The following is a 72,089-nucleotide window of genomic DNA, read 5'->3' on the forward strand; positions in this document are numbered from 1 at the left end:
CTTCTGACGAGCCTATGCAGGTAAATAGGTCCCACCTAACCCCTGAGGAACGGGCAAGAAGAATACGAGAGAGGCTCTGCCTATACTGTGCTGCTGCGGGTCATCAAATTAACTCCTGCACGATGCGTTCGGGAAACGCCAGATCCTGACTTGTAAGGGAGGAGTCAAGTTAGGATCATTCAGTCAAGCTCCTTCTCAACAAGATCTCATTCTTCCAGTGACGCTAGAAACTTCCGTTGGGCTCCAGTCTGCGTCAGCATTAGTGGACTGCGGTGCTGCAGGAAATTTTATCACCCAAGCTGCGGTAAACAAATTTTGCCTGTCTACCTGTGAACTTTCTTGTCCTGTATACATTACTGCTGTGGATGGTAGTAGAATCTCCAAAGGGAACATTTCACATCAAACTACCCCAGTGGTTCTGGGAGTTGGATTTCTCCATTCAGAAATTATCAAGTTCCTGGTCATTCCTCAAGCCACCCAGGAGATTGTCTTGGGCATGCCTTGGCTCCAGCTACATAACCCACAGTTCGACTGGACAACGTTGCAGCTTACCTCATGGGGTTCACACTGTCATCATTCCTGCTTAGCCCAAGTGTGTCCCATTAAGTCTACCGAAGTGAAGTCACAGCTAAGTCTCCCAGCAGTTTATCAAGACTTCGCAGACGTCTTCTGCGAAAAGGCTGCTGATATCCTGCCGCCCCATAGGGAATGGGATTGTCCCATTGATCTCCTTCCTGGCAAGAAGCCACCCAGGGGGCGCACCTATCCTTTGTCTGTTCCTGAAACAGAGGCGATGAGTAACTACATTAGAGAGAATCTTCAGAAAGGATTTATCCGTCCGTCATCATCACCCGCTGGTGCAGGTTTCTTCTTTGTCAAAAAGAAGGATGGAGGACTACGTCCATGCATTGACTATCGGGGTCTCAATGACATTACCATCAAGAATAGTTATCCTCTACCACTTATTACCGAACTTTTTGATAGAGTTAAGGGGGCTCGCATCTTCACCAAGTTAGATCTCCGCGGTGCCTATAATCTCATCAGAATCCGGAGTGGTGACGAGTGGAAGACAGCCTTCAACACTCGAGATGGCCATTATGAATACCTGGTAATGCCATTTGGGTTAAGTAATGCTCCAGCGGTATTCCAACACTTCGTGAACGAGATCTTTCGTGATGTCCTGTATAAGTACCTTGTTGTTTACTTAGATGATATTCTTATCTTTTCTCAAGACCTTCCATCTCATCGCCTACAAGTCTGTGAAGTTCTCCGACGTCTTCGTGAGAACCGTCTCTACGGGAAATTATCTAAATGTACCTTCGAAGTTCCCTCTATACCCTTCCTGGGGTATATAATTTCCGGATCGGATCTTCAGATGGACCCGGCAAAATTGGAAGCCATTGCCAATTGGTCCATTCCAAACTCCCTCAAATCTATCCAGCGGTTCCTGGGTTTTGCCAACTATTATAGAAAATTTATTCGAGGATTCTCCACTCTCATCGCTCCTATTACCAACCTGACTCGGAAAGGGGCAGATCATTCCAACTGGTCAGAAGAAGCCTTGGCAGCCTTCCGGAAGATCAAGCTAGCCTTTATGTCTGCTCCAGTGCTGTCACAGCCAGATGTCAACAGGCCGTTCGAGTTGGAGGTAGATGCCTCTACAGTTGGGGTTGGAGCTGTTCTCTCCCAGAAGGGATCTGATGGGAAAGTTCACCCTTGTGGATTCTTTTCTCGCAAGTTTCTTCCCGCAGAAGCTAACTACTCCGTGGGAGATCAAGAGTTACTGGCAATCAAACTGGCTCTCGAGGAATGGAGATATCTCCTAGAAGGGGCTAAACATCCGTTTAACATCTTCACGGATCATAAAAACCTGCTATACCTAAAGGCAGCTCAGTGCCTTAACCCTCGCCAGTCCAGGTGGGCTATGTTTTTCTCACGTTTTAATTTTAGGCTTCATTTCCGCCCAGGTTCACAGAATGTGAAAGCCGACGCATTATCCCGGTCCATGGAATCAGAAGAGGGAACATCTGACTCTGTGCCACATTCCATCCTGAGTCCCGTGGTTTTCGCTGCCTCTCAAGTCTCTCCAGCTCCACCTCCGGGTAAGACTTTTGTTTCCCCAGAACTCCGTCCCAAGTTGCTAGCTTGGGCCCACCAATCCAAGTTCACTGGTCATCCTGGTGTCCTGAAGACATTCAAGTTCCTTTCTGCGTCATATTGGTGGCCGAAGATGAAAGTGGACATCCAGGATTTCGTGGCATCCTGTCCGAAATGTGTGCAGCACAAGACTCCTCGTCAGTCTCCAGCAGACCTCTAGTCCTAAACCGCTTTCAGAATACTCTTCCAGCAGGTCCCAAGGTTCGAACTCAGCGGGGCGTGGAATTTGAGATCAACAAGATTCTGGACTCTCGTTGCCGGTATGGACGTCTCCAGTACCTGGTCGATTGGTTCGGTTATGGCCCAGAGGAGAGAAGCTGGGTGAATTCATCTGATGTCCATGCTCCTAGGTTGGTCCGTGTCTTCCACAGCACTCATCCCTCCAAACCACGTGGGTGTTCGGTGTCCACCCCTAAAGGAGGGGGTACTGTCAGGAATCGACTTACCAGGCTGGCATCCGTCCGCCGCTGCGGACTCCGTCCTGGCTCCCTGCGGTCACCTGTCGCCTATGCCCCTGCCATGGGACATCATCTGGATCCTGGGGGCACTCCTGAGCCAGCGGGCGTGTGCGCGCCGCGTCCCTGCTAGGCCGCGGCGTGGGCGCCGCCATGACAGTCTCCAAACAGCTAGTATGCTGCGGCCAATCCGGTGCGTGGCCGCACCCACTTTCCTTTCCTCCATCCAATCCCTGCACACCATGGGGTATATAGGAGGCTGCAGTTTCACCTCACAGGCATCCTGGACTTTGTGTCATTCTGACAACTCGCATGAAAGGATCGGCTCCTGTTTCTCCTGAGTTCCTGGTTCTCTGCTAAGAACTTATACTCCTGGTGATTCTACATTTCTCCCGTGGAACTTCAAGGCTCAGCAATACCAGCAACCTGCATTGGGCTTCACACTCATCACTACCTTGTGTGCTTCAGCCTGCAGTTGAAGACTAAACTCCAGGTGTGTTAATTTCCTCCACCTGTGACACAGCTTGCTGCTGCCAGTGCCTCATCACCTGCACTGTGAGTTGGTCTCCTGCTTATGCTCAGGTTTGCAATATCCATCTACTGCCTTAGTTCTCTGTTTTAAAACCCTGCACTGGTTTCTAAACCAGAATCATTTCATTGACATTCATTCCGTTGTTTTATATTTCCGGATATGATTTCTCAACTCACCTATCACCCATTGCCATAGACTGTTGTTATCATTCCCAAGTGTTTGACTTTTCCATCTGCTATTATTATTATTATTTCTGCTGCATTTCTGTTAATACTTATCTGCTGAATAAATACCATTGCGCTCATGCGCAAGAACGTGATTCAACCTCCTCGTCTCTTTCCTCCTACCTCCACTGACCCACTAGCGCCCCCTCCGGGGACACAGACCAAACACAATCTGACAGCAATGCTCTGCAACAGCTTCTCCCTGGAAGATGCCTTTATCAGCAGATCGTCCAGATATGGAATTATGTTCACTCCGTTTGCGGAGGAGCAATATCTCCGCCATGTCCTTGGTGAACACCGTCAATGCTGTGGAGAGGCCAAATGGTAGGGCCTGGAACTGGTAGTGACAGTCCTGTAGTGCAAACCTTAGATAGTCCTGGTGAGGCGGCTAGATCGGAATGTGAAAGTACGCATCCTTGATATCCAGGGATACCAGGAATTCCCCCTCCTCCAGACCTGAGACCACCGCTCTCTGAGACTCCATCTTGAACTTGAACACTTGTAAGTATGGGTTCAAGGACTTTAGGTTCAATATTGGCCTTACCGAACCGTCCGGCTTGGGTACCACAAACAGGTTTGAGTAATAACCCCTGTTTTTTAGGTGAGGTGGAACTGGAACAATAACATTTGTTTGTACCAATTTTTGAATGGCTTCCTGCAGAACTGTACTGTCAGCGAAGCTGGTAAGCCTGATTTGAAGAATCTGTGAGGTGGGAGTACTTGAAATTCCAGTCTGTACCCCTGGGTAACAATATCTTTTACCCAGGGGTCTAGGCACGACGCCGCCCAGATGTGACTAGAATCTTTTAGTCTCGCACCCACCTGCCCGATCCCCAGGCTGTGAGGTCCACCATCATGCTGAAGACTTGGAGGAAGCAGAACCTAGTTTCTGCTCCTGGGAACCTGTTGGTGAAGGTTTTCTGGATTTTCCCAAACTTCCTCTAAAGAAGGTGGGGGGACCCTTGGATTTTTTAAATTTCACGGTCCGAAAGGACTGCAGCGTAGGCGTAGGATAAGATTTCCTAGCCAGTGCAGCTGCGGAGGGAAGAAAGGTTGACTTACCCACAGTTGCCGTTGATATCCACGCATCCAGTGCTTCCCCAAACAGGGCCTGACCTGTGAAGGGTAGATTTTCCACGCTCTTCTTGGATTCTGCATCCGCAGTCCATTAGCGTAGCCAGAGTCCTCTGCATGCCGAGACTGCCATGGAAGTAGCCCTTGCATTAAGCAGGCCAATGTCCTTCATAGCTTCCACCATGAAACCTGCCGAATCCTGTATGAGATGTAAAAACAAGTCAATGTCACTCCTGTCCATAGTATCTAATTCCTCTAGTAATGTGCCTGACCACTTTACTATGGCTTTAGAAATCCACGCACAACCAATAGTGGGCCTTAAGGCCACACCTGTAGCCATGTATAGTGACTTGAGCGTAGTCTCTATCTTGCGGTCAGCCGTCTTCTTTAAGGCGGTTGATCCGGGGACAGATAAAATCACCCTTTTTTGACAACCTGGATACAGAAGCGTCTACTACAGGTGGATTTTCCCACTTTTTCCTGTCCTCTTCAGGGAAAGGAAAAGCATTGAGAATTCCTTTAGGGATCTGGAATTTTTTCTCTGGGCTTTCCCAGGATTTTTCAAACAAGGTGTTTAACTCCTTAGAAGCAGGGAAGGTAACCGAGGATGTCTTATTTACAGAAAAGTAAGTCTCCTCTTCCTGCTCAGGTACCTTCGCAGTAATGTGTAAAACATCCCTAATGGCTTCAATCATTAGTTGCACCCCTTTTGCAAGGGAGGCATCCCATCCCTGCATATCCCCATCACCGTCCCCTGTATCAGAGTCGGTATCCGTGTCAGCTTGCATTATCTGTGCAAGTGTACGTTTACGTGGGTATGTAGGTGGGTTGTTAGACGAAGTAGTGGGGGCCGAAGCCTGCAAGCCATCCACAGATTTTCTCAAAAATTGCGTCTCCCTCTCAGAATGTGACATCCTAGTAGAAATCTGGGATATCATCCCCCTTAAAGAATCCACCCATGGGGGTTTGGATTCAGAAGGCGCAGACAGTATATTGCGTTCCTGAGTACATGGAACAGACTCCTCAGGAGAAGATAAACACTCTGTAGCACAGGACACAGAGTCCTTGGACATGGTAATGTGGGATATACACACTTACACACACACAGGAAAATGTCAGCCACAGTTTCCCCCAGAGTACCTTCAGAGAGACACAGAGTATAAGGAGCCAACCACACAGCTCCCCTGTAGGCAATTATTATGATAAAAGCCTGGTGCTGACTAACTACCCTTAATAGGGTAATTAGTTGTATTAGCACACTCCCCCCCTGTCTATAACCCTGTTACCACAGAGGTATAGCTGGAAGCATGTGGAGGGCAGCACTCCCTGTCAGTGTCTCCTACGATCTGCAGGGAGGAAATGGTGCTGGTGAGTGCTGGATCCGCTCTGAGAGGAAGTCCCGCCCCTTGTAATGGTGCGTGGCTTCCCGCACTAATGTTTAAACTGGCCTGAGGTTTTGTTAGTGCTAACAGCAGGATTAGCACCTGTTAGCTGCTGGACCAGTGTAGGGTGTATTCGTGCTGGCTCAGGATGCCCCTCACAGCGCCTACACAGTGTGTTGCTGAGCCTTCCCGGAGCACAGCCTGTCAGAGCTGCGCTCCCACCCTTGTTCTGCCATACCCACCGGCGACCCACTAACCAAGACGCTGGCGCTGTACTCACCACATCTTCAATCTTTTAGCTCTGTTAGGTGGTGGCGGACGTGCTGCGGGAGTGAGTGGTCGCCTCGTAGGCTAACGATCAGCACCCTCAGGAGCTCAGTGTCCTGTCATCGGAGATAGAGAACCATTAACTCTTCAGGAAGTTGGTTCCTACTCCCCCCATAAGTCCCACGAAGCAGGGAGGCTGTTGCCAGCAGCCTCCCTGTACCTAACTAACTCAAGAAAATAAAAAAAACTAGAAAACCTCCTAGGAGCTCCTCTAGCTGTGATCGGCTCCTCCGAGCACATTTTCTAAACTGAGTCTGGTAGGAGGGGCAAAGAGGGAGGAGCCAGCACACACTATTAAACTCTTAAAGTGCCAGTGGCTCCCAAAGGACCTGTCTATACCCCATGGTACTAAATTGGACCCCAGCATCCTCTAGGACATAAGAGAAAAGAATAATAATTTTATTTTTATAGCGCTCTTTCTCCAATAGGACTCAAGGCGCTTAACAGATACATAGCATAATATAGTACAGAAAATAATGAAGTACAGAACAGCTTTTCATAAAATACAGAAGCATGAAGATACTAAGAGACATTATGGAAATGCTTGAGTAAACAGGAAAGTCTTAAGTCTACCTTGGAAGGATTCTATAGTTGGGGCCTCTCTCACTGTGCAGGGAAGTGAGTTCCATAGAGTCGGAGCCGCATGACTAAAAGCTCGACCCCCAGATGAATTACGGGAGATTCTAGGTACTGCTAAGAGTCCTTCATCTACAGATCGCAGTTATCGGGTGGGGCAGTATGGGATCAGAAGCTGTTTCAGGTACCTTGGGCCCTGGTCATGTAATGCTTTGAAGCTCAGTAAGCCAATCTTGAAGATGATTCGCCATCTTACTAGAGATGAGCGGGTTCAGTTCCTCGAGATCCGAACCCCCCCGATCTTCACCTATTTTACACGGGTCCGAGGCAGCCTCGGATCTTCCCGCCTTGCTCGGTTAACCTGAATGCGACCGAATGTCATCAACCCGCTGTCGTATTCTCGCGAGATTCGTATTCTATATAAAGAGCCGCGCGTCGCCACCATTTTCACTCGTGCATTGGAGATTGAACGGAGATGACGTGGCTGCGTTCTCTCCCTGAAAAGCTCCGTAATCTGTGCTCAGTGTGCTGCAAATATCTGTGCTCAGTGTGCTGAAAATATCTACGTTCTCTGCCTGAAAAGCTCCATATCTGTGCTCAGTGTGCTGCAAATATCTGTGCTCAGTGTGCTGAAAATATCTACGTTCTCTGCCTGAAAAGCTCCATATCTGTGCTCAGTGTGCTGAAAATATCTGTGCTCAGTGTGCTGAAAATATCTGTGCTCAGTGTGCTTCATTTTGGTGACCAACAGTATATAGTTGTACAGTACATGATTAGGCCATTGCTGTCGTATCTTGCAGCTCTGTGTCACTGCAAGTATCCATTCCATATCTGTGCTGCATTTTTGTGGGCAGTATATATATAGTATTACAGTGCAGCATATTGGTGACCAACAGTATATAGTTGTACAGTAGGCCATTGCTGTATCTTGCAGCTCTGTGTCATTGCAAGTATCCATTCCATATCTGTGCTGCATTTTGTGAGCAGTATATATAGTATTACAGTGCAGCATTTTGGTGACCAACAGTATATAGTTGTACAGTACATTAGGCCATTGCTGTAGTATCTTGCAGCTCTGTGTCACTGCAAGTATCCATTCCATATCTGTGCTGCATTTTTGTGAGCAGTATATATAGTATTACAGTGCAGCATTTTGGTGACCAACAGTATATAGTTGTACAGTACATGATTAGGCCATTGCTGTAGTATCTTGCAGCTCTGTGTCACTGCAAGTATCCATTCCATATCTGTGCTGCATTTTTGTGAGCAGTATATATAGTATTACAGTGCAGCATTTTGGTGACCAACAGTATATAGTTGTACAGTACAGTAGGCCATTGCTGTATCTTGCAGCTCTGTGTCACTGCAAGTATCCATTCCATATCTGTGCTGCATTATTTGAGCAGTATATAGTAGGACAGTGCAGCATTTTGGTGACCAGCAGTATACATATATAGTACAGTACAGTAGGCCATTGCTGTATCTTGCAGCTCTGTGTCACTTCTAGTATCCTGATCACTGCTCAATATCTGCTGCATTGTTGTGACCAGTATGTATACTGTACTGTGCGACGTGTGTTATACACCTGGTGATTATACATCCTGTAATCTGTACTGACCGATGTGTGTGAGATACACCTGAGGATTATACACCCTATATACTGTACTGTGTGATGTGTGAGATACACCTGGGGATTATACACCCTATATTATTATTATTATTATTATTATCCTTTATATATATGGCGCCACAAGGGATCTGCAGCGCCCAATTACAGAGTACATAAATAATCAAACAGGAAAACAGCAACTTACAGTTGATGACAGTATAGGACAAGTACAGGGTAAATACACATAGTTAGTTACATCAGCAGATGACACTGGAATAAGTATCAGGTGGCAGAAGACTGCTGGATGTGGTACAGTTGAAGATTATTAAAGTAAGACAAAGGATAAGCACATGAGGGAAGAGGGCCCTGCTTGTGAGAGCTTACAATCTAAAGGGGAGGGGTAGACAGACATGGGTGACACAGATGGGGTACATAGAGAACGTGGAACAGAGGGTTAGGATGAGATTTGGCTGGGTTTGGTGAAGAAGTGGACCGAACAAGATATATATGGGCACCAATGCGCTAATCACAAATGTTCATATCAAAGTCCAAATATCTTACATCAAAAGATGTATCAGAAGTATTCAGTCTCTGTTCCAAACTTCCTCCCAGAATAGTCGGTGCACCGTGTGGAAAAGGACCATAAATAGGAATATATCCTCTTGTCCTCACATATGTAGCTACACCACAGAGATAGATGTTACCTTTAAATTTTCCAAAGATAAACGGAAAATAGTGCAAGTACAGCCGAATGCAAAGTTAAAAATGATATTTTAATAAAAATGCACTCACAATAAACAGAATAACAAAAAGCATGTAACCACTATTGTGGGTTAGGACATTTGCCAGGCATTCGTGCAGTTACCCTCCCAGATCTCAGATAGGATGATGCGGATCAGCGGTCCGGATACACTGAACCCCACTCGCAAGAAACTGTCACCGCCAGGAATTGTCCACAATACACCAGTCACCACGCCTGAAGCTTTTCGGACCTCTGTCCTTCATCAGCGGCATGGTGGCTGGTTAGACCTATCCCTCCTAAATACCCTCACTTGATCTGCTCATAGATGCCAGGTGTGGCGTACATTCCCGCCACGCCGATTCCCGCTCTCATTTCCGGCGGAAATGGCGTTCGCAGCACTTCCGGCCGGAACCGGAAGTGACTCTCATGCGTTCCACAATGCGTTCCACTCGTTGTTCCACCGGAAGTCGGGCTCTTGCGCTCCACAGAGCGCTCCAAATGGCCAGAAATGACACATATACAGAGATCCATCCTCTATAACTACATACAGTGTTCTTCTTAATGTCCATTCACAAGGATAACGTGTCTAAAGGGTCCAAGTCCTTATACAGAGTCCATAAAGTGCATGACGAAATGTACCCAAAAAACAAAAAATTAAAAACAAATTAAAACAATACCATAAAATTTATAAAAACCATTTAAGCTCAAAATCAGAATTAAGACCATTAGGGATTAAAGAGTTTAACTTAAAAATCCATTTCATCTCGGATTTTCCTAATTACTCTCCACATCACGATTTCTCCAATTTGGAGTAATAGCCTGAATACCAATAAACATTTTAAGATGTTTGGGGTTGCACTGATGCATTTTCTTAAAGTGCATGGATACTGTATGCGTTTCCAACCCCTTTCTAATATTGTACGTATGTTCGGCAAGACGAGTCTTGAGGTTTCTACTCATCTTGCCGACATAGAAAAGATCACATGTACAAGATAAAATATAAACAACGTTTTTAGTATTACACGTTATAAAATTTGAGATGGTAAATTTTTCCCCATTGGCTTCAAAGTCCTTTTGTTTACTCGGACCTTTAACCAAAACGACACATAGTACACATCCCACATCTATGGAATCCATGGCTCCTGGTGCTTGTGCGTTTGGTCACATTGAGCGCACTATGTACCAGTTTATCTTTTTAAACTCTTAGCCCTACGATAAGTAAAAAAGGGTCTGTCAGGTATTTCTTTTCCCAGAACAGGGTCCTCTTTTAATATTTTCCAGTGTTTTCTGAAAATAGATTCAATTTCCTTATATTGGACACCATAGTTACTAATAAAGTTCCACATCTGTAATTGGCTCCCAGCTCCCTGATCCTTTCTATTATTCCTTTTTAGCAACTGTTTTCTATCAATGGATTCAACACGTACTTTAGAGGCCATAATGTCCTCCTTCTTATATCCTTTCTCAAGAAACCTCTCACTCATCTCAGTAATTTGCTGGTCACATACTGTTGTTTCCGTGCAATTACGTTTCACCCTTAAAAATTGTCCATACGGTATACCGTCTAACCAGTTTTTATGGTGTAGGCTACTCCTCTCTATAAAACTATTTGAGTCTGTATCTTTTCTATATAGTTTAGTGAGGAGAGTGTTGTCCTTCACATAAATACATAAGTCTAAAAATGTGATGGTCGTTTTTACTGATTGAGAACGTAAGATTAACATTAAAATCATTTGTATTAAGATTATGACAGAATTCTTCAAGTCCCTCAGCCGTTCTGTTCCATATAAATAAAATATCATATATAAAACGGCGCCAGGACACCAGACCCGCCCCCAGCTGACCGTGATGCCATACCATAATGGTTTACCAATACGCCATAAATAAATTGGCATAACTGGGGGCGAATCTGGTGCCCATGGCGGTACCGACCACTTGTATATAATAAAAACCATCAAAATAAAAGTAGTTATTAGTTAAAATAAATCTTATACTTTTTAAAACAAATGTCTTTATCGCCACTGAGAGTTCAGACTTATCAAGAAAGTAAGAGACTGCCTCCAAACCCTTATTCATCTCTATTATCGTATATAATGTAGAAACATCTGCACTTATCAAGATAAAATTCTCTCCATATTGTATATCCTCAATCACCTGCAGAATATCATTTGTATCTTTAAGGAAAGAATTTGTCAGTCTCACCAAGGGTTGTAATAATGAGTCGACAACCGCCGACAGGTTAGAAGTAATGCTGTTTGTACCTGCCACTATTGGCCGTTCCGGTGGATTTAGGGGATCCTTGTGGATCTACGGCAAGGTATAAAAGGTTGGTACCGTTGGGGACAAGATATTAATAAACTCTACCTCAGATTTGGTCAAAACCCCACTTTGCAGTGCCTCTTCTGTTAGAATATTTAATTCTTTTACTATCCTTGCTGTTGGATCTAATTTTAGCTTTCGATATGTCTTACCATCCTCCAATTGTTTCATAATCCCCTCAACATAATAATCCTTATCCATTAGGACCACCCCTCCCCCTTTGTCGGCTGGTTTAATTATCAAACTCTCATCCTCTCTCAGCGATTTTAGAGCTAAAAACTCATTTTTTGTCAAATTACATTTAAACTTCTTTTTCTTTTTCATAAGTTCCTGTACTTCATTATTTACTAATTTTCCAAAACACTCTATATAACAACCTTTCTGATGTGACGGATAAAAAGTCGACTTGGGTTTAAATTTAGTGGTTTTTGTTCCTTCCTCAAATTCACATTCTTTTCCATCTTTATTTAAAAAGAACCTTTTCACTGTAAGCTTTCTGATATACTTATTTATATCAAAAAGAAATCAAAGGGATCGACCCGGCTTGTCGGAGAGAATTTCAAGCCCTTTTTCAATACATTTTCCTCGTCTTTACTCAAATGTCTTTTACTAGGGTTAAAGATCTTTGTAGTAGAATTATTTAAAGGCAAAGTAACTTTCTTAACCCTCTTTTTCCTCTTCCCTACACTTCTCTTACCCCTCCTTGTTTTCTTACACTTTTTCACCTCTTTTACCATCTCCTTCCCCTCCTCTAGTCCTGATCTAAAAAAGGGGTAGCCTGCTCTCTATTGCTGTTCATATACTCAAACTGATTCCTCACAACAGGTATCCCAAATTCCTGTTGTGATGAATACTCATTACTTTGATATCTGTTGTTCGACCAACCATCGCCTGAGCTTCTCTTCTCATAGTGATAGGGTCTCCCGAAATCACTTTGTTGCCTAGGTTGTCTTCCCCCAGAAGGCACAAGTCAATACAGGTTGAGTATCCTATATCCAAATATTCCGAAATACGGACTTTTTTGAATGAGAGTGAGATAGTGAAACCTTTGTTTTTTGATGGCTCGATGTACACAAACTTTGTTTAATACACAAAGTTATTAAAATATTGTATTAAATGACCTTCAGGGTGTGTGTATAAGGTGTATATGAAACATAAATGAATTGTGTGAATGTACACACACTTTGTTTAATGCACAAAGTTATAAAAAAATATTGGCTAAAATTGCCTTCAGGCTGTGTGTATAAGATGTTTATGTAACATAAATACATTCTGTGCTTAGATTTAAGTCCCATCACTATGATATCTCATTATGGTATGCAATTATTCTAAAATACGGAAAAATACGATATCCAAAATACGTCTGGTCCCAAGCATTTTGGATAAGGGATACTCAACCTGTACTTAACATTGCAATATTTTACAGGACTATGCAGGAGAAAATTAAAAATAGGGGAAAAAAAAAAAAGATTCGATAACTTCTACCGCTTTCAAAAAGGTCAATGGAAGCTGAAATAATGGACAACTACCTCATGGAAGCCAGATACAGTATACCAAACAGTACTTAGCAGAGTTAGAAATGAGTGCTTATGAAATACAGTAACATTTTGTCATAATATTTCAGAAACTGCATGGCTGGTCTCTTGCACTCTTTTGCTCTAATACACCACCTGCTTTAGGATTTATATTCAAAAGCATTATGTCTCCATAATCCCAAAAACGTCAGTCTTCTTGGAAAGTGGTTTGTTCCTTTGTAAGGGACAGAGAACAAACATTCTCAAACAACGGTTTCTCAATTTCTTTTTCCTCTGGAAAGGGATTGTGGATTCGCAGGAATATCTGAGCATTTCTGTAATCAGAAAGCAGCGACTTTCTACAAATGTTTACGAATAATTCCAGTGATTTTGTCATTTTCTTCCAGTGATTTGGACCAATAATACCATTGATTAGAACGAATAATTACAGTGATTTTGTCATTTTCTTCTGGTGATTTGGACCAATAATGCCATTGATTAGAATGAATAATTCCAGTGATTTTGTCATTTTCTTCCAGTGATTTGGACCAATAATACAATTGATTAGAACGAATAATTCCAGTGATTTTGTCATTTTCTTCCAGTGATTTGGACCAATAATACCATTGATTAGAACGAATAATTCCAGTGATTTCGTCATTTTCTTCCAGTGATTTGGACCAATAATACCATTGATTAGAATGAATTATTCCTGTGATATTGAGGTGTTTGTGTCGCTTAGCTTAGCCGTCCAGCGACCACAGTGCACCTCTTTTTCTCTTTTCTTTGCATCATGTGCTGTTTGGGGCCAATTTTTTTTTAAGTGCCATACTGTCTGACACTGCAGTGCCACTCCTAGATGGGCCAGGTGTTTGTGCCGCCCTTTTGGGTCGCTTTGCTTAGTCATCCAGCGACCTCGGTGCAAATTTTAGGACTAAAAATAGTATTGTGAGGTGTGAGGTGTTCAGAATAGACTGGAAATGAGTGGAAATTGTGGTTATTGAGGTTAATAATACTATATGATCAAAATTACCCCCAAATTCTATGATTTAAGCTGTTTTTGAGGTTTTTTTTTTTTTAAAACACCCAAATCCAAAACACACCCGAATCCGACAAAAAAATTTTCAGGGAGGTTTTGCCAAAACGCGTCCGAATCCAAAACACGACCGCGGAACCAAATCCAAAGCCAAAACACAAGACCTGAAAAATTTCCGGTGCACATCTCTACATCTTACAGGCAGCCAGTGAAGGGAGTAGAGGATGGGTGTTATGTGGCTAGAATGGGGCTGGTTGGTTAATAGCCTGGCAGCTGTGTTTTGAACCAGCTGTAAGTGGTGCAATTCTTTTACTGGGAGACCAAGGTAGAGGGCATTACAGTAGTCTAATCGAGATGATACAAATGCATGTATGACTTTTGGCAGATCATCTGAGGGAATTAAGTGCTTGATTCTGGCTATGTTCCTCAGGTGAAAGAATGAGGATTTGATTGTGGCTAATATCTGATGTTTAAGTGTCAAGCCACCATCCAGGACAACACCAAGATTCCGCACACGATCAGTGGTCTGTAATTCTGAATCCCCGAGTGTAAGTCCAGTTGGTTGGCTATCCTGCAGTCTTGGCCTTTGATGTTGCGGTCCTATCATAAGGACCTCTGTTTTATCTGTGTTCAATCGCAGCCAACTGGCGCTCATCCACTCCTGGAGCTCAGCTAGACATTAGGGTTGTTATTGGGTTATCAGTGCCCGGAGCAAAGGACAAGTACAGTTGTGTATCATCTGCATAGCAGTGGTAGAACAGGCCATGGCGCCTGATTATTTCACCCAACGGGAGCATGTATACTGCAAAAAGCATGGGGGATAGTATAGAACCTTGTGGAACACCACATGGCAATGGCACTGATGGTGATGAGTATACTCCAGACGATACTCTCTGTGACCTGCCTGTGAGAAATGATTTGAACCAGCTTAGGACTGTGCCATCCAGACCACAGAAATGTATCAGTTGCTCAATCAGAAGCCCATGGTCCATGGTATCAAATGCTGCAGAGAGATCCAGAAGGATTAATATTGAACAGTCACCTCTGTCTCTTGCCATCAGAAGATCATTTAGCACACACCAGGGCTGTTTCAGTTTGCTTAATGCACGCACCACTGCTATGGCAGTGTCAGCACGCAGGGGCTTGTGGCTACGCCAGTGGACTGCTGATGCGGACTCCAGGAAAGGCGTGGAGGGCCTACCTTTCACAGGAGAGGCATTGTTTGGAGATGAAGTAGATAAATGGACAAAGCTACTGTGGGTAAGTCTACGTATCTTCCTTCCGCAGCTCCCCCAGCCAGGAAAGCTTAGTCAGTTTCAAATTTGCAGTCCTTTCGGATGGCAAAGTTTAAGGGCAAATCCAGAGGTGCTTCTATGGCCTCCAGAGGAGCAAAAGGTAAACCACGCAAACCAGCAACTGCAGGTGCTCAGGAACAGAGCTCAGGCTCTTATGTAAAATTAGGTGGTAACAGTATTGGGCGCCAAACCCAAATGACAATGAACAAATGTGTGGGATCACAATCACTCAACACCCATATATCAAATAGTGGGGTACATTCCTTAATGGTACTTGAGTTCAAGCATGTAGAGAGACCTCTGCTTTCCTCTTGGATCAGCAGACACTTGTTATCAGGATTTTCAGTCGTCCAATATCATAAAAGACAAGAGGAGGAGAGTATCTCGTGTAACACCGTTTTATTCTTTTTTTAAAACAATTTTTTCATAAAAAACATCTAAAACATGTCTCCTCATCCAATAAAACCAGAGCACATGCAGCCGGTGCACAGCTATACTGAGTGTAAGAATGGATAATTACCAGATGGTCAGAGGAAACAAAGTCCTCAATACAGCAAAGGTCTTAAATACCAGTCGGCCTCCCGGGAAATGGCGTTCTGGGTTTTTCGGCAATCACCTCTCCCACAGACAGCAAGATGTCACCTCTAACTGCGCCAACGCGTTTCAGGCCTTTCTAGGCCCTTTTTCAAGGCAGATGTGCTCAATCCTAACAGTTTCCCCCTTTTATTTCCTGACTGACCAATCACATCCTTAATCAACAATAAACTTCTTGCATGTGTGTTAAAACATGGCTCCCTCCATTTGTTATCCACTGTTGTCATGACAACCTATCACCGTCAAAACACTGTATATAGATAAAAATGACTCCTATCTGATGCGGATCTTCACATATTGTAAATAAACTTTTTCCCCCAAAATCCTATATATCCATACTGTCATTATTATGTCCGTATCATTACTCTGTTCACACTTGCGATACGTCACTTCCGGTGTGTTATATCCATATCGCTGCTCAGGTCTCGTCCACAATCCGTCACTTCCGGTGACCTCCGTTACTAGGCGACGGTTGTGAGTTTTCTGTGCGTAGCGTCACTTCCACTTCTCACGGATACCTAAAGGCTCAGCGGGACGTCACTTCCGCTGTTGACCTCTGTTGCTAGGTGGCGGATGTAAACAGTTTTCCACGTCTCTATGTCACTTCCGCCCTTCATTGTGATGGATTACTCTTGGATAGCATATCGTTTCCATCCCGGACTTATCCATTGTGTCAATGCATAATGTTATAACGGAGTAGTAAATTTGCATATTCATATACTTTCAATTTTCCTATTAAGGGTATTCATTCTTTCCATAGATGCTGGATCAAAATTCATATGTGCCCTGATCGAAAAAGGGACATAGGTAAATTTCTAATTGCAAATTAAAAATAGGTCAAATGACCTTAATAAAAGACAAGACAAACAATTATAATAAACACCACCCTTATTCCTAAGGATCAAATGTTTGTCTAAAAATATGATTGAAAATTTCAAAAAATTACAGAGTTATAGACAAAGTAGTAAAATTCACAGTTTACTATAAAAACCACTTGACCTCAAAATCAGAATTAAGACCCCTAGGTAAAAGTGTATTGTACTTATATATAAGCTGCATTTCAGTTTAGGCCAGTAGTTTGGAGGTATTATTCTGGCGATGGTTTGCTGTTATCTTTTTTATTCCCACAAACCTCAAGATATGACCTGGGTCACAATCATGTATTTTTTTTAAATTATCAGAAAGTGCGTGTGCTTCAAGGCCCTTTTTCACATTTCTTAAGTGCTCACTCACACGTATTTTTAGGGGCTTGGACGTTCTCCCTATATAAAACATGTGACATGAGCACTCTATGGCATACACCACGTTTTTTACATTGCACGTTATGAAATCAGCTATCAAGTGAACCTGTCCGTTGATTTCTAGTTTTTCCAATTTTTTCCCACTATCTGTTTTAATGGTTTTACATCGCTGTGGGGTATGCATGGGTTGTACGGAAGTGACATTGGACGACTGAAAATCCTGATAACAAGTGTCCGCTGATCCAAGAGGAAAGCAGAGGTCTCTCTACATGCTTGAACTCAAGTACCATTAAGGAATGTACCCCACTATTTGATATATGGGTGTTGAGTGATTGTGATCCCACACATTTGTTCATTGTCATTTGGGTTTGGCGCCCAATACTGTTAACACCTAATTTTACATAGAAGTCTGTTATTTTGGAGAGTGGGAGACATCCCTTTTTGGTGGATACAGTTTAGGCAGCCATCTTTGCGCATTTGCTAGGTGCTCCATTTCTTTACCTCTGCATTTAAGAGCTCAGGCTCTGCTTCCTCAAAGCCTTCAGCATTACGGTGGACCACGATGCCTGGAGGGCTGTCAGGTGGGAGATCGACTAAAATTCTTCAGTCACATCTGGTCAAGTTCGTGCTGGGATCCCTGGGTCATAGATCTTATTTCCCAGGGCTACAGACTGGAGTTCCAAGAGCTCCCACCTCACAGATTCTTTAAATCAGGCTTACCAGCTTCACAAAAGGCAAGTATAACCTTACAACATGCCATCCAAAAACTGGTACAGACTCAAGTCATTGTTCCAGTTCTACCTCATATGCACAACAAGGGGTACTATTCCAACTTGTTTGTAGAAATGAAACCGGACGGTTTGGTATGGCCGATTCTGAACCTCAAGTCCTTGAACCCGTTCTTAAGAGTGTTCAAGTTCAAGATGGAGTCCCTGAGAGCAGTGATCTCAGGTCTTGAGGAAGGGGAATTGCTCTCTGTATATCAAGGATGCATACCTTCACATTCCGATCTGGCCGCCTCATCAGGCTTATCTACGGTTTGCGCTGCAGGATTGTCACTACCAGTTCCGGGCCCTGCCATTTGGTCTCTGCATGGCACCAAGGGTATTCACCAAAGTGATGGCAGAGAAGATGTTTATACTCCACAAACAGGAAGTGAATATAATTCCGTACCTGGACGATCTTCTGACAAAGGCGCCGTCCAGGGAGAGGTTGCTGGACAGCATTGGTCTCTCAACCAAACTTCTCCAGGATCACGGGTGGATTCTGAACCTTCTGAAATCTCACCTAAAGCCAACACGGAGGCTCCCATTCCTGGGAATGATACTGGACACGGAGTCTCAGAAAGTGTTCCTCCCATTGGAAAAGGCATCGGTAATCCAGTCGATGGTTCGGGATGTCCTGAAGCCAACCCGGATATCGGTGCATCTATGCATTCGCCTTCTGGGGAAAATGGTGGCCTCTTACGAGGTGCTTCAATTCGGAAGGTTTCACGCAAGACCCTTCCAGCTCAATCTGTTGGACAAATGGTCCGGATTGTATCTTCACATGCACTAGAGCATAGGTTCTCAAACTCGGTCCTCAGGACCCCACACAGTGCATGTTTTGCAGGTCTCCTCACAGAATCACAAGTGAAATAATTCGCTGCACCTGTGGGCCTTTTAAAATGTGTCAGTGAGTAATTAATACACCTGTGCACCTGCTGGGTTACCTGCAAAACATGCACTGTGTGGGGTCCTGAGCTGAGGACCAAGTTTGAGAACCTCTGCACTAGAGGATGCGTCTGTCGACAAAAGCCAGGATCTCCCTTCTGTGGTGGCTACAGATTTCTCACCTCGTCCAGGGTCGGAGGTTCGGAATTCAGGACTGGATCCTGTTAACCATGGACGCAAGCCTCAGAGGTTGGTGAGCAGTCACCCAGAGGGTGCAGTTTCAAGGAAGATGTTCAAGTCAGGAAGTCATCCTTCCAATCAACATTCTGGAACTCAGGGCCATATACAACGCCCTTCTGCAGGCCTCATATCTTCTTCAAGATCGAGCCATTCAGGTCCAGTCGGACAATGTGACGGCAATAACGTACATAAACAGACAGGGCAGAACGAAAAGCAGAGCAGCAATGTCAGAGGTGTCAAGAATTCTCCTCTCGCCAGAAAAAAATGCTGTGGCATTGTCAGCGGTCTTCATTCTGGGAGTAGACAACTGGGAAGGGCCTGGTATGCGGACCTTCTGGTGATGTTCCTCGAAGATCCGTGGCCTCTACCTCTTCGCGAGGATCTTCTGCAACAGGGCCCGTTCATCTATCAGGACTTACCGTGGCTATGTTTGACGGCATGGAAGTTGAACGGCTAATTCTAGCCAGAAGTGGGATCCCTAACAAAGTTTTCCCGACTATGATAGAAGCCAGGAAGGGGGTAACGTCTAAACATTACCACCGTATTTGGAAGAAATACATCTCTTGGTGTGAGAGCAGAAATTTTTCTGCAGTGGAATTCCATTTGGGACGTTTCCTGCTTTTGCTGCAGGCAGGTGTGGATGTGGGCCTACGTCTGGGCTCCATAAAAGTCCAGATTTCGTCCGTGTCCATTTTCTTTCAAAAACAATTGGCTTCTCTCCCTGAGGTCCAGGCATTCTCGAAAGGTGTTCTGCACACCCAACCTCCCTTTGTGCCTCCCACGGCACCTTGGGATCTCAATTTGGTGCTGCAGTTCCTCCAATCGGACTGGTTTGAACCGTTATAGGAGGTGGACGTAAAATATCTTATGTGCAAGACCGTCACACTGTTGGCCTTGGCTTCAGCAAGATGTGTGTCGGAGCTGGGGGCTTTGTCTCACAAGAGCCCTTATTTAATTTTCCACGAGGACAGAGCTGAACTCAGAACTCGTCAGCAATTTCTTCCTAAAGTGGTGTCTGCGTTTCACATCAACCAACCTATTGTGGTTTCAGTTATCACGACACCTCTGCTACTTCAAAGTCTTTGGATGTTGCGAGGGCTTTGAAGGTATACGTAAAGAGGACAGCTCGTCACAGGAAATCCAACGCGCTGTTCGTTCTCTATGATCCCAATAAAATTGGGTGTCCTGCTTCAAAGCAGACAATTGCACGCTGGATCAAGCTCACTATCCAGTATGCTTATTCCATGGCAGGTTTGCCGGTTCCAAAATCTGTAACAGGCCCACTCTACTAGGTCGGTGGGTTCTTCCTGGGTGGCTGCCCGGGGTGTCTCGGCTTTACAGCTCTGCTGAGCGGCTACTTGGTCTGGTTTGAACACATTTGCTAAGTTCTACAAGTTTGACCAAACTGAAGGTAATCAGAGGCCAAAGTATCAATCAGTTCCTCAGCACTCTCCCACCCGGTTTGGGAGCTTTGGTACATCCCCATGGTACTTAATGGAACCCCAGTATCCCCTAGGATGCAATAGAAAATAGGATTTTAATTACCTACTGGTAAATCCTTTTCTCGTAGTCCGTAGAGGATACTGGGCGCCCGCCCGCTGCTTCATTCCTTCCTGCACTGTTACTTGGTTAAGTATTGTTGGTTCAGCTGTTTCTGTTCCTGTTTAAAGTTGGGTTAGCATAGCTTTCCTCTGGTTTGTGTGTGCTGGTTTGGAATCTCACCACTATCCTTTATATCCTTCTCTCAAAGTATGTCCATCTCCTCAGGCACAGTTTCCTAGACTGAGTCTGGCAGGAGGGGCATAGAGGGAGGAGCCAGCCCACACTATCAAATTCTTAAAGTGCCCATGGCTCCTAGTGGACCCGTCTATACCCCATGGGACTAAATGGAACCCCAGTATGCTCTACGGACTACGAGAAAAGGATTTACTGGTAGGTAATTAAAATCCTATTTTCACCTTTAAAAAAAGTTTTTTAATTAATGTGAAAAACAGTCTATTTCTAACAGTGGCCAGTACGTAGCAAAATCAAGAGCAATATAATGCAATGATGTACAGTATGGTACATAGGTGAAACACATACAAAATCTTAGCGCATTGAATAAAAATGAGACTAAGAAACCTCACAAGGATGGGTGTTAACTGACTCTAGAGTGGGGCTAACCCCAAAAAAGAAATTACTGTGACAAGAGGCAAAACTATAACAGTAAAAACGAACTAAAACCAGGCGCTAATATATCACCACCATAACCTGGTGATCGTATACCAATATTCTATAAACCTCCTACTGGCTGAGGGGTTTCACTCCCTCATGACAATGAACAATTCTAAACAAGTTAACAATAGAATAACAACATGGAGACATGTATTTTGGCAGAAAGTTGTTATTCTAAATAACTAGAGAAAACCTGCAATAAAATGAAATTAATCTGAATATTAATAAAAAGAGTATGGTGGCTAGAAAAAAGAACGGCTGAAATCCAAACACAAAAAACCCCAAGCTAATTAAATCTAAACCACTCCAAATCACAAAACAAAGGTATCCACTCAACCTTCATCTTGACTACCCACCCTGAAGGGTGATGACGCTGCCCCCTGAAGGGTGGTCCAGCAGATATAACAGTCAACGAAGGAGAGTGCACCTAAACAGCACCAAACCGACTAAAAACTGTGACTAACAACTCAAAAACGAGAACCTGCCTCTCTTTTCCGCCAACAAATAGCTAACGAGAACATCAACCGCCAACAACCTTAAGCCAAAATACCCCAACCATAGTAAAACTAAAAAAGGAGCGGGAGGGTGGGAAGGCAAATTGAAAGAGACAAGGTACCACACAGAACCAGCCCAATACAACCACTGACACCACCTCTCACTTTCCCTGATTGGCTGTAGACAGTCATACCATCCTGATCCACCCCCCAGCCCAGGAGGTTTAAATCTCTCCATTCCAAGATTGTCATTCTGTTCTCCTAAACCTCCTACTGGCTGAGGGGTTTCACTCCCTCATGACAATGAACAATTCTAAACAACTTAACAATAGAATAACGACACAGAGACATGTATTTTGGTAGAAAGTTGTTAGCTATTTATTGTTAATCTAAATAACTAGAGAAAACCTGCAATAAAATGAAATTAATATGAATATTAATAAAAAGAATATGGTGGCCAGAAAAAAGAACGGCTGAAATCCAAACACAAAAAACCCCAAGCTAATTAAATCTAAACCACTCCAAATCACAAAACAAAGGTATCCACTCAACCTTCATCTTGACTACCCACCCTGAAGGGTGATGACGCTGCCCCCTGAAGGGTGGTCCAGCAGATATAACAGTCAACGAAGGAGAGTGCACTTAAACAGCACCAAACCGACTAAATACACTCCCCCCCCCCCCACAACCTCCCCACTCGACCCTATCCCCTCCCACCTCCTTCGCTACCTCTCCCCTTCTGCCTGTTCCCATCTTGCCCACCTTCTCAATCTCTCCCTCTCATCAGGCACTGTCCCCTCTGCCTTCAAGCATGCTCTTGTCTCCCCTATTCTTAAAAAACCTACCCTTGATCCTAACACTCTCTCCAACTATCGACCGATCTCTCTCCTCCCCTTTGCCTCCAAACTTCTTGAGCGTATTGTCTATAATCGCCTTACTGCCTTTCTTTCCTCTCACTCACTGCTTGACCCATACCAGTCTGGTTTCCGCTCTCTCCACTCCACTGAAACTGCCCTCACAAAAGTCTGCAATGACCTCCATGCCGCCAAATCTAAGGGCCACTACTCTCTGCTTATTCTTCTTGACCTCTCTGCTGCTTTTGACACTGTGGACCACCCTCTTCTTCTGCAAATCCTTCACTCTCTTGGTCTACGTGATACTGCCCTCTCCTGGCTGTCCTCCTACCTCTCCGATCGTTCCTTCTCTGTCTCCTCTCATGATGCTACCTCGCCCCCACTTCCACTAACTGTTGGTGTCCCCCAAGGTTCTGTTCTTGGGCCTCTCCTTTTCTCTCTCTATACGTCCTCTTTAGGTGAACTCATTAGTTCTTTTAATTTCCAGTATCACCTCTATGCTGATGACACTCAAATCTACCTCTCCTCCCCTGATCTCTCCACGGCTCTCCTCACTTGTGCCTCTAACTGTCTTTCTGCTATCTCTTCCTGGATGTCCCAGCGCTTTCTTAAACTCAACATGTCTAAGACTGAGCTGATCATCTTCCCACCCTCCCGCACAACCTCACCTCCCACAATCTCATTATCCATTGATGGCACGACTATCTCCTCTAGCCCCCAAGTACGCTGTCTTGGTGTAATCCTTGACTCCTCCCTCTCCTTCAAACCACACATTCAGCACCTCTCACAAACCTGTCATTTTCATCTCAAAAACATTTCCAGGATCAGACCTTTTCTCACCCAGGATGCCACTAAGATCATTATTCACTCACTGATTATTTCCAGACTGGACTACTGTAATCTCCTCCTAACTGGCCTCCCTGACAATTACCTCTCTCCACTCCAGTCTATCCTCAATGCTGCTGCTCGGCTCATCTTCCTCACAAAACGCACTACATCCACCTCCCCTCTCCTACTAGCCCTTCACTGGCTTCCCTTCCCCTTCAGAATCCAATTCAAACTTCTCACTCTCACTTACAAAGCTCTCACCCAATCCTCTCCCATTTACATCTCTGACCTTATCTCACTTTACTCTCCCACCCGTCCTCTTCGCTCTGCTAATGCACGCCGCCTCTCCTGTCTCCTGATTACTTCCTCCCACTCCTATCTCCAAGATTTTTCACGTGCTGCTCCCTTCCTTTGGAATTCTTTACCTCTCCCCCTCAGACTCTCCACCTCTCTACAAAACTTCAAACGGGCTCTCAAGACCCATTTCTTTACCAAACCCAGCCAAATCTCATCCTAACCCCCTGTTCCATGCTCTCTTTGTACCCCATCTGTGTCACCCCTGTCTGTCTACCCCTACCCCTAGAATGTAAGCTCTCACGAGCAGGGCCCTCTTCCCTCATGTGCTCACCCTTTTCTTCTTTAATAATTCTCAACTGCCCAAATCACAGTTTTTGGGCCACCTGGAACTTATCTCTGTCATTTACTGGTGTAGTTATGCTTAGTTACCCTGTACTTGTCCAAAATTGATTTCAACTGTAAGTCACTGTTTTGATTATGTGCATATGTACTCTGTAATTGGGCGCTGCGGAACCCTTGTGGCGCCATATAAATAAATGATAATAATAATAATAATAATAAAAACTGTGACTAACAACTCAAAAACGAGAACCTGCCGCTCTTTTCCACCAACAGCGAAAGGCTCTTCCTAAAGAGGCTTCGCACCGCCACCATACCCAAAACCCAAATGATCCAAAACAGAAAACAGATCCTCCAGAAAAAACACCAATCCTTCCTGCGACAAGTGCACACCATCGGCCCGAAAAAGCTAATCATAACGATACCTGATCCTATCATGGCGAACCACTGCCCCACCGTGAGCCAAAACCCACTTCGCCACTGCCGAATTCACCTTTTTTCTGGCCTCATCAATAGGGCGATCATCCGGCACTCCACGCCAACACAATCTGGGCACTATGAAAGAAAAAACCAATGTACAATGAAGCCAGGCCACGGCAATACTAGCCAAATCCTTTATCATAGAGCATCTCAAATCTAGTGATGTCCTCTTACCCAAATCATTACCACCAAGGTGCACCAACAAAACTCCAGGGACACCATGCACCCGAGCCTGATCCAATAAGGGAGGGGGGGGGAGGGACAGACACAGAGAAAACTCAGCTGGAGGTGAAACTTAAAAAACCTGCCGAGGGACTTTCAATTGGAGTCCAATTAGCCGAATTAGAATAGAATGAACCGAATTCAGTCCGTCAGGTCAGGCAAAAAAGTGAAAAATAACTCCAGACCCCCACTGCCAGCAGCAGCGAGTAGCTAATCCCTGAGTAGGATGAACAGAGGATAACACACGAACATACTGGACATTAACGTACTTAACAATTGAACAATCAAATTGCAAACAGTTGCAATACCCAATAACCTATAACACCGGGCGAATATACCGTTTGTAGCTGGAAGACTTCCACCGGCCCAACGATTGGATCTCCCTGACAGAAAAACCGTCCGACGCGGCCGACGTAGCCGCTCCGATCCGAAACGAATGCGTGCCGAAAGCTGCGGGTGAAAGGCCCATGCCGGACAGACAGCGACTCAATATCCACGGAAACTGGTATCTCGTCAAAGGCAACCCGTCATAATGCAGCAACCAGGACCCCTTCAAGGAGGGCCGAACTGACGCGTAGTGGGCCGCCAGCAACACCGGGCAAATGCGATCATCCAAAGACGAGACCAAGGTAACCCATCGACCTCTACCTAATTGATCCGTCTTAGAGCGCCGCAGTCTACACAGCAAGGACCTCTCACCCACAACTACATCCTCCCGCAGCATGGTCGAATCTTTCCACTTCGACGGCGCCACCAACTCTGAAATGCGAAAAGCCCCATGATACGCCATGGAAAAAGCTAATTCGAATAACAAAGCCTCAAAACTTGAAGAAGCAACTTCGGCAACCGCTCCAATTACCGGCGGCAGAAGGGCCGCATCAATCGGGTGTCTCCTATCAGGCGGCGTTGGCGCCAACCGTGCCCAACCTTTCAGAGCCTTCGCAAGGAGGAAGCTCTTGGTAACGTCAGGGAGACCCTTGAGCTTAGCGAAAAAATGAAATCCCCGCCAGGTACCGTGACACGACCGCTCTAGACAGGGCCGGTTCTTAGCTTTGGGGCGCCCTGGGCAAAATATAGGGGCGTGGCTTCAAATGGGGGCGTGGTCACGACGCTGAAATAAAAAAATAAATAAAAAAAAAGTATACTTACCATCCCCGTTCCTGATCCAGACCGCTGCAGACCCCCTCTGCCGGTGGCGCCGCTCTTCTCCTCTCCTCTCTTCTCTTCGATCCATGGGAGAGACGTTATTACGTCTCTCCCATAGAACAGCATAGACACTAGAGGTCAATTATGACCCCTAGTGTCTGTGCCACTATGCTGTGCGGTGCGCGATGACGTCATCGCGCATCGCACAGCAAAGGTCCTCTACATGAAGGGAAACTAGACCGTAGCGTCTAGTTTCCCTTCATGGAGAGGACCTTTGCTGTGCGGTGCGCGATGACGTCATCGCGCACCGCACAACTAAGGTCTTCTTAATGAAAGGGAAACTAGACGCTACGCGTCTGGTTCCCTTCAAAGCGGGGGGGCACAGCAGGGCACTGCGGGGGGCACAGTGGCGGATCTTGCCCTGGTGCGGCGCCCTCCGGATGGCGCCGGCACCCTCCGGAAGGCGGCGCCCCGGGCAAAAGTACCGCTTGCCCGTGGCAAGAACCGCCACTGGCTCTAGACCTACCCGTGACGAAAAGTTGCCAAATAAAAGAAAGCATCAGCCGATGCCCACTCTTACCTTCATGCCCACGTCCGCGAGCAAACTCTTCCCTTTCACTCCAAGCTTGGCTGTAAGCCTTAAGCGTACTCGGTGCTAATGACCGCATCGCTAATCACTCCAGGCCGGACCGCTCACCTGCCAAACATAATCGGGACAGCGTATCCCAAGAGCATCAGCCTCAGGTGCCAAAACTCGAAATCTCTCCCACTGCTCCCGTGACAAGGCGTCGGCAATTCCATTATCTTCCCCGGGAACATGCAGCGCGCGAAACCAAACATTCCAATGCAAACAAGCCAACACAAGCTGCGCCTGCACTCTCAATACCACAACCGACTTCGCCCTCTGATTGTTAATCGCATGCACCACGCCCAGATTATCGCATCTGAACAAAATGCTGCGATCAGCCAGACGCTCTCCCCACACCTCCAAAGCCACCATAATTGGGAAAAGCTTGAGCAGCAACAGATCCTTAGGGAGACCCTTACTAAACCATTCCTCAGGCCAAGAAGCCACGCACCAAGACCCGTCGAGATAGCACACAAACCCAGATGAACCTGCCGCCTCGGTAAAAAGCTGTACATCAGCATTGCGAACGACCGGGGTCAGCCATATCCGCACCCCGTTGAAATCCTCCAAGAAAGCAGCCCAAACAGCCAAATCTCTTTTAATCTTGGAAGACAATCGAACGAAATGATGCGGCCTGGAACACCCCGCCGTTGCCCTTTCCAACTTTCGCCAAAAAAAACCTGCCCATCGGGATGACCCGACAAGCAAAGTTCAAAAGGCCCAACAAAGATTGAGCCTGCCGAAGCGTGACCTTTCGCAATGACAAGAACTACCCGATAACTTCACGCAGCTTGGAAGGCGACACGAACCTGCCCCCGTATCAATTTCGATACCCAAAAATGATAAGCAAGAAACAGGACCTTCAGTCTTATCTTCAGCCACTGGCACCCCGAAATGATAAAAAAAGCACTGTGATGCTAAATAACAGCTCACTGCAACGATCAGACTCCGCAGGCCCTACACACAAGAAGTCATCAAGGTAGTGCGCCACCCCGTGTCCTCCCGTGGAAGACTCCACGCACCAATGCAAAAAGGTGCTGAACTTTTCGAAATATGAGCAAGAGACGGAACATCCCATTGGCAAACACTTGTCAATGAAATACTCCGACCCGATACGAAAACCCATAAAACGGAATGAATCCGGATGTAAGGGAAGCAACCTAAAGGCCGACTCCACATCAATCCTAGCCATCAGGGCACCCGAACCGTAAGCCCGCACAATACCAAGAGCCTCATCGAACGACTGGTAAACCACCGAACATTGCTCAGGAGGTATCCCATCGTTGACGGATGACCCCGATGGGTAAGACAGATGCTGAATGAGCCTAAAGGAATCTTCTTAGTCTTCTTAGGCACCACTCCCACTGGCAAAATAACCAGATCCTCCAGGGGGGGCAGCGCAAACGGACCCGCCATTCTGCCCAAATGAACCTCTTTTTCAACTTTCTCCCGTAAATCTAACGGAAAAGCATGAGCTGACTGAAGATTCCTTGAGGCCCGTACTCGCACTTCGCCCGCCACCGGCAACCGGAAACCAAACTGAAAACCTTTGAACAAAAACTCTGCGACCTACTGATCTGGATACCACCTAAGCCACTTGGCCATAGTATCCAACCGGACTGGCGTCGGAGCCCTACTGAGCACCCCCGCCGCCGGCGGGTTTTCCTGCTCCCGCCTTTCCTGACCTTGGTGCCTGTCGATTCCCTCGAAAACAGTTCGAGGCCGGGTGAAATCCACTGCAACGCAAGCATAAGTGTCGAAAACGACACTTGCGGCCCAATAAGCATTTTGAGTTATTGTACGCAAAGCATTTCCCTCTCGCTTGTGACTGGCCAAACCCTCGACCTGCAGCCCCCGCCTTCCTACCAGCCACAGCCTCTGAACCGGCCCCCTGTGCCGAAGGGCCAGCCTACTGAACATCATCCCTGGTACCCCGGAGCTCCTTCGAATCTAGCGTAGCCCGAGTGACGTCCAGCCACACTTCGACGTCCTTACACCCGAAATCGATTATCCGCAAACAGTCCTGTTTGCGCCGAAACTTTTCATCATATATACGCCATTCCGCTCTCTTGGACATTCGCTGCATGTCGTGAATAAGATGTATGTACCGAATGATATTCATATGCTCATCCGGTCTATCCTCTAAATAACAGGCGGCAAACACACAAAAACCAGCCAGCCAGTTATCATATGACCGAAATGCGTCGGCCCCAACGCCTCCCTTAGCTCTAGCCGCCTTAAACTCCCTCTTTGCATCCTCCTTCAGGACAAAAATATCTACATACTCACCCTTACTGATCTTCCTATGGCAGCTATCACGCAGACCCCTTAACACTGCCGTATAATCGCAGTGGACTATTCCTGGCAGGTTGCGCCGCTTCTTAGCCCTGCGCTCGCTCTCACTCAGCCGCTTGCGCCTCTTCTGACGTTCGTGCTGTACGGACGCTCTTTTTGCGTACTTAACCGCGCGCTTTTTTGCCCTCGTCGCGCTACTAGCCTCTGACGCGCCTGAGGAATTAGAGATGCCAGCGGAAGGGATTAAGTACGCTGAGGAGGAAAATAATCCCCTAGTCCAGGTATCGGTGGAGGAGGACTCGGACTATGGTGAGATGTCCGCCGACGAATCCCTCCAAGAACAGATGGAGGATGACTAGGGCATCGGGAGTGCCGACGAGTGTGACTGGCAGGATCGAGTGGAGTTGTGCTCCCAGTTGATTACCCTCCCTGAAGAGGAGGAGCAAGAATACCTGTCGGAAGTGCCGAGTTGGACGTACGTACAGGGAGAGGATCGTAATGCCGTGGGAGGACCCGTTCCAGAGGAAGACATGGGACCTTTGGAGATGCCCCATGAGGAAATGTGACAGATGGTGGTTGTTGCCCGGGAGGAAATGGATGCCCCGGAGGATTCTGCTGTTGGGTGGTGGTCAGTACCACACCCTGAAGACAGGGACGATGCCCCAGACGATATGGGAGGCCAAGAGTGGGTGACTGTTGCCCCCGTGGAGGAAGATTCCCCTTGGTGGCCTACATCGAACGAACGTGAGGAGATGCCACTCCCCCAGAGGATCCACCAATGGAGGTCAGGAGGCACGAAGAGGAGGAACCCGGAACCGGTGGAGGAAGGATGTGGGGTCACAGTCTGTCCATGCTGGGCCCTCGAATACAACCTCGCCGGAGGGGCCTCGTAATGCCCTGACCCGCGGACGATAGACGTCGTGGAGACCTTTGTAGGGGCTACAAAGGAAAAAAAGGGGGGGGGGAATGTGGAGATGTGCCCTGTACCCCAGGACACATCCCAACGGCAGGGTGCTGGGGATCTGCATCCCCAGCAGAGGACAGCTGTGGACAGCGCTGGGGCAGTTGGCTGTCCCCAGCGCCTGTCAGCGCCCGCGGCCTTTCAAATCTGGCACCGTCCACGAGCCAATTGCGGCTCGCGGGGCGCCGGCCAAACGGAGAGGGGCGCGGCGAGCCAATCGCCACGTCATAGGCCCCGCCCCCGGCATATGAAGTCAGACGCCGGGTGGGGGCCGAAGGTCAGGACCATGCGCAGAAGACGCTGGGCGGGAGCCGAAGAGAAGAAGCGCGCGGAAGAGCGCTGAAGAGGATGCCGCCAGGAGAAGACGGGAGGCCGCGCTGAAGAGCGGTGAAGAGCTCCGGTGGCTGCGGATGAGGCCAGAAGACTCCAGGCTCCAGAAAGAAGATGTCCAGCGGCGGCTGGACGCGGAGAGAAGACGGCGGCGCCGCTGGCCAGGACGGGCCAGTGGCAGAAGATCCCATCCAGGCCAAGAAGCGCTGCAGTGGTGGGAAGCAATTGAGCAGTGCAGTTCCCCACTGCAGCCTTCTCCACCGCAGGTAGGCCCTTCTAAGGTGCCCCCCCCCTCTCCTCCCTAGACCACCAGGTGATCGGGCACTAGGCCCATGGGCGCAGTCGGGCCCTCCCGGCCCATGGGCAATTAGGCGGGCATTAGGCCCGAGGGGCAGTTCAGGCAATAGGCCTGTGTGGCATTAGAGGGCATTAGGCCCTAGTTCATTTTGGCAAATTAGGTGTATATAAGGTGACCCTGGGCACTAGGCCCAGGTCACCCAATGAGTGACAAGTTAGGCGGGCGCTAGGCCCGTGGGATAAAGTCAGGCCTCCGGCCTGTGTGCAGTCAGTGGGCGTTAGGCCCAGTAAATAAGTGGTTCCCCCAAGGTGAATAAAGGTGGCACTGGGCACTAGGCCTAGGCCACCCTGAGGTGTACAGGTAGGCAGGCCCGCTCGGCCTGAGCCCCTGGAAAGACAGTGTACGGGAGGTGGGTGAGGTGTACGGCGCCCACTCCCTGGTGTTCTGAGTCAGGTCATTAACGGGACAGCACCGTGGTTGTTACTCACACCGTGTATTGTGATGTATGTGGTTACCGTGCAGGGCAAAGTGTTAGTTTGTACAGTTTGTGTCTAGTTCTGTTGCACCACACCCACAGAGTTAGTTTGAGGGCTCTGTTGTTATAGTTGGTATAGGGGTGTTACACTAGGTTACAGTTAGGCCCTGCACGGCTGTTCTTTGTTTGCCTCCTTACAGGGACCTGTAAGTGGAGAGGAAGATCACAGTGCAAGACTGACAACGGTGAGTAGCATCTGTGTACGTTTGTCCCTTTGTCTGTCCCCGAGCGCCGGAATAGGGTTTGCTCACGGACGTGAGAACCCCTTCATCACACTACGCGCGAGAGTGCGAGTGTGTGAAATTTGGGTGGCTGAGGCTTTGTGCCAGTGATGACCTTTCACCCAACCGGTGAAGGTCGCCGTCACCCCTGGGGTATCCCCTTTTCCAGTGGAAGAAGGGTTGATACCCCCCCTTAAGTTAGTCTATTTTCTCCTCAGTTCGTTCGTCCGTCAGCTCCAAGAGGGGATCGCCGTGTCCGTATCCGACTGAAGATTTCCAGGTCCGTTGAAGGCTCCGGTACCTGAAGGTGAGAGAGTGCGGCGCCTGATAAGTTGTGAACCTACACCTGCACAGCAGCAGGCACTACACCGCACCGCCACCCTCTTACACTAGGCTGTTTTAGCAGGGCGCCGCGCCCTTCCCGTTTTTTTTAAGGGCAAAATCCGCCCTGCCCTTTCTGTGGCGCCCTGCTAAAACAGCCGGCCGCTTCCTGCCTCCCCAGTGTGTAAAGATATGTGCACGGCATCCATTCACACGATGGGAGAGAGCTTGGGGGAAGTCCAGCACCTCCGTAGGTGCTGGGCACGCCCCCAACAGTGACGCCGCCGGCCGCCCATGCCCTCTTTAGTTGCATCTGTGGGGCCGCACCGCACGCTTCAATGATGGTGCATAGCCACGCCCCCTGTTTTTCATAACCATGCCCCCTTTTCGGGCGCACACATATATCCCCGCAATCCGGCGCCCTGCCCACTGAAATTTCTACAGTGAACACTATGTGAGCCAAAAGGTTAATGTGGGCATGATACACAGGCACAGCAGTATATACTGCTGGAAATTTCGTGAGTTTTGATCAGATACTGTATGAGCGGAAAGATAGGCAGGTGAGGAAAATCAGACTTTATAGAAATTACCGCAGATTTTTTCTCGGACCTCCATGGTCTGAATTTTCCTAAAATTGTTAGGAAATTGTTAGGACTTACACTGGGACCCTGACGGCACCAAGGGGGACTAATTAAGCAATTGGAAATTTCCAATTATCTTAAACAGATTGTAATTACTCACCTTCCGACGTAGTGTCTTTTCCTTCAGCGTTAGTAGCCGGCTCTTCTGCAGCCGTGGTGAGTATGTAGTGTCTGTGAGTGTGCGTAAATGTGTATAAGTGTGTGAGTAAGTGTGAGAATTACATAAAATAAAAATAATACTACTAATAATTAATAATAACAACTAGCTGATGTGCCCAGTTTCAACCTGGCAAAGGTTTGTTGGGCGGAACATTTTACCCATTTTCACCCCCTTAGGAATCGATGCCTGATAGTATCCCTGCTTAGTGGGTGGCTGCACATAACTGCGACAGTTTCCAGGCCACCCGGCAGGTCACATGTTCCTGGTCACCTGGCATGTGCATAGGCAGAGTTGACCAACTGTCACATTTTTAAAGAGCTCAATGGTGATGCATTGTAATTGGCTGGTGGACGTTTTGCCACATGAAGGTGGGTACGCACTGGCCAATATATCGGCCGTTCTCTTGAACGGTGGTTATATCGTGGGTCCGTTGGCCAGTGTGTACAGACAATATGTCTGTGAACTCCGTCGTTCACTGACATATCGTGTCGGCCCCGCAGCACAGCCGACGGCCAATATATCTACTGATATATTGGCGCATCGCTGTGTGTGTATGGGCGGTCGGTCGACCGCCCGTACACATGCTGCGGCAGCCAGCGGTGATTGACAGCTGAACTGGGCGGGCGTGTGTGTACACGCCCGTCCAGTCCATGACGTCAGTCCCCGACGGATCGGGCAGCGTGTATGCTCAACACACTGCCCGATCCGTCCATAGATATATCTGCCGATCAATTGATCGGCAGATATATCTACCAGTGTGTACCCACCTTCACTCTGAAACTAAGCAACCGATCACAATGCCAATAGGACAGATCTCTACACACTCTGTGTTTCATGTGAGTACCATCGAGGAATTTTATTGAGGTGGTGGGCGCATTCACTGGGGGAGAAAGGGTGCCATTTTATATAATTTGCCCTGGTTACCATCAACCTTGGTCACCATAGATAGCTATCTACAATACAGTAAACATTGACATGGAAGCAGAGATGACTTATTTTCAAAGCAGCTATTTCGACATGTATGAGTACAGTATTTCATCAGTTACTATGTTGCCATTCAGCATCACGCTCCCTGACAAATCCTATTGGGTTTATTGTAAATTGGTATTAAAAACTGTGAATAACACCTACTTTATTTAGCCTATGGCTAAGTGTTTTTTTCATTCTGTATTTGGTGCATACGCAATATGGCTATTAAAAGTACTTGCTAACAGATACTTGACAAATATCCCTTGCCTTGTTCTTTAAGGATCATGGTATAACCATTGCATAGTAACATCATCTGTACTGTTGTTCAAGCATATTTGTAGTTAAAATGTGGTTTGTTATGTGGGTGTATGTCTTCATTATGTAATGTTCAAAGTGTTTATACCATGCAAGTAAAAGACTACAGGAACAGTATATCTTGGCCTAATTTCCATTGCAAATACCAAATACTGGCCATGACAATATCCCTGATGTTGACCATCTAATACAGAGGTTCTCAAACTCGGTCCTCGGGAGCCCACACAGTGCATGTTTTGCAGGTAACCCAGCAGGTGCACAGGTGTATTAATTACTCACTGACACATTTTAAAAGGTACACAGGTGGAGCTAATTATTTCACTTGCGATTCTGTGAGGAGACCTGCAAAACATGCACTGTGTGGGCCCCCGAGGACCGAGTTTGAGAACCTCTGACCTAATACATTAACATATATGTTCTGTATTCCAATAGAATATATGTCTCTGGCTGTGTGATGGTGAGAGTTTATCCATGGGCGGCTCCTCTCAGCACCTCTCTCACACCCAGCGGTAGCAGTGCTGCTGCTCCATGCACAGGATCCTCGGTCAGCTGCACACCTTGTATTAGCCACGCCCACTCCAACGGCTGCCTGACTGCTTTTACCAGTGCCAGCTCCTTCCACTCCACCTCCACGTTCAGTATTCTATTGTTATATACTACAGTCATATAGTATAGGGCAGGTAATCAGTGGGGGTATGCTACAGTGAAAAAGGAGAGGTAATTAGTGGGGTATACTATAGTCATATACTGTAGGAGGGGTAATCAGTGGGGTATACTACAGTCATCTATTATAGGAGTGGTAATCAGTGGTATATACTATAGTCATATAGTATAGTGGAGGTAATCAGTGGGGTACACTCATACTTGCCTACCCTCCAGGAATGTCCGAGAGGCTCCTGAAAAGCCAGGCAAGTGTTCTGGATTGGGCCCGCATCCCTCTTCAGCTTTCAGTGGCCAATGACGTGATTCATGCTGAATTGTGTCATAGTAGCCCTGCCCCCCGCTCTACAGTGCCTCTTTCCATGGCACTGTAGAGCAGGAGCGGCATCACGGTGATGTATTCCGAAGGCCACGCCCACGGCACGCTCACTGTCCATCTGGCCACAAACCCGGCAGTCCCAGGACTCGCTGGTCACGCCACCTATGCACAATAATTAGATATTTGTTCTTTTCTAAACATGGCTATGCATAGGCTGATTTTGTGCTCAGTCTGCTAGAGATGGGATGTCCTTTAGTTCGGTCACAGCTATTGCTCCTGACTCTTGTGGAACTGTAATTTACTAGTACCATAAAAGTCTCTTCTAATGAGCCACTGGGCTAAAATTGTACACAACAACAATGGAAACTAAGGGGGTGATTCCGAGTTGTTCGCTCGCTAGCTGCTTTTAGCAGCATTGCACACGCTAAGCCGCCGCCCTCTGGGAGTGTAGCAGAATTGCGAATGAAAGATTAGCAGAATTGCAAATAGAAATTTCTTAGCAGTTTCTGAGTAGCTCCAGACTTACTCAGCCATTGCGACCAGCTCAGTCCTTTTCGTTCCTGGTTTGACGTCACAAACACACCCAGCGTTCGCCCAGCCACTCCCCCGTTTCTCCAGCCACTCCTGCGTTTTGCAACTCGAACGCCTGCGTTATTCCGCACACTCCCATAAAACGTCCAGTTTCCGCCCAGAAACACCCACTTCCTGTCAATCACACTACGATCAGCACAGCGATGAAAAAGCTTTGTTATGCCGTGAGTAAAATACCTAACTTTTGTGTAAAATAACTAAGCGCATGCGCTCTGCGAACATTGCGCATGCGCAGTTAGCGGATAATCGCAGTATAGCGAAAATCCGCAACGAGCGAACAACTCGGAATCACCCCCTAAATTAGGACTTTAAATGTGTTTTTCTAGTACTCTCCTACAATATTTTAATTATGTCCAACTGTATCTGCTAGTGTGCCACTTTCTGCAAATATATATAGGGTTATTATGTGCAGTAGAGCTGTGTAAAGGTGGATACACACATATACTCGGTCAACAGCTAATGGCGGTTAACACTCCCGATCAGCTGTGCAGTGTGACCCCGGCATGACCTGCTTGTGACTCCGTACTCACATTCTGACATGAATTGTATGTGTGTGTACGGGCTTCTATGGGATCGGATGGCTGAACCTTTAAAAATCAAAAATGCACATCAAAAAACTTTAAAAAAATGTGTGCCAAGATGGCAACATGTACTGATCGGAGGCATGGATCTTCATTTTACAGGACTGTATTATTTCAGTTTCCTGATGTTGGTGAAAGTGCATTTAGATTTTTTTGTTTTGTTTGAGTTTGCACTCTTACCAAATAACTTGAATTCTTTGGTCGGATTCTTTGCACCTTTCGTAAACAAAATAACATTGTTAGAAATCTAAAAAAAAAATGCGTGGGGTTCCCCCCCCCCCCCCTTCCCCCTCCTAAGCAAAACCAGCCTCGGGCTCTTTGAGCCGGTCCTGGTTGACAAAATATGGGGGAGAAAATGACAGGGGTTCCCCCATATTTCATAAACCAGCACCGGGCTCTGCGCCTGGTTCCAAAAATATGGGGGACAAAAAGCGTAGGGGTCCCCCATATTTTTTAAACCAGCACCGGGCTCCACTAGCCAGGTACATAATGCCACAGCCGGGGGACACTTTTATACTGGTCCCGGCGGCCCTGGCATTACATACCTAACTAGTCACCCCTGGTCGGGGTACCCTGGAGGAGTGGGAACCCCTTAAATCAGGGGTCCCCCCCTCCAGCCACCCAAGGGCCAGGGGTGAAGCCGAGGCTGTCCCCCCCATCCAAGGGCGGCGGATGGGGGGCTGATAGCCTTTTGAAAAAAATGTGAATATTGTTTTTGGTAGCAGTACTACAAGTCCCAGCAAGCCTCCCCCGCAGGCTGGTACTTGGAGAACCACAAGTACCAGCATGCGGTGGAAAACCAAGCCCGCTGGTACCTGTAGTACTACTACTAAAAAATTACCCCCAAAAAAACAGGACACACACACCGTGACAGTATAAGTTTATTACATACATGCACACCTCCAAACATACATACTTACCTATGTTCACACGAGGCTCGGTCCTCTTCTCCATGTAGAATCCTAGGGGTACCTGTGAAAAAAAATTATACTCACATAATCCAGTGTACCTTCTGTTCTTTGTATAATCCACGTACTTGGCAGAAAAAAAACGGAGACCCGACCACGCACTGAAAGGGGTCCCATGTTTTCACATGGGACTCCTTTCCCCGACTGCCAGGACCCCCCCTGACTACTGTCAAAGAGGGTCCCTTCTGCCAATCAGGGAGCACCACGTCGTGGCACTCTCCTGATTGGCTGTGTGCTCCTGTAGTGTCTGTCAGGCTGCACACGGCAGAGATACAATGTTGCGCCTATGCGCTCCATTGTACCCAATGGTAAGAACTTTGCGGTCAGCGGTGAGGTTACTTTCGGTCAACCGCTGACCGCAAAGTTCCCACCATTGGATACAATGGAGCGCATAGGCGCTACATTGTATCTCTGCCGTGTGCTGCCTGACAGACACTACAGGAGCACACAGCCAATCAGGAGAGTGCCACGATGTGGCACTCCCTGATTGGCTGAAGGGACCCTCTTTGACAGTAGTCAGGGGGGGTCCTGGCAGTCGGGGAAAGGGGTCCCATGTGTAAACATGGGACCTCTTTCAGTGCGTGGTCGGGTTTCCATTTTTTTGTTTTGCCAAGTACGTGGATTATACAAAGAACAGAAGGTACACTGGATTATGTGAGTATAATTTTTTTCACAGGTACCCCTAGGATTCTACATGGAGAAGAGGACCGAGCCTCGTGTGAACATAGGTAAGTATGTATGTTTGGTGGTGTGCATGTATGTAATAAACTTATACTGTCACGGTGTGTGTGTCCTGTTTTTTGGGGGGTATTTTTTTAGTAGTAGTACTACAGGTACCAGCGGGCCCGGTTTTCCACCGCATGCTGGTACTTGTGGTTCTCCAAGTACCAGCTTGCGGGGGAGGCTTGCTGGGACTTGTAGTACTGCTACTAAAAACAATATTCACATTTTTTTCAAAAGGCTATCAGCACCCCATCCGCCGCCCTTGGATGGGGGGGGGGGCAGCCTCGGGCTTCACCCTTGGCCCTTGGGTGGCTGGAGGGTGAGACCCCTTGATTTAAGGGGTTCCCACTCCTCCAGGGTACCCCGGCCAGGGGTGACTAGTTGGGTATGTAATGCCAGGGCCGCAGGGACTTAGATAAAAGTGTCCCCCGGCTGTGGCATTATGTACCTGGCTAGTGGAGCCCGGTGCTGGTTTAAAAAAATATGGGGGACCCCTACGCTTTTTGTCCCCCGTATTTTTGGAACCAGGACCAGGCGCAGAGCCCGGTGCTGGTTGATTAAATATGGGGGAACCCCTGACATTTTTTCCCCCCATATTTTTTCAACCAGGTCCGGCTCAAAGAGCCCGAGGCTGGTTTTGCTTAGGAGGGGGGACCCCACGCATTTTTTTCCAGAAAATGTAACACTTTCCCACCCCTTCCCACTGATAAACATGCACGGATCTCATGGATCCGTGCATGCCTATCAGAACACGGTAAAAAAAAGCAGGTCTGTTTTAAATTTGCTTTTTTTTACGATTTGTATTTTTTCACGGCAGTGTTTGGCTATTGCCGGCAGTGTTCGTGAAATACACTTTTTAGTAAATTACCGAGTTGTATCAAAAAACAGTCGTATTTGACCGATGGTGTATTCATTCGTATTTTTTAACTTTGACTTCCAAAAAATACGAATGCCCTCATCACTGCCGAGATTTGAGTTTAGTAAATTTCCGAGATGACACTTTGAAGAAAAAACACAATCTCGGTCAAAATCGGGACCTTAGTAAATATACCCCAGTCTATCTATCAACCAGATACCGCAGCAGCAATTTATTATTTATTAATTATCAGTTATTTATATAGCGCACACATATTCCACAGCGCTTTACAGAGAATATTTTGCTCATTCACATCAGTCCCTGCTCCAGTGGAGCTTACAATCTATATTCCATATCACATGTACACACATTCACGCTAGGGTTAATTTTGTTGGGAGCCAATTAACCTATCAGTATATTTTTGGATTGTGGGAGGAAACCAGAGTACCCAGAGGAAAACCCACGCAAGAGCGGGGAGAATATACAAACTCTGCACAGTCAGGGCCATGACACAGATTTACTGCACATAAATAACCCTATACTGTATATATTTGCAGATAGTGGCAGACTAGGAAAACTTGGGGGTTGTGTGGGTGAGAACCACTGGTGCAAACTGACTTGTCACAACAAAGTGCAACCTGCAACCACTTTGTAAACAACCCCTTCATTCAAATAACATTTTTCTCCCCAGATATATTACTGCTGGATATACAGTAGCCCCATCTCTTGTGTTATAGCGTGAAGTGGCATTGGGACTGTATTACGCATCACTTTTGGGTTGGTATACAACTATACATCAAAGTGCAACAGGAAGGTGCAGAATGCAAACTCAAACAAAACAAAAAAATCTAAATAAAGTAAACTGGAAGGAATAGGACCTTGATCACTCATGTGGGAATCAGGTTGTTTCTGTGAGAAAAACTCCTTTAATTTGAGCTTGCGTTGGAGTTGATGCTTCTCAATGTTCCATCTTAGAGGGTCAAAAAGTGTCCTCTCAAAGGGTTTTTCTTTTGTGCCGTCCAGAGGTTTTGACCCTCTAAGATGGAACAAATAACATGAGTGATCAAGGTCCTATTCCTTCCAGTTTACTTCAATTCAAGAAACCGTCTTCTTTTGACCCTCTGTCCAACAATCCTAGCATCAAAACTTTCATGCGCATCATTGATCAGCAGGTGGTGAACACTATGAAAGATCCAGCTCCCATGAGATCTAATTTGAATTCACAAGAATTCAAAGCTCTGAAGTCTCCATCCAGCAATGAGAATCTCGTTATTCGCCCCGCAGACAAGGGGGGCGCGGTGGTGCTCCAGGATCTTCAAGATTATAGATCTGAATTACAACGTCAGTTAGCGGAACCTGGCGTTTATGTAAAACTCCGGGGGGATCCAACCTCTGGTTTTTCTAAATGTCTTAGAGAGACCCTGTTAATTGCATTGGATTCTTCCTTTATCTCTGAGGAGTGCTTTGAGGTCCTTATTCCAGAGTTCCCTATTGTACCGTTACTTTATAGCCTGCCCAAGATCCATAAAGGCCTTGATCCTCCACCGGGAAGGCCTATCATTGCGGCATGAGGCTCTTTATTTCAACCCACATCTACCTTTCTTGATACCATTCTGCTACCTTTGGTGCAGACACAATCTAATTATTTGTTGGACACCACAGCACTCCTCAATAAACTGATCGATCTGGGTACTGTTCCTAGTGATGTATGGCTTATTACTGCAGATGTGTGTAGCTTGTACACTGTTATTCCCCACGCTGAGGGCTTGGAAGCGGTGCAGAAATTCTTGATGGAGTTTAGCTCTCTTAATGCAACACATATTGAAATTGCGGGGCAACTGTTGGAACTCATCCTCACCAAGAATTATTTTATTTTTTTGATGGTGATTTTTATCTACAGACCAAAGGGTGTGCGATGGGTTCCGCAGTTGCTCCGACATATGCCAACATTTTTATGTTTGCAGTGGAGAATGATTTATTTTTCAAAGATCCAGAGATAGCAGCAGATATTGTATTCTATACAAGATTTATAGATGATCTTTTGTTGATTTGGAGGGGTACGGAAGAAAAATTCAAATTGATTATGGAAACTCACAACAATTCTGCTAGACCAGTTAAATTGACCTTTAAGATGGATAGACAGGTGATAGATTTCCTTGATGTTAGAATCTCCCTTCTTGAAGATAGGATTTCCACTACGGTCTTCACTAAACCCACTGACCGGAATACATTTCTACATTGGAATAGTTGTCACCCTAGAAGCCTGAAATATGGCTTACCATACTCACAGATGATCAGAATTAGAAGGATAAACGATGATGCATCTATAGCATCTACTCAAATTGATGATCTAATATCTAAATTTGTAGCTAGGGGATATCAACTTCGTAAATTACTTCTTGATAAAGAAAAAGTACTGGCCATGGATAGAAAGGATTTATTAGTCAAAAAGGTCAGGACAACACAGGACTCTAAACTCCCTTGGGTGAATCAATATCACTCACGTTCTGAGACGGTTTGTAAAATTGACAAAAAACATTGGCACCTTATTAAATCAGACGATCACCTGAAATTGGGCGAAGTTGATCTGATGCCGTGTTTTTCCAGGTCCAGTAATTTGCGGGACATTTTAGTCAAAACTGACATTACAGGCAAAGGGAAACCATCTACAAAGAATTTTTTATCTTTAGGTAAAGTGGGATGCTATAAGTGTCCTTGCACTACTTGCAAGTACCTAATTAGTGGGGACACCTTTTGTCACCCCCACTTAGGTACTAAGATCAAAATTCATCACCGCTTAACATGCGAGAGTACCTACGTTGTGTATCAGATTATATGTCCATGCGGGCTCTCCTATATAGGTAAAACCATAAGAAAGTTTAAGGAGAGGATGACGGCACACAGATCAGCCATCAGACAGGCGTTGACCACTGGCATGAGTGATCAGCCAGTGGCCAGACATTTCGTTGAATTAAAACATAGTGTTGCCAGCATCAAGTACCGCATGATAGACCATATCCCGTTATCCTTACGAGGAGGTGACAGAGGGGCTGCCCTTCTGAGATGTGAGGCCAGGTGGATATCCAAATTGGATGTCTTAGCCCCACGGGGTCTCAATGAAACTCTACCCCTGTCATGCTTCTAGTAGTTTACCTGTCCTTTTATATGTACTGACTACTGTTATTCTTTTGTCGCTGTAATTTCTGGTTATTTTTATGTACACTATTGGATCGATTATATTTGCTCAGATCCAGTATATTATATTATTATAATGATCCATTTTTAGGCACTAGTGCTATTATGATTGATGGTGTCCTTATATGTGATATCTTTTTTATGCATGATATCTTTTGTATGTCTCTAAGATAGGGGAACCTTTTTAAGGTATATTAATATACTGACATGTCTGTTTAGCCCTTACTAATGTTATACGGAGGCTGTTAGCGTTATGTATCATGACTGATTGCAGCGCTTTGTGATGTTTAGGTGGTCACTATGGTGATGGGTTTGGTGCGGACGTGACGGCTTTCAGCCGCGACGTCATCAGACAGCGTCCCGCCTCGGTGTCCTGCGCTGGCGCCCCGGCGGGCGGGAGAAATGTTCACATCGGTGGGGATATAAGGTGAGATTGTTTGTATTTTATATGTATCCTGACGACAATTGACAATGAAATTGAAACGTTGATCTATCATTACGGAGTTTGGCCGTTTATTTATCAGTTTCCACAAAGCTGTGAGTGCCGCCTATTATCATCTTATATATATATATATATATATATATATATATAGGAATTACTGCGCGTACATTCCTTGACAATGAACCAGATTAATAACAGCAATGCACTGTACAGAATACACCATAGTCCTGTGCAGTATAAGGTTACGTTTGTATGATGTATAATTCAAGTGCACAATCTGGAACCTGACCCTAGAGGGAGGGCAGGCAGCGGACCCTGAGCCTATCACGTGTGGTTATTTATGGCAAGGATAAGAATGGATGACTCCTGTGTAATTCAGAAACTGACCAGTAATCCTGTCACAGGCCGTGTATGAGAAGTGACATGTACAGGCCTATGTGCGCCTACTGCTGCCTGAGGTGCCTCTCTTACACACACTGCTATAACCATCCATAGAGGGAGTATGTAACTATAGGGGACTAATAATGTAATTTCCAGCCAACACGGTAAATATCTTCATTTACACTTATACATTAAAGGAATTGGTGCAAAGCAAAAAATACCATAATTACTGTACCTTGATGCCAATCAAAGCTCCTCGATTGAGCAGTGTGCGCCAATGGCGCCTCTGCCGAGCCTTTAAACATAAACAGAAATACAAACATTATACATATGTGTGTGTTTGTGTGTCTTTATTAAGAAGGTCACATGTGTACAGGGCCGGCGCTACCATTAGGCAGCTTTAGGCAGCTGCCTATGAGCGCCGACCACTGGAGGGCGGCACTATGAGATGATTAGAAAATGCTTTCTATATTCTCTCCTCTTCCGTAAGAGATGAGGCGCAGGGATGTTATAGCCGCTCAATTGCTCCTTCCCCCCCCCCCCCCCTGATAACACATTGTCCTGGCCCCCCGCTCCATTACAATATTCTGAAATTGATCTGTGCACCCCCTGCCCCTCCGATCTCGATCATGATGCCCGCACCCATCCCTTCCCCTCCCACCAATTGCCGGCTCTGGCATGTGTCTCGTCTCCTCCCCCCCCCAGTGGCGAATTGCAGACTCGGGGGGTGCAGGCTCCTGCCCCCCACATACTACTACTAGCCCCCCCCTCCCCTCCACAGGCTCAGAGGTTATGCTCCCGCGTGTTCCCCCCACTGATTGCGGACTCTTGCAGTTTTGCTGTCCCCCTCCCCTCGTTGCCGCGAGTGCAGGTTCTGCTCCGGCGCCCACGTGCGACTTCCAGCCAGCCCCCCAGTGACATACTCCCGCAGGTTACCTGCTGCCCCCCCTGCTACGATTGCAGGCTCCAATGCGTTACTCATCAGAGTAACCATATCACCCCCCCCCCCCATCCTGCCGCGAGTCGCGGCTCTCTCATTGCCCCCCCCCCCATGCCCCAGCACCCAGCACACGCAGGGGGGGGGGGGGAGTTTCTGGGTACCCAGAAACCCCCCCTGATGGACTTAATTCCTTATTTTAGAAAGCCGCGATCGCGATCGCAATCGCGATCGCAGCTACCGCTGCGGGGATGAGGGATCTATTGCTGGCAAAGTCTGCATAGTGACCTGCAGATACTGGGAGCTGCTGTGCAATGCTGTGGTGTGTCCTCATCATTTCAGTGGCTGTTCCGGTGGCTGGCAGTGACTCTCCTCTGCAACCCAGGTACATATATGTGCAGTACAATGTATATATTTGTTTAAATGTACAGTATGTGTGTGGTGTGTTTGTGTTATGTATGTTTGTGTGTGGAGTGTATGTATAGTCTGTGTATTTTGCCTACAAACACACACACTGTAACTGTCGTCTCTCTCCCTGTCGTCACTGTCTCTCCCTGTCGTCACTGTCATCACTCTCCCTGTCATCACTCTCCATGTCGTCACTCTCCGTGTCGTCACTCTCCCTGTCGTCACTCTCCCTGTCGTCACTCTCCCTGTCGTCACTCTCCGTGTCGTCACTCTCCGTGTCGTCACTCTCCCTGTCGTCACTCTCCGTGTCGTCACTCTCCCTGTCGTCACTGTCGTCACTCTCCCTATCGTCACTCTCCCTGTCGTCACTGTCGTCACTCTCCCTGTCGTCACTGTCGTCACTCTCTCTCCCTGACGTCACTCTCCCTGTCGTCACTGTCTGTCTCTCCCTGTCATCACTCTCTCTCTCCCTGTCGTCGCTGTCTCTCTTTCCCTGTCATCACTCTCTCTCTCTCTGTCGTCACTCTGGCTGTCCCTGCTTTCACAATTTCAGCTCATTCTGTGTCCTACAATGTGAATGTCGGCTCAGTCAGTGTGCTACAAGGTGAATTTTGGCTCAGTCAGTGTGCTACAAGGTGAATTTCGGCTCAGTCAGTGTGCTACAAGGTGGATTTCAGATCATTCAGTGTGCTACAATGTGAATTTCGGCTCTTTCCGTGTGCTCTAATGTGAATTTCGGCTCATTCAGTGTGCTACAATGTGACTTTCGGCTCATTCAGTGTGCTACAATGTCAATGTCGGCTCAGTTAGTGTGCTACAATGTGAATTTCGGCTCATTCAGTGTGCTACAATGTGAATTTCGGCTTGCACCGTGTGCTGTAATGTGAAAGGGGCACCAGTACTAGATAGTATAAGGGGTTCTACTACACGGGACATGCCCCCTTTTGGGTGGCCATGCCCCCTTTCCTGGAGCGTGCGCGCCGAAGGCGCATGCATAATTACATCCTTGACTTATGCATACCCCCACTTCAAAATTTCCACTTCAACCATGTGTGCATATATATATATATATATATATATATATATATATATGAGACTACATACACACACATATATGTGGTGGGGGGGGGATGGGGGGCAGCTGAGAATTTGCCTAGGGTGCTGAGAAACCTTGCACCGGCCCTGCATGTGTATTACTTAGACATTACATAACTACAGAGTATTATGTGACACAGTGAATTAATATTGTGAGGAGACTCACAAGAGAGCATTTCTCCAACATGTCCTCACAGCATGAAACTGGCCCAGCACAAAGCTACATTATACATTATCCCAGCGAGACATTATCTATCTATCTATCTATCTATCTATCTATCTATCTATCTATCTATCTATCTATCTATTTATCTATCTATCTGCAGCAATTTCTTACCATCTAGTGTCTGTGATGTTATATTGATGTCATAATGCCACCTGTGATCTACTGCATGGAGCCAGCTAGCTGGGATTAGGCCCAATAGGTTTATACAGTGTGTTTTATATGGCCCAACACAAAGCTACATTATGTTGTTTAACACAGAGAGAGATTTTCTATTATTCTATCTATCTCACTATCTATTTCACTGTCTATCTGTCTGTCTGTCTGTCTGTCTATCTACACATTGTATTTATATTAGTAGCTCTGTAGTAATAATAAAACATCCTATCAATACTAGACACAGAAAAAAGAAAACCCTGATACAGGAATGAAGGAAGCATTGTTGATGCGTTTGCCCTGGGAGCGACATTATACGATAGTGTTACAAGAACAGGAATTACATCGGTACTTATATCGCAGCGACACGTAATGTGTGTGTGTGTGTATGTGTGTGTGTGTGGGGGGGGGGGGGGTAAATGCTGTGATAAATACATACAGAATAAGAGGGGTGTTGGAAGCTGGCGCTCCCTAAGATACCCCACACGGTGTAAAGAAGGAAATAAGAGACAGCGAAGTGTATACATAATAATAACATAACACTTGTCTGTCTGATAAAGTGATGGGTGTTCAATCTTCTTTTTCAAATTGCCATTATGTAAAACATAGTAAAATGTACAATACTGTAATATGTTTAAATAGAAATTACATATATTTATGTACTTAAAATAATAATAAATAGGGCGGGCGCATCAGCCATAAGGCTCTGCTATGATAATAGGCCTGTAATCCTATATCATTTTGTTTTTTACTCCCTACTAATAGAAAGTCCTAGAAATAATTCTCCTTTACCTTTAGATGGATATATAGGCCGGCCTTGGATCCCCATGGTGAGCAAGCTCACCATGAGAAAAATAGCAAAAAGAATAATCTTCATCATTCTTCTCAGCTTCGTCCTTAGACGACAACGACTCCTTCACCTATCAAAGCCGCACCTTCCAGCAGCAGCAATTTATTACCACCTAGTGTCTGTGATGTCATAATGATGTCATAATGCCGCCTGTGACCTACTGCATGGAGCCAGCTAGCTGGGATTAGGCCCAATAGGTTTATATTGTGTGTTTTAAAATTGCTGATAAAACTGAAATACGTTTCACATCCATCTACTGTACTAACTGTTGGACCTTGCTTAGGTGTGGAAAGAGAAGGGACTCATTATTAACATTATGTAGCCCAATCTTACAGCTGGCTGTATTAACGCTAGTGTGACAGTGCCTCCACTCAAACTTTTGTTTCACTATACTAGAATACCAAAGTGGGGGGAAGGTTTGAGAAACCCCTGTGACTTACTAAATCAAGGCTATGGCAATGGAAGTTCTAGGTATACTATGTTACCATGTATAGAGGTGTGGGTCTTGCTTCCCGTAATCTTCTGTCTTTCATCGGCTCAAGCTTTCCAGAAGACCAATAACTTGACACTCAGCAGCGGATCTTGCCACGGGCAAGCAGGACTTTTGCCCGGGGCGCCGCCTTCCGGAGGGGAGGGCGCCGCACCAGGGCAAGATCCGCTGCTGCTGTGTGCCCCCCGCTGCCCGCTGCCCCCCTGCTGCCGCTGGCCGCTGCCCCCCCGCTGCCACTGTGAAGGGAAACTAGACGCGTACGCGTCTAGTTTCCCTTCGTGGAGAGGTCTTTTACTGTGCGGTGCGCGATGACGTCATCGCGCACCGCACAGCAAAGGTCCTCTCCACGAAGGGAACTAGACGCTATGCGTCTAGTTTCCCTTCGTGGAGAGGACCTTTGCTGTGCGGTGCGCGATGACGTCATCGCGCACCGCACATCATTTCAGTCTGTACAGGGGGCGTAAATGACCATGCCCCCTGTACGAAGCCACGCCCCCTATTGCCGCCCGGGGCGCACAGAGCGCCAGAACCGGCCCTGTTGGCACTATTACACCTAAATTGTAACTTCACTCTACTTTTTTCTTTAAGTTAAGCGTTAAAAGACTCTAACAAGTTCACAAACACATGTAACACAGAATGCAGTTTACAGTACACTCTTAATATCGCCACAACCCCCTTTTCCCTCTTAACCTCTCCCCCCAGTAGTAGTTATATATTTGCAAGTCAGTGCACTGAGATAGTTTCCTTGGGGTGTAATCCCTAAAGCCCTGCAGAAGTCCCCTTGAAGTTCCATGGTAATCCCCCGGTAACAATTGAGTTATCGACATTCTCTCCTCCACTGGCTGCTACACTGTATCAAACACCGTAAGGGAAGGTTGGGCAATAAGTATCTACACTGCATTAGTTTGTATCCAACTGGGTAAAGTGTTGCAGAGGTCGGGCTAGATTGGAGCAATGGCCCTCATTCCGAGTCGTTCGCTCGGTATTTTTCATCGCATCGCAGTGAAATTCCGCATAGTGCGCATGCGCAATATTCGCACTGCGACTGCGCCAAGTATCTTTGCTATGAAGATAGTATTTTTACTCACGGCTTTTTCCTCGCTCCGGCGATCGTAATGTGATTGACAGGAAATGGGTGTTACTGGGCGGAAACACGGCGTTTTATGGGCGTGTGGCTGAAAACGCTACCGTTTCCGGAAAAAACGCAGGAGTGGCCGGAGAAACGGGGGAGTGGTTGGGCGAACGCTGGGTGTGTTTGTGACGTCAAACCAGGAACGACAAGCACTGAACTGATCGCACAGGCAGAGTAAGTGTGGAGCTACTCTAAAACTGCTAAGTAGTTTGTGATCGCAATATTGCGAATACATCGGTCGCAATTTTAAGATGCTAAGATACACTCCCAGTAGGCGGCGGCTTAGCGTGTGTAACTCTGCTAAATTCGCCTTGCGACCGATCAACTCGGAATGAGGGCCAATATGTCTGTTGCACATTCAGTACCATTTATCCTCAACTGTCCCTATTGCTCAAAGCTTACACGCCACTTCTATTTTTCCTGCAGGCCCCCTGTATTATGGATGTAGTATGATTTGACTGGTCCCTTTCCTATAGACGGTGAAACCCTTAGGAATAAGTCTAAGGTGATAAAGGCAGGCTGACAGCGATCATAGGTCTCTCTGTGGTTTATCTCAGATATCTCACTCTCCGGTGACCAGTCTACATTACCCACCAGATATATACCTTGCTGGTGAGTATCACTAACTACAGTAGTTGTTAGTGTCCTGTGCCTTCTGTCATACACTCTGAGTACATATAAGGGGGGTTTGTAGTCTGTACTCCCTCAAAGGTCAGTCCCATTGGCCCATGAATCGGTGCTAACAAACACCGTAGCTAAGGATGAATGTGAGGGCTTCTATCCCCACTGTAGTTACCCCTGGTGCTCTGTCACTCACATTTGCTGCTGTCTCAATGTACCAGACTTTGCTGCGCTGCAGAGGGGTGGCTCCCTATGCTGGGAACTCCTCCTATTGGGCGGCTCTCACTGCTGCTGCTCCAACCGCTACCTGGGGCAGGGAATGACTGGGATGCTTTTCAACAAAGGTCTCCTCCCTTTAGGCGGCTACTCTCAGCTCAGCTCCTATTGAAGCTGTCATCGGATAGCACTGGGCGGCGCTTCAACCCCGGAGTCTCCTCATGCTGGGCGGCCCTGCTTACTGCTGCTGCTTCCGGGACCTGGACACTCCCAGCCTCTGCTGCCACTGCCTCTTCGACTAACACTCCTCACCTGGCTCTGCTGCTCCCAGCCGCTGCTGCCGTTGCCTCATCAATTAGCGCCGCTCCCCCCGGCTCTGCGATCTCCAATGTCACCTGCTATGCAGTCGGAGGTAGCGCCTCTCTGCCTAGTAAGGAAGATGACTGTCCTCTCTCTTTTCCTCCCCTCTCCACAGCACTCCAATCAGCCGCTCTTTTATTCTCTCCCTCCGGTGTGCAGTGGTGTCAAAAAAGGGGGGAGAGGGTACAAATGACCCGTGCCCAGGTCTCATGGAGGGACCCAGTGAGGGTCCAGTAGGGGCCCAGGCCCCCTCCCCCTTACCTGGCAGCAGCAGCTGCAGCTCTTCTCCTCAGCCCAGCACACTCTGCTGTGTACTGGACTGCAGTGTGGCCATGGAGGTGCTTAAAATACAATTTTTTTCAGTATTTTTTTCTAAAAGTACATGACCACACCTACTGTGATTAGGCCACGCCCCTTGAAAAGTACCTGGGCCCAGCCCGGCTCTCGACTGCCCTGCCGGTGTGTCACACTTTTTTTTTCTCCAAACGCCCCCCAGCACCCCCCAGCCTCAACCACCTCATCTGGGTTCTGTCCTTCCCTGTTTGTGGGCCACTACTGCCCAGGAGCCTTGCAAGTTGTCCCAAGTCCCCTCGGCCCACACCTTCAGACAGGTACAGAACAACCACATGTATGTACACATATTACATTTCATCAATTCAATAGGGTAATGCTTTCTACAATATGCACATATTCATTAAATACAAAGGATACATACGTGACCCTCTACAATTAGATGGATGGTTTTTGACTGTGACTGTAATTTATTCCCAGGATCCTAATCTTCAATATAAATAATAATAGTATATGGGTTTAGGAATTAGGGATAGGGTATATGGGTATGCTTCTTAGGAAAATCATTTTAAAATATATAAGCTATATACCAAATCTAATGACAAAAATGTTAAATAATAAATTGTATGAAAAACTTACATTAATAACTGATACGTAAAGGACAATTGATGCCCCTTAAATGGATAACAGTGGTGAAAAATGTAAAAACCAGACAAAGCACTTAATTAATTAATGGCACTGAGAGGTTATAATTCTACTACAGATCTAGTAATCATTAACATGGCACCCTGGCATATAATAATGTTACTGCATCTCACTATTCCTTATAATTTCATATTGCAATAATGTAACGTATTTGTCTAAATTAGTGTTTCATATACAGTACTAGTACTGTCCCCATACCTGTGTCTGCCAGAACAGTCTGAAACTTGGAGGACTACAAATGACAGTGTTCCTTGGCAGCCATGGTTATGCTGGAACCTGTACTTTCAAAGCATTTTTTAGAGATGTGCACCGGACATTTTTCGGGTTTTGTGTTTTGGTTTTGGATTCAGTTCCGCTGCCGTGTTTTGGATTCGGACGCATTTTGGCAAAACCTCCCTGAAAATTTTTTGTCGGATTCAGGTGTGTTTTGGATTCGGGTGTTTTTTTTTTTTCAAAACCCCCTCAAAAACAGCTTAAATCATAGAATTTGGGGGTAATTTTGATCCTATAGTATTATTAACCTCAATAACCACAATTTCCACTCATTTCCAGTCTATTCTGAACACCTCACACCTCACAATACTATTTTTAGTCCTAAAATTTGCACCGAGGTCGCTGGATGACTAAGCTAAGCGACCCAAGAGGGCGGCACAAACAGCTGGCCCATCTAGGAGTGGCACTGCAGTTTCAGACAGGATGGCACTTAAAAAAATTCGCTCCAAACAGCACATGATGCAAAGAAAAGAGAAAAAGAGGTGCACTGTGGTCGCTGGACGGCTAAACTAAGCGACACAAACAACTCAATATTACAGGAATTATTCGTTCTAATCAGTGGTATTATTGATCCAAATCACTGCAAGAAAATGACAAAATCACTGGAATTATTCGTTCTAATCAATGGTATTATTGGTCCAAATCACTGGAAGAAAATGACAAAATCACTGGAATTATTCGTTCTAATCAAGGGTATTATTGGTCCAAATCACTGGAATTATTCGTTCTAATCAATGGTATTATTGGTCCAAATCACTGGAAGAAAATGGAATGGATGGATACTTGCAGTGACACAGAGCTGCAAGATACAGCAATGGCCTACTGTACACAAATATATAGTGTTGGGTCACCAAAAAACTGCACTGTAATACTATATATATACTGCTCACAAAAATGCCGCACAGATATGGAATGGATACTTGCAGTGACACAGAGCTGCAAGATACAGCAATGGCCTACTGTACAACTATATACTGTTAGTCACCAAAATGCTGCACTGTAATACAATATATATACTGCTCACAAAAATGCCGCACAGATATGGAATGGATACTTGCAGTGACACAGAGCTGCAAGATACAGCAATGGCCTACTGTACTGTACTACTAAAATTATTATATAGATGACAGATATAAAGTTACATTGTGGGGGAATCCAGTATACGTTCTGTCACCAGGTACCAGTGAATGACCACATCATGTATATAGATGACAGATATAAAGTTACATTGTGGGGGAATCCAGTATACGTTCTGTCACCAGGTACCAGTGAATGACCACATCATGTATATAGGTGACAGATATAAAGTTACATTGTGGGGGAATCCAGTATACGTTCTGTCACCAGGTACCAGTGAATGACCACATCATGTATATAGATGACAGATATAAAGTTACATTGTGGGGGAATCCAGTATACGTTCTGTCACCAGGTACCAGTGAATGACCACATCATGTATATACTTATACTGGTGGTCCCCAGTCCCCACAATAAAGCACACTGAGCACAGAGATTTGCAGCACACTGAGCACAGATATGGAGCGTTTTCAGGCAGAGAACGTAGATATTTGCAGCACACTGAGCACAGATATTTGCAGCACACTGAGCACAGATATTTGCAGCACACTGAGCACAGATTACGGAGCTTTTCAGGGGGAGAACGCTGCCATGTCCTCTCCGTTCAATCTCCAATGCACGAGTGAAAATGGCGGCGACGCGCGGCTCCTTATATAGAATACGAATCTTGCGAGAATCTGACAGCGGGATGATGACGTTCGGGCGCGTTCTGGTTAACCGAGCACGGCGGGAAGATTCGAGTCTGCCTTGGAACTGTGTAAAATGGGTGAAGTTCGGGGGGGGTTCGGATCCCGAGGAACCGAAACCGCTCATCTCTAATTTTTATTTAAAAGAAAATTCTCCTACATCTAACTGAAAATTGTATTATACATAGAACCAGAGGCGGCTCCAGAAGTGTGGCTGCAGCCAGGGCTCACTGGAGGTTGGTGTGGGCTGTGGCTCCCCTATCTGAATTTTGGACTGTGCTGCAGCCACACCTCTGGAGCCACCACTGTATAGAACTAAAGGGAAACTTCTTCCTTATGCAATCCATAGGTCCATCATGTAATAGAAAAAGACTATGAAATGTGAAACCACAATGGAGGCACTGCTTCTTGCAATACCCCGCTGCTGTCCTAGAACTTACCGGCTCTGCCTATGGCATCTCTTTATCCAGCAGCGATTACACAGGAAAAGGGGTTAGCGCTGCTTCTCAGTATGTAACAAGAGGGAATCTATAATTCTGCAGCCCTCAATGTTTGCCTTATATTGCAGCTCCTTAGCCTGATATGGGGACAGCGGAATGGTATCACTTATACATCTAGCCTCAAAACACCATGTGACATTAAATGCTTGGCATGAAAGTTCCGCAAGGTCTTGTGCATCGCTGCTAGCACTGCTGTCTTTATACCTGAAAATGCATCTTAGTCACAATGTGAGGCAACTAGAATGCACCAGAGACTGTGCTGAATAATTTGATATGTGACACTTGTATGTCTGTGTGTGTATATGAAGCACAACAGAACTTGGCGTGAAAAGATGCGACTAAGATGCGTTTTGGGTAAAAAGATGTGAAAAAGATGGCCAGCGCAAGCAGAGTCACATAGGACCTGGTGCGCGGAGAGGGGATGTTTGGCGCGGCTGCAGCAATAATGTACAGTATGAGGACACATCTATCTATACAAACATAACACCATCTCAGGATGGAAGTATTCATACTTACCGGTGTCCATGTCCCTAGGTAGAAGTACTGTGTATGTGTTTTCTCAGCACACGGATGATGGTAAAGTGTGTCATGTGCATGTGCAGCCCTATTGTCTCACACATTCCCAGTATGGAAATAAGGGCACATTATTACTGAGCATATACTGGCTCTCTTGCCCGTGAATCATGTGCTCTACAGTATTGCCAGAGGGGTGTGGTATGTTAGGTAGATTAGACTTAGGTCGACAGTGTCTAGGTCGACCACTATTGGTTGACAGTAAGTAGGTCTACCTGGTTTCTAGGTCGATAGGGACTCTAGGTCAACATGTAGTAGGTCGACATGAGAAAAGGTTGACATGAGTTTTTTTACATTTTTGTTGTCATTTCTCCATACAGTGACCGGGAACCCCAATTAGTGCACCGTGTCCACTCACATGGCTCACTTCGCTTGCCATGCTTTGGGGAAGGTGCCTCACTGTGCTCGGCACAGGTTACCGTTCCCAATTGTAGTCCACATGGATCATAAAGTAAGAAAAAGTTTTAAAAATGAAGATTTTTTGTGTGTGGAAAAACTCATGCTACTGGTGAATGCTGCTTTATGGATCACAGAGGGGGCAGTATTCATAGACCATCGCATTGAGGATCTACATTTATAAATTGCATATTGTATAATATTGATTTTCTTTCAGAAGAACTGTGTTGTGATAAAGGAGCTCCTGGTAAGAAGCTTTAGGCAAGTGAGTTTTAAATTCGCCTGCAGCTAGGGTTGGTGCAAGGTTTCCCTGAACCTTAGGCAAAGATACACCCTACCTCCTCACCTCCGTGTAATATTCACTTCACTAGTGCTTCAAACATGATTTTTGTAAAATTAAAATAAATAAACCACATGCAGTAATGTCCATTGCAGGGCACTGTCCAGGCTCCACTACTGCTCAGTGCTGGGTTTCTAGAGGGACAGTGTCCAAAGGTTACAGTAGATTTCAAAACAAGAATATAAAAAAAGCTTATCACAATTCAGTAACATTTTATGTGATTATTTGTTTTGAGTTTATATCTATGTAATATACAGTACTAATGCAGCATTAATATACCCAATCCTTCTCCGCACACAATACACTAATAACACTAGTATAATCCTTTGTATAGGACGGTCCTTTCCTCCCCAGTTTGTCTCTCTAGAACAGGCCTGGCCAACCTATGGCTCTCCAGCTGTTGTGAAACTACAAATCCCAGCATGCCCTGCCACAGTTTTATTATTAGAGAATGCTAAAAATGTGGCAGGGAATGCTGGGACTTGTAGGTTAACAACAGCTGGAGAGCCACAGGTTGGCCAGGCCTGCTCTAAAACATACTTGAAAAAGCACTTCAGGGAAATTGTGTTACAATGGACGTGTAATGCTTAAGCATTGTTAGTCAGTAGGACCTACCTGTTGATGGAAACATACTAATACCTTTCAGGGCTTGTTCACTTATTGCGTTGTGCCCACAAGTGTATCCATATAAGTGGTCATGAGAAACCTTACTTGAAATTGAATGTAGCCATACGGATCTCTGCATAGGCATACGCAGCACATTTATTTGGGTGTGCACCGCCAGAGGGGTGTATCTAGCACCGCCTATTGAGTGTGTCTAGTAACCACCGCAAAGCTAAATTACGGCTTTGGTGGGCCCGGGGCACTTAAGACATTGGGGGAGGGGGGGGGGGGGGGAGACTTAAGTCTAAAATTTTAATCATAGCATGGTAAATATTAAAGATTCTTATTCAAATATTAATGGATAATGCAGAAGAAGAGAACGACACTCCAAACATATAATTTTCTTACACACATTGGATTATTACCAATATTTAGCAACTTTTTATACCCTTGGCTGGAGAGAGTTTAGAGTGCCGATTTCTTCTGCATGGGGTGACTCCCACTGTAATCCAGCTCAGACCTCAGTCATGGGGTGACTCCCACTATAATCCAGCTCAGAACCCAAGCATACATACAAGTAAAGAGGGGCACTCACTGGTATTTATATTCAAAAGTGGCAAAAAAAGTTTAATCCTCACATATCCAGTATATAGTTTCTTGGCATTACGGTCTCAAGAGACCTTTTTCAAGAGGAACAGAGGCACAACAGAATGTACATGCACCCAAACTATCCTAAAAGCAGCCTAAATGACACTTCTCCTTTGGCTCCTTAAATATCCAGTCCAAACACCATGGATTACAGCCGCTACATCCGCGTTTCATCCTGAAATGCTCGGATCTCACTTCTGATCATATTATTACAGTATCACCTCCAACACATTGGGAGTGAACACTATCGGCGGGATGTATTGGGTTGTGAGTTAGTACAAATGTGCAAGTTTTGTTCTAAACTCGCACATTTTGCAAGTACATGTAAACTCACTTGTTTTTACCTGCTCCTTGCCCCAACTGCTTACACCCCAGCTCTGCCTTCTCCTAACCTCCTCCTTGTCCCATCTGCTATCTACTCTTGCCCATTCCCTGACCGTAGTTCTGCCTATCCTTAACCCTTTCCTTGCCCCACTGCAGCCCCTGATGCTATCTACCCTTACCCCCTATTTGCCCCAGAACTTCCCATGGTACTGCCTGTCCTTAATTCCCTCCTTGCCCCAGCTGCTATCTACCCTTATAACCTCCTTGTCCCCAGTACTGCTTGCCCCCAACCCCCTATTTGCCACAGTACAGCCCCTGCAGCTATGTACCATTACCTCCCACCTACTCCGCTCAATGCCCCCTAGTACTGCCTGCCCCAAACCCCCTCTTTGCCCCAGCTGCTATCTACCCTTACCTCCTCCCTGCCACCAGCACTGCACCTGTTGGCTATGTGAGATCAAGGCAATGTATTGTGATGGGACCTAAAAACAGTATAAAATAAAATGTAACACATTTACACATAGGGACCCCAATTTTTTAAATTGAATGTGGCTGCTGGATCCCATGAATTTATGCGCACAGTGGGGCATATTTATTTTATCTGAAAAGACCCCTCCCACTGTGGCCTCTTACCTACTGCAGCCCTCCCTAGGTCCCGAGCAGTCCTCCTGTGAGTCAGGGGCATGGAAGCGGTCACTGCAGCGGCAACGGGAGACCGATACCCGTCTCTGCACGGGGCTGCTTATCTGAGCTGTGGGAGTGGGCGCATAGGCTCCAGAAGCAGCTTTGCAAGGGGCTTCGCCAGTAGCTTTCGGTCTGTGGCGGAGAGGCAGCGGGGGAGCAATCACTGCGGGCGTGAGGGAGCGCTGGACAGTGGGGGAAGCCTGCGGGGACACTCACAATAGATTGAGGGAGAGGAGGGGAACAATCACTGGGCAGGCACAACAGGGAGTGGGAGAGTAGGCAGGTAGTGGAGCTGCAGCCAACTAGCCAGAGTATCAATTTTCCAAAAAACTGTCTTCAGAAAAAAAAAAAGACCAGCTTTTCGGAAGTGATAATTTTATAATAGGGCAATGATGAATTATGAAAAAATTGTGAATAAATACAATGAGAATTGAAAACTAAAAATTCTCATTGTACAGTTTTTTCATAATGAATATGCCCCATAGACAGATATTTAGATAAATTGTTTGATAGATTTATAGCAGGGGTATCAGTATCATACCAATCCCATAGCAGTGTGTTGCGGGGGAGGTAGGTGCTCAGCTGCAGGCAACACAGCCTCACGTCTTACTGACTCCCATGTTTGTTCACCTCATTTCCCCTATGTCTCCCTGTCAGTCAAACCCCCCTCGCCCCTTTTTACTGTGTCTGTTGAAATCACAAGCAAAATTGCACTCACTGATCTAGCTGTGTGCACCTGCTCCCTAGACAATAATTACGTGTAGCCTCTACCGATCACAGCCTGCAGTGTCTCCCTCTTTCGTTCCCTGTTCGCTAGTGCAGTGCTCTATTTGAATCTGCCAGGTCTTTAGCGGCAGGGGCGGATTGGGAACAAAAAGCGGCCCTGGAAAAATTTGTACTAGTGGCCCCACATGGGCTGCACCAGAGGTGTAAGGTCTAGCCATGGGCCATGGCAGCAGCACCCTCCCCCCAAGACTTTCCAGATAGTGGGCATGTCCAGCATCAAGGGAGAATTTAAAAAGAAATAAAATTAAATATTATGAGCACATTATATGATACACCTTCAGAATTTAGGAAACTATATCATTCTTTAGAAAGATATATTTTCTTGCTTATTACACCAACCGTATCCCAATCACTATTCACTCAATCTTATATGTCAGCCAAGCAGGCAGACAGAGCATACACTAGATCATCTGCAATCACAGGCTAAGTGGCAAAGTCATTTTCATATATGCAAATTATTTTGCATCTTATTCATTATGTCTATAAAAAGGACCACATGTCCTCAAACAAAACAGGCCCCGCGGGTGCGTCGGCTCACTGGGAATCTTCCCTGTAAACCCTATGGCCAATCCACCTCTGTTTAGCGGGGTCTCTGCATCCCTTCCCAGTCAGCCACCCTGTGACTGTCCCAGCTGCAGCAGCAGAGCAAGAGGCGGACAGTGGTATCCCAGACTCCACTCTGTGGAATATTCTTCCTCGCACAATGAGACTTTCCTCTACCCTCCAAAGGGTTTATTTACTAAGCATTGTTAACTAAGACCTGGGCTTCTGACAGAGGTGGATTTAGACCTCATAGGGCCCTAAGCAAGGTGCGGATTTAGGGCCCCCTCCCTAAAACAATCCATATCACTATATTTTCATTCCTGGTTTATGCCCCTTACATTATTTGTTATTTTTCCTCCTTATAGTCTATTACAGAATATTACTTTCCCCCTTCACTGATTGCACCATGTCCCCTAACCTTTGCTCCCCATATTCAATCTGTCTCAAAATCATGTTACATGCATCTAAGAAACATATCCAAAATACGACCATATCTTACACAAGACACTGCTAAAACCCTAATCCATGCTCTCATTATCTCCCGCAATGATTATTGCAATAGTCTTCTTACTGGTCTTACTAAGAAGAGACTCTCACCATTACAATCCATTCTGAATGCAGCTGCAAGGCTAATATTCCTGGTTAGACGTTCATCGTCTGCAGACCCACTTTGTCAGTCCCTCCACTGGCTACCTGTGTTCTATGGTATTCAATATAAAATACTGTTGCTTACACACAAGGCTATTAACCATACTACACCAACATACATCTCTTCACTTATCTCAAAATATCTCCCAACCCGGCCCCTTCGCTCTTCACAAGATCTATGTCTCTCATCCACACTCATTACTTGCTCCCATGCATGATTACCGGACTTTTTTCGGGCTGCACCCACTCTGTGGAATTCCCTACCACGTACAATAAGACTCTCCTCTAATCTTCAAACCTTCAAGCGTTCCCTGAAAACTCACCTATTCAGACAAGCTTATCAAATTCCAGAACCGCTTACATTACCTTCATAGCTCTCCTATCCATTTATATCCTCACAGCACAGTCCACACATCCCCCACATATTTTCTTTCTTCACTCTCCTTTCCCCTAAACCTGGTTCATCACTGCTATGATGTGATATCATGCAGCCCACAAGGAACCTTTACAATCTGGTGAACAACTATGTAATAGATAGCACCATACGGTCTAATCGGCGGGCACCCGTGACCCACAGGACCATAAGCAGCCCTTTAAATCCTCCTCTGGCTTCGAAAAGAGCAATGCTTTTAGTAGCCATGTTTTTCTAGTAAAATTGTTGTCCTTTTAAATTTGAGATTGCACCAGGTTTTAAAAGCGAATGCTTAGTACATAAACCCCCAAAACTTCAAATATTCCCTTAACTATTATTGTCTATATACCTGTACCCCGGTCACAAAAAACTTACTATAGACTATAGCTGACCATACACCTAAAGATTTATCTGGCTAGTTGGAAATAAGGGGGGCGCGGCGCGGCCAACGCAGGTGTGGCCAGACCGTTGGGGTGGCAGGCCGCGGTGGTTGCGTGACAGGAAGCGACGAGTAGCTCCCGGCCAGCACGCTAAAGCTGTGCTGGTCGGGAGCTACTCTTGAACTGCAAAGACATCGGCGCTGTGCGATGCCTTTGCACTTCTGCAGAGGGGGAGGGGTGACACTGACATGCGGGGCGGACTAGCCCTGTGCTGGGTGTCAGTGTGAATGATCGTAGCTGTGCTAAATTTAGCACAGCTACGATCAACTCGGAATGACCCTTAAGATCTGTTTGCACAGCTCTGCTACACATGCGATCGCACACTTGCAAATCGAAAATACACTCCCCTGTGGGCGGCGACTATCTGTTCTTTGTTCGCAGCGCTGCAAAAAACGCTAGCGAGCAATCAGGTCTGAATTAGGCCCATGTCAGGTCTGTTCACCATTCAGTGCATAACGTATTACTGTATATTTGATAGCATGTGACCCTGGAAAACCTTTAGTAGTCCTCTAGCAGAACCTCTTATGGGCAGTAGGACATTTAGGGCACTTACTTTTCCATTCAATATTGCTTTTATTTTTTGTAGAAAATTAATCCTTACAAATACATAATTTGGCACTCACTTCTGAGTCTATACCAAATTGATTTTACATTAAAAAGGTCAACCACCATTTGCCCAAGGTTTAATGGTACATTATAATGTGGATGTACAATGAATTCAATTGGAATTGGAATAGAGTCTGCAGTTTGATAGACATTTCATTTCCTGGAGGTTTCTAAAGATTTAAATACTCATACGACAAAAAAAAAAAATGAATGAAGGAGAAGGCACAGCATGCAGTGATTTTTATGTTGTAAAAGCCTTGAATCATAAATTATTTATCTAGTACAGCAAAGGGCAGTTTCTTCATTTTAAATTAAGTCATCAAGTGATAAAAATCTAAGAGCAAGTGAGCTATTAGTGTTGTAATAAAATCATTGTAGATGTGAAGGACATCTGTTTATAGGTATATCCGGACTGTCGGGGGGCACTCAGCTAACATTGCATTTCTGTAATCCTGGCCTGCTGGGATACATTGAAAATAGTAATCTGTGATGGAAAGGCAGCAATGATTGCAGTCATTCCAATATTAATATAATCTTCATCATTGGCGTATCTATAATGGGTGCACTGTGCATGGTGCACACAGGCCCCTGGGTCCATGGGAGTCCACACCGCACACACTGTGAACAAATGTTTCATTACCTTTCCAGGAAAATGGTCACTGCACATGCGTAGTAGTGATTAAGCGCCGGAACACGGCAGGCACCATGTTTCCGGAGACCTGCACATGCACAGTAGACTTTGGCACAATGCTGTAGAGAGGAGGGGGCCCACACGGAGTCTGCACACGGGCCTTCTCCTCTGTTAATTTGCCCCTGGTAATAATAATCAGGGCTGCCCCCAGAAATTGTGGGGCCCGGGAATGACAAAATAAGCAGCCCCCCCAGTGCCCGATACAGAAATGCCCCCACAGTGCCTGCCAGATATGCCCCCAGTGCCAGATACATATATGCCCCCAGTGCCAGATACAGAAATGCCCCCACAGTGCCTGCCAAATATGCCCCCAGTGCCAGATACATATATGCCCCCAATGCCAGATGCAGAAATGCCCCCACAGTGCCTGCCAGATATGCCCCCAGTGCCAGATGCATATATGCCCCCAGTGCCAGATATTCCCCAGTGCCAGATACAGAAATGCCCCCACAGTGCCTGACAGATATGCCCCCAGTGCCAGATATGCCCCCAGTGCCAGATACAGATATGCCCCCACAGTGCCTGCCAGATATGCCCCCAGTGCCAGATACAGAAATGCCCCCACAGTGCCTGCCAGATATGCCCCCAGTGCCAGATATGCCCCCAGTTCCAGATACATATATACCACCAGTGCCAGATACAGAAATGCCCCCAAAGTGCCTGACAGATATGCCCCCAGTTCCAGATACAGAAATGCCCCCACAGTGCCTGCCAGATATGCCCCCAGTGCCAGATACATATATACCCCCAGTGCCAGATATGCCCCCAGTGCCAGATACAGAAATGCCCCCACAGTGCCTGACAGATATGCCCCCTGTTCCAGATACATATATGCCCCCAGTGCCAGATACAGAAATACCCCTACAGTGCCTGCCAGATATGCCCCCAGTGCCAGATATGCCCCAGTTCCAGATACAGAAATGCCCCCACAGTGCCTGCCAGATATGCCCCCAGTGCCAGATACAGATATGCCCCCAGTGCCAGATACAGAAATGCCCCCACAGTGCCTGCCAGATATGCCCCCAGTGCCAGATACATATATGCCCCCAGTGCCAGATGCAGAAATGCCCCCACAGTGCCTGACAGATATGCCCCCACAGTGCCAGATATGCCCCCAGTTCCAGATACAGAAATGCCCCCACAGTGCCTGCCAGATATGCCCCCAGTGCCAGATATGCCCCCATTGCCAGATATTCCCCCAGTGCCAGATATATGTGCCAGATACATATATGCCCCCAGTGCCAGATATTCCCCAGTGCCAGATACAGAAATGCCCCCACAGTGCCTGCCAGATATGCCCCCAGTGCCAGATATGCCCCCAGTGCCAGATACAGAAATGCCCCCACAGTGCCTGCCAGATATGCCCCCAGTGCCAAATATGCCCCCAGTTCCAGAAACATATATGCCGCCAGTGCCAGATACAGAAATGCCCCCAAAGTGCCTGACAGATATGCCCCTAGTTCCAGATACAGAAATGCCCCACAGTGCCTGCCAGATATGCCCCCAGTGTCAGATACATATATACCCCCAGTGCCAGATATGCCCCCAGTGCCAGATACAGAAATGACCCCACAGTGCCTGACAGATATGCCCCCTAGTGCCAGATATGCCCCCAGTGCCAGATAAAGAAATGCCCCCACAGTGCCTGCCAGATATGCCCCCAGTGCCAGATATGCCCCCAGTGCCAGATACAGAAATGCCCCCACAGTGCCTGCCAGATATGCCCCCAGTGCCAGATACAGAAATGCCCCCACAGTGCCTGCCAGATATGCCCCCAGTGCCAAATATGCCCCCAGTTCCAGAAACATATATGCCGCCAGTGCCAGATACAGAAATGCCCCCAAAGTGCCTGACAGATATGCCCCTAGTTCCAGATACAGAAATGCCCCACAGTGCCTGCCAGATATGCCCCCAGTGTCAGATACATATATACCCCCAGTGCCAGATATGCCCCCAGTGCCAGATACAGAAATGACCCCACAGTGCCTGACAGATATGCCCCCTAGTGCCAGATATGCCCCCAGTGCCAGATAAAGAAATGCCCCCACAGTGCCTGCCAGATATGCCCCCAGTGCCAGATATGCCCCCAGTGCCAGATACAGAAATGCCCCCACAGTGCCTGCCAGATATGCCCCCAGTGCCAGATACAGAAATGCCCCCACAGTGCCTGCCAGATATGCCCCCAGTGCCAAATATGCCCCCAGTTCCAGAAACATATATGCCGCCAGTGCCAGATACAGAAATGCCCCCAAAGTGCCTGACAGATATGCCCCTAGTTCCAGATACAGAAATGCCCCACAGTGCCTGCCAGATATGCCCCCAGTGTCAGATACATATATACCCCCAGTGCCAGATATGCCCCCAGTGCCAGATACAGAAATGACCCCACAGTGCCTGACAGATATGCCCCCTAGTGCCAGATATGCCCCCAGTGCCAGATAAAGAAATGCCCCCACAGTGCCTGCCAGATATGCCCCCAGTGCCAGATATGCCCCCAGTGCCAGATACAGAAATGCCCCCACAGTGCCTGCCAGATATGCCCCCAGTGCCAGATACAGAAATGCCCCCACAGTGCCTGCCAGATATGCCCCCAGTGCCAAATATGCCCCCAGTTCCAGAAACATATATGCCGCCAGTGCCAGATACAGAAATGCCCCCAAAGTGCCTGACAGATATGCCCCTAGTTCCAGATACAGAAATGCCCCACAGTGCCTGCCAGATATGCCCCCAGTGTCAGATACATATATACCCCCAGTGCCAGATATGCCCCCAGTGCCAGATACAGAAATGACCCCACAGTGCCTGACAGATATGCCCCCTAGTGCCAGATATGCCCCCAGTGCCAGATAAAGAAATGCCCCCACAGTGCCTGCCAGATATGCCCCCAGTGCCAGATATGCCCCCAGTGCCAGATACAGAAATGCCCCCACAGTGCCTGCCAGATATGCCCCCAGTGCCAGATACAGAAATGCCCCCACAGTGCCTGCCAGATATGCCCCCAGTGCCAAATATGCCCCCAGTTCCAGAAACATATATGCCGCCAGTGCCAGATACAGAAATGCCCCCAAAGTGCCTGACAGATATGCCCCTAGTTCCAGATACAGAAATGCCCCACAGTGCCTGCCAGATATGCCCCCAGTGCCAGATACATATATACCCCCTGTGCCAGATATGTCCCCAGTGCCAGATACAGAAATGCCCCCACAGTGCCTGACAGATATGCCCCCAGTGCCAGATAAAGAAATGCCCCCACAGTGCCTGCCAGATATGCCCCAGTGCCAGATATGCCCCCCGTTCCAGATACATATATGCCCCCAGTGCCAGATACAGAAATACCCCCACAGTGCCTGCCAGATATGCCCCCCAGTGCCAGATATGCCCCAGTTCCAGATACAGAAATGCCCCCACAGTGCCTGCCAGATATGCCACCAGTGCCAGATACATATATACCCCCAGTGCCAGATATGCCCCCAGTGCCAGATACAGAAATGCCCCCACAGTGCCTGAAAGATATGCCCCCAGTGCCAGATAAATAAATGCCCCCACAGTGCCTGCCAAATATGCCCCCAGTGCCAGATAAGCCCCCAGTTCCAGATACATATATGCCCCCAGTGCCAGATACAGAAATGCCCCCACAGTGCCTGCCAGATATGCCCCCAGTGCCAGATACAGAAATGCCCCCACAGTGCCTGCCAGATATGCCCCCAGTGCCAGATATGCCCCCAGTTCCAGATACATATATGCCCCCAGTGCCAGATACAGATATGCCCCCACAGTGCCTGCCAGATATGTCCCCACAGTGCCAGATATGCCCCCAGTCCAGATACAGAAATGCCCCCACAGTGCCTGCCAGATATGCCCCCAGTGCCAGATATGCCCCCAGTGCTAGATACATATATGCCCCAGTGCCAGATATTCCCCCAGTGCCAGATACAGAAATGCCCCCACAGTGCCTGCCAGATATGTCCCCACAGTGCCAGATACAGAAATGCGCCCACAGTGCCTGCCAGATATGCCCCCAGTGCCAGATATGTGCCCAGTGCCAGATACATATATGCCCCCAGTGCCAGATATGCCCCCAGTGCCAGATACAGAAATGCCCCCACAGTGCCTGCCAGATATGCCCCAGACCCCAGTGCCAGATAAAGAAATGCCCCCACAGTGCCTGCCAGATATGCCCCCAGTGCCAGATATGTGCCCAGTGCCAGATACATATATGCCCCCAGTGCCAGATATGCCCCCAGTGCCAGATACAGAAATGCCCCCACAGTGCCTGCCAGATATGCCTCCAGACCCCAGTGCCAGATAAAGAAATGCCCCCACAGTGCCTGCCAGATATGCCCCCAGTGCCAGGTACATATATGCCCACAGTGCCAGATATGCCCCCAGTGCCAGATACAAAAATGCCCCCACAGTGCCTGCCAGATATGCCCCCAGTGCCAGATATTCCCCCAGTGCCAGATACATATATGCCCCCCAGTGCCAGGTACACATGTCCTCACAGTGCCCCCATCTTCAGAGAATAATCCCTTACATTTTATATTGTATTGCCAGCCCTGGGCCCCCTTCTCACAAACACACAGTCACAGGCATACTTACCTTTCCAAGTCCGTCCTCTCTGCTCTCTCTCTTCCACGCTGTCTGCTGCTGGCCTCCTCCTGTCCCTACTGTAGCTCTTCAGCACCGTCACGCTGCGTCACATCCGAATAAAAAAAAACCCCTTTATTAAACAGCAAGCTGCTGCTTACTGTGATCGGCGGTGGGCTATGAAGGGGCAGCCGTGGTCAGTCTCACCGGCGGCGACCGCCGTCGGGAGTAGCCACAGCTGGCTGTTGGCTCTGTCAGAGTGGCCGAGTCCGGGACAACTGTACACAGGGCACCCCCTTGATGGCGGCCCTGATAATAATAATAATAATAATAATAATAATAATAATAATGATAATAATAATATCTTACAGCATGATGGAGAGGTGGATTTAGGGGTCAGGCCACTCTAGGCACAATATTATTGTGCGCCTGCTCCCCCCTCCCCTGATTCTGCCCCCTAGGTGCCTTTTGCTGTCTAAGAAACCTCCTCTTCTGGGCTCCTGGACTGCACATGCACCTGCCCCTGTGACCCCCTCTGATGTTTCATAGGTATGTAGTCTTTGACCTGTGTTCAAATAATCATGGCTGAATTGGGGCTCTGATGTAGGGGGACTTCTGTGCTGCCCCTATATAGAAGCACCCCATGGCATATGCCTCACATTCCTAGTGGGGAATCCATGCCATAGAGTAATAAATAAAATGACATTTCACACATATTTACAAACTGCCTTTGAATAGTGCTTACAACTTCTCAAGCAAATTTACCTCAAACAACACTGCTGGCAAATACAGCAAGCATCAGGTATTATCAAGAGTCCGCCCACAAGGTGCTGTGGCATGCAATATGAGTAACATGGAGTGTCCATACACTTGTTAATACTATGAATAGTTAGAGCTTTCCAGAAGATGCATGCCTGCCACCTGTGCCAATTATCGCCACCCTAAATTTAGGGTGCAGGCTATCAGGAAAAAAGTGGCCTCTCCTGCAATTGTCTTGGTTGGGTGAACCTCTGTGTGGTTTGGAGTAGACAATGGTTTCATTACTTGTACCGATTTTCCGATAGAAATATCAGCTTCATGCTTGTAAAAGGTGACTGTTGCAGATACTAAATTTACTGCTATTATACACAGTACATGTTACATTGCTTTAAATATATACTATTGTCCAGTGCTTAAAGTGGTCCTGCAGAGGCGGTGGTACTCATTTCTCCCGCCTCCTAACCCCCCCTCCTATTAGGTAGAGCCAGGGCCAGTGCTAGGGTGGTTAGCGCCTCCCTGCAAACTATAAGTTTGTGTCCTACCTCTCATATTTGCTAAAGGAACAATGCAAACCGAAGACGTGCGCTACAAAAAAGGTGTGTGGTTTAACACAGAAGGCGTGTGGCCACACAATAGTAACCCTCATTCAGATTACACCGCACAAAGTCCCCTTACACACATAATGCCCACCACAGTAATTGCACCCCTTACACACATAATACCCACCACAGTAATAGCACCCCTTACACACATAATACCCACCACAGTAATTGCACCCCTTACACACATAATACCCACCACAGTAATAGCACCCCTTACACACATAATGCTCACCACAGTAATAGCACCCCTTACACACAATTATGCCCACCACAGTAATAGCACCCCTTACACACATAATGCTCACCACAGTAATAGCACCCCTTACACACATAATGCTCACCACAGTAATAGCACCCCTTACACACATAATACCCACCACAGTAATTGCACCCCTTACACACATAATGATCACCACAGTAATAGCACCCCTTACACACATAATACCCACCACAGTAATAGCACCCCTTACACACATAATGCTCACCACAGTAATAGCACCCCTTACACACATAATACCCACCACAGTAATAGCACCCCTTACACACAATAATGCCCACCACAGTAATAGCACCCCTTACACACATAATACCCACCACAGTAATAGCACCCCTTACACACATAATGCTCACCACAGTAATAGCACCCCTTACACACATAATACCCACCACAGTAATAGCACCCCTTACACACAATAATGCCCACCACAGTAATAGCACCCCTTACACACATAATACCCACCACAGTAATAGCACCCCTTACACACATAATGCTCACCACAGTAATTGCACCCCTTACACACATAATGATCACCACAGTAATTGCACCCCTTACACACATAATGCTCACCACAGTAATTGCACCCCTTACACACATAATGATCACCACAGTAATTGCACCCCTTACACACATAATACCCACCACAGTAATAGCACCCCTTACACACATAATGCTCACCACAGTAATTGCACCCCTTACACACATAATACCCACCACAGTAATAGCACCCCTTACACACAATAAGGCCCACCACAGTAATAGCACCCCTTACACACATAATACCCACCACAGTAATAGCACCCCTTACACACAATAATGCCCACTACAGTAATAGCACCCCTTACACACATAATGCTCACCACAGTAATAGCACCCCTTACACACATAATGCTCACCACAGTAATAGCACCCCTTACACACATAATACCCACCACAGTAATAGCACCCCTTACATACAATAATGCCCACCACAGTAATAGCACCCCTTACATACAATAATGCCCACCACAGTAATTGCACCCCTTACACACATAATGCTCACCACAGTAATTGCACCCCTTACACACATAATACCCACCACAGTAATAGCACCCCTTACACACATAATACCCACCACAGTAATAGCACCCCTTACACACATAATACCCACCACAGTAATAGCACCCCTTACACACAATAAGGCCCACCACAGTAATAGCACCCCTTACACACAATAATGCCCACTACAGTAATAGCACCCCTTACACATATAATGCTCACCACAGTAATAGCACCCCTTACACACATAATACCCACCACAGTAATAGCACCCCTTACACACATAATGCTCACCACAGTAATAGCACCCCTTACACACATAATACCCACCACAGTAATAGCATCCCTTACACACAATAATGCCCACCACAGTAATAGCACCCCTTACATACATAATGCTCACCACAGTAATAGCACCCCTTACACACATAATGCTCACCACAGTAATAGCACCCCTTACACACATAATACCCACCACAGTAATAGCACCCCTTACACACAATAATGCCCACCACAGTAATAGCACCCCTTACACACATAATGCTCACCACAGTAATAGCACCCCTTACACACATAATACCCACCACAGTAATAGCACCCCTTACATACAATAATGCCCACCACAGTAATAGCACCCCTTACACACATAATACCCACCACAGTAATAGCACCCCTTACACACAATAATGCCCACCACAGTAATAGCACCCCATACACACAATATTGACCACCACAGTAATAGCACCCCTTACACACATAATGCTCACCACAGTAATAGCACCCCATACACACATAATGCTCACCACAGTAATAGCACCCCTTACACACATAGGGAGACATTTACTAAGCAGTGATAAGAGCGGAGAAGTGAGCCACTGGAGAAGTTGCCCCATCAACCAATCAGCAGCTCTGTATAATTCTATAGTATGCAAATTATAGATGTTACTTCAGTGCTGATTGGTTGCCATGGGCAACTTCTCCACTGGCTCACTTCTCTGCTCTTATCACTGCTTAGTAAATGTCCCCCATAATACCCACCACAGTAATAGCGCCATCTTTGCTGATCCAGGCCCTACTGTCTTCTGTCAGAAAAGTATGGTGTCCACAGTGAGCAGGAAGCTTAATGAATTTGCTGCTGTGTGACCACAGACATCGCACAGCATTTGAAACCCCAGAAATCAATATTATGTTTCAGGGGCTATAATACACATGTACTAATATTATTTTTTAAATGTTAGTATGTCTGTTTTAGCCACTGAGACATCAAACATCGATCTACAGTAAATCGATTTTCAACCAATAAAAATGTTCAAAATCGACATTTAGTAATTTTACCCCCTGGTCCCAAGCTATCAAAGGTGCAGGGAGTTCAGCTTCTATCGTGGCCCAGAGCTGATAGGGGCCTGCCTTTCCTGCCACAGTTACATATGTTATATAAATTTTTTACCATTGGGTGGTACATAGGTTCCCTTACAAATTTTTGCCTTGGGATCTACAGTGTATCTTGGCATATCCTGGACCTGCTCATTATATTACGGTATAAAATAAACTCAATGGTATTATAATGTTACATAATATGAACTGAGGGGCGTAATATCTAGCATAATATGAACTGGGGGCAGTATATTGTGACATAATATGAACTGGGGCACTGTAATGTGGCATACATAATATGAACTAGGAGCAGAGGCGTAGCTAGGGTTTTTGGAGCCCAGGGCAAGATGTAAAATGGCGCCCCCCCCAAAAAAAATGCACACAAAAAGAAGCATGTGCGCGCGCCGAAATAATGGGCGTGGCCACACTCCAGAAGGGGTGTGGCCACACTCCAGAAGGGGTGTGGCCACACTCCAGAAGGGGTGTGGCCACTGAAAATGGCCCACAGTGCCAGTTACATTGTCCCACAGTGCCAGATACAATGCCCCACAGTGCCGGATACATGCCCCACAGTGCCGGATACATGCCCCACAGTGCCAGTTACATTGACCACAGTGCCAGTTACATTGCCCCACAGTGCCAGTTACATTGCCCCACAGTGCCAATTACATTGCCCCACAGTGCCAGTTACATTGCCCCACAGTGCCGGATACATGCCCCACAGTGCCAGTTACATTGCCCCACAGTGCCAATTACATTGCCCCACAGTGCCAGTTACATTGCCCCACAGTGCCAGATACAATGCCCCACAGTGCCGGATACATGCCCCACAGTGCCAGTTACATAGCCCCACAGTGCCAGTTACATAGCCCCACAGTGCCAGTTACATAGCCCCACAGTGCCAGATACAAAGCCCCACAGTGCCAGATACAATGCCCCACAGTGCCGGATACATGCCTCACAGTGCCTGATACATGCCCCACAGTGCCAGTTACACTGCCCCACAGTGCCAGTTATATTGCCCCACAGTGCCAGTTACATTGCCCCACAGTGCCGGATACATGCCCCACAGTGCCAGTTACATTGCCCCACAGTGCCAATTACATTGCCCCACAGTGACAGTTACATTGCCCCACAGTGCCAGATACAATGCCCCACAGTGCCGGATACATGCCCCACAGTGCCAGTTACATTGCCCCACTGTGCCAGATACATGCCCCACAGTGCCAGTTACATTGCCCCACTGTGTCAGATACATGCCCCACAGTGCCAGTTACATTGCCCCATTGTGCCAGATACATGCCCCACAGTGCCAGTTACATGCCCCACAGTGCCAGATACATGCCCCACAGTGCCAGGCCCCACTCAGTGCCAGTTACATGCCCCATTTGGTGCCAGATACATGCCCCACTGTGCCCGTGCCCCCCCCCCCCCCCCGTTCACTCACCGGCCACTTATGTGAGGAGAGCGCAGCGCCTCTCCTTCCCCTCACCGCTCCGTCCAGGTCTCCCGTCCCGTCTCCGGCAGCTGTGTCTGGCGCCGGTTCGCTAGCCAATCAGAGCTCGCGGACCGGCAGCCAATCAGGAGCCGGTCCGCAAGCTCTGATTGGCTAACGCCGGAGACCGGACACAGCAGCGCTGCTGGCAGCGCTGCTAGTGCTGGCAGTGGTGGTGAAGGGGAGGGAGAGACGCTGCGCTCTCCTCCCCTCACATTTAGGGTTGACGGGGGCGAGTGGGGCATGATGCCCTGGCCGCCGGCGGCGCCCCCCTCTCCTGGGCCTGCCAAGGAGCCCAGGGCACGTGCCCCACTCGCCCTACCCTAGATACCCCTCTGACTAGGAGGTACTGTGTTGCATAATGGGTACTGGCAGCCCTACACTGTGACATAACATGAACTAGGGCACTACTATGGGGCATAAAATTAACAACTGCTGTGGATAGGAGTCTCTGTAGAAGCACTGAGACAGGAACCCCTTCAATATGTTGCTATATGTGGCTCTATGGCACGTATTGTTCGGCAATACAATACATATCAGATGGGATGTCAGCTGTCAGCATCCCGTCTGTTGGAATACAGGCAGCGAGTCCCCTTGCGGGCATGCTGCGCTTGCCCAGCCTTGGGCTCGCTTGGCTTGTCACAGTTTATATTCCCCCTCAGCTGGTGGCATGGACCTACCAACCGAGTGGGAATATACTGCAGTGTTTGGGATTCTGACCGGCGGTATTTCACCTGATCGCCGGAATCCAGACATTTCTAAAAATACAAGGTCTATTATTGTGGAATGAAATGAAATAAATGAGCGCAGCTTATGCATGAATTATAAATATAACAAAACATGACTTGATACATTTGCAATTGCATCTACTGCTTTGTAAATTATTATCACCATTTATTGTTACCACATTGGGGGTCATTCCGAGTTGTTCGCTCGTTGCCGATTTTCGCTATGCTGCGATTTGTTGCTAACTGCGCATGCGCATGGTACGCAGAGCGCATGCGCTAAGTTTTTTAACACAAAACTTAGTAGATTTGCTGGTGTTCGAGCAACGATTTTCAGTCGCACTGCTGATCGGTGAATGATTGACAGGAAAGGGGCGTTTCTGGGTGGTAACTGAGCGTTTTCCGGGAGTGTGCTAAAAAACGCAGGTTTGTCAGGGAAAAACGCGGGAGTGTCTGGAGAAACGGGGGAGTGGCTGGCCGAACGCAGGGCGTGTTTGTGACGTCAAACCAGGAACTAAACGGACTGAGCTGATCGCAATCTGTGAGTAGGTCTGCAGCTACTCAGAAACTGCTAAGAATTATTTATTCGCAATTCTGCTAATCTTTCGTTCGCAATTATGCTATGCTAAAATACACTCCCAGAGGGCGGCGGCCTAGCGTGTGCAATGCTGCTAAAAGCAGCTAGCAAGCGAACAACTCGGAATGAGGGCCATTACCTCCAATATCTCCATCTCCTACCAACTGCCTTCTTGGAACCAAAACCCCCTTACCTATTTCTCCTATCTGTCACGAACCGGTCTCTTACCTTTGCGGGTTCTGGGGTTCATCCGTTGCCAGTGCGGTTGCTCGCGGTGCTGTGCGCCCGTGTGGGGACGCGGCGTGATCGGTGGCACAGGTAATGCAGAATCTGGGAACTGTGAGTGCGGGGACCAAATGGCCTAAGGCACTGCGGTGTGTCTGCTGTATAGGAGGTGGCCATGTTGGAGACCAAATAGGTAATACAGAGCACTTGTGAAAACACCTGTGGGCAGGTGTAAGCCAATCCCGTGCTTGTGCTGCCTTTAAGTAGGCTGGGATTATGTTACTCTGGGCCAGTGCTTTGTTGTATCAACGCTGTGCTCTAGCTCTGAGCTCTCTCCGTGCATTCCTGTGTGATTCCCGTGGTCCAGATATTGCCTCCGTTCCCAGAGGTCCGTCTGCAGCCTTCACTGCTAAAAGATCCACCAGCTCCCCGCTGTGCTGTCAGTTAATTGCACACCTACTGGAAGCAGTTGGATTCCCAGAG

The 72,089-nt window shown here is 46.9% G+C and overlaps 2 long non-coding RNA genes across 2 annotated transcripts; one reads left to right on the forward strand and one right to left on the reverse strand.

Annotated features, from left to right (window-relative positions):
• Positions 1-9,090: 9,090 nt before the first annotated feature.
• On the reverse strand, positions 9,091-32,486 carry LOC134956855 (uncharacterized). The gene is made up of 2 exons (XR_010186237.1): positions 32,392-32,486; positions 9,091-9,680 (listed from the first exon to the last, which is right to left on the reverse strand). It is a non-coding gene; the product is annotated as an uncharacterized LOC134956855 (long non-coding RNA).
• An 88-nt stretch (positions 32,487-32,574) lies between these two features.
• Positions 32,575-45,404, forward strand: LOC134956856 (uncharacterized). Its single transcript, XR_010186238.1, has 3 exons — positions 32,575-33,069; positions 41,702-41,837; positions 45,294-45,404. It is a non-coding gene; the product is annotated as an uncharacterized LOC134956856 (long non-coding RNA).
• Positions 45,405-72,089: the final 26,685 nt, after the last annotated feature.

This window comes from Pseudophryne corroboree, chromosome 9 (assembly GCF_028390025.1).
Source record: "Pseudophryne corroboree isolate aPseCor3 chromosome 9, aPseCor3.hap2, whole genome shotgun sequence".
Lineage (NCBI taxonomy): Eukaryota > Metazoa > Chordata > Amphibia > Anura > Myobatrachidae > Pseudophryne > Pseudophryne corroboree.